At 52.1% G+C, this 70,991-nt stretch overlaps 2 protein-coding genes across 4 annotated transcripts in view; both read right to left on the bottom strand.

The window, feature by feature from the left end:
• Positions 1-999: 999 nt before the first annotated feature.
• Positions 1,000-31,071, bottom strand: UAP1 (UDP-N-acetylglucosamine pyrophosphorylase 1). 3 transcript variants are annotated; one of them, XM_079761980.1, is made up of 11 exons: positions 30,906-31,071; positions 24,895-25,235; positions 17,846-18,050; positions 15,789-15,964; positions 14,565-14,737; positions 8,766-8,959; positions 7,921-8,061; positions 7,186-7,374; positions 6,253-6,303; positions 3,584-3,650; positions 1,000-1,473 (listed from the first exon to the last, which is right to left on the bottom strand). In XM_079761980.1, the coding sequence occupies exons 2-11, from the start codon at positions 25,172-25,174 to the stop codon at positions 1,381-1,383; spliced, it is 1,569 nt and encodes a 522-aa protein (XP_079618106.1). In that variant the 5' UTR covers positions 25,175-25,235; positions 30,906-31,071; the 3' UTR covers positions 1,000-1,380. The 3 variants fall into 3 exon arrangements, with proteins under 3 accessions (XP_079618106.1, XP_079618107.1, XP_079618108.1); XM_079761981.1 differs by lacking the exon at positions 30,906-31,071 and adding an exon at positions 30,689-30,860; XM_079761982.1 differs by lacking the exon at positions 6,253-6,303 and having other exon boundaries at positions 30,906-31,070.
• A 20,749-nt stretch (positions 31,072-51,820) lies between these two features.
• The window catches only part of UHMK1 (U2AF homology motif kinase 1), a 24,022-nt gene continuing 4,851 nt past the window's right edge, over positions 51,821-70,991 (bottom strand). The window contains exons 4-8 of the mRNA XM_079761359.1: positions 70,888-70,982; positions 62,591-62,667; positions 62,361-62,459; positions 59,981-60,069; positions 51,821-58,143 (exon numbers count right to left, since the gene is read on the bottom strand). Coding sequence (XP_079617485.1) covers positions 57,997-58,143; positions 59,981-60,069; positions 62,361-62,459; positions 62,591-62,667; positions 70,888-70,982 — 507 coding nt within the window. The 3' untranslated portion in view covers positions 51,821-57,996. The remainder of the gene's footprint in view (positions 58,144-59,980; positions 60,070-62,360; positions 62,460-62,590; positions 62,668-70,887; positions 70,983-70,991) is intronic.

Here is a 70,991-nt window from a genome sequence, read left to right on the forward strand (position 1 = left end):
GCGCAGCACAGCCTCATGAAGACAGGGCCTGCAGTCCGGACACTTGGGTTTTAATCCCACTCAGCTGCCAAGGCCTCTAACTCCTATTTTCATAAGTATCTCCCCGATTGTGTATTTTCTGACTAGTGTGAAGGAACAGACCGCTAGCACCTCCCACCCAGCCCCACCACGGTCCTCGCCATCAAACCCGTCCCGGCCAGCCATCAGCCATCGGTGCGACCCAGTGCGGGAGGGGCAGCGGGAACCCCGGGCAGAGAGGCAGGTCAGTCCTCCCGCCAGGAGCTCGCTCTGATGCAGAACGCAAACCTCACAAATCTTCTTGAGAAATGGGATGGAAAAGAGCAAAATCGGGCTGTTACTGAGAAAAAAACAGGAAATATGCTAAACACATGGCTTAGGCCTTACCACAGAAAATGAGCTTAGACACCAGTATCAGCATCACGTGCTAGAACCGGGCCCGAGACCTCCGCTTCCACACCCAGGGCCCTCCCGGACGCCCCCCGCCACAGCCTGTCGGGAGAGGAAACGCATTCATCGCTTCCTAGACAGACTGCAGACTTGTTCATGTATCCAGATGCTAACTGTATGCGTTTGGTCAATAAATGCTTTGTAAAATGTATTTGCAAAGCTCAATACTTTCATGCAAATCTTATTTTAGACACAAATCGATGGTCCATGTTTTAATAACCACATTATTAATGGGACGACGGTGTTTAACCTGCCCAGGGAGACGTGCCGCAAGCCCTCGGGCAAGCGAAGCCCTGGGGTGAACGAGGTCCTGGCTTGACAGGACGTGCCAGGGCCAGCCCCGCCCCCCGCCCTCAGCTGTGCCACCGCACATGCCCAGACCAGCCCCGGCGCCTGCGGACCAGTCTCTGCGAGAACTGACCAGAGCCCGGCGCTGGGTGGGGACGTCCTTCTGCCATTTCCCACAGCGGCAGCCTGTGGTCTGCATTATCCCAAGTTCCCTCTTTTCCCAACGGAATGAATTCCTCAAGGTACAGAGACTAAAAGTTTATTTCCCTGTCCAATTATTTTCTTTAAAAAGTTTACTTTTTGATAAAGTAAAACCAACCTTCAGTACCATAGAAACCCTTCCCCGTGAACAATGCACATTATCTCTGTCCGCTGCGAGGGGCCAGGCCCAGCCAGGACCGAGCCGCGCACCCTGCGCGGACACAGCGGCAGGATGTGTCCAGGACGGCATGGTCCCTGGCTGGGGAACAGCCCACAACTGGAAGATATAAATAAGACCTTCAAGGAGCTGAGAATCATAAAAACGCCCAGAATCCAGTCCACAGCTCCGGGGCAGAGCAGCCTGCGGTCCGGGCGGGTCACCAAGAGAAGCTGCTCGCTCTCACTGCGAGGACAGCGCCCGCCTCACAGCCCGTTCTTCACCAGCTCGTGGACCCCGTGCTCGTCAATGATCAGCGGCGCGTGGAACTCCCTGTGCGCCACGAGGCTCTCCAGTCCCTAAGAGGAGGGCGAGACGAAGCAGGTTAGGAAACAGCGACAGCGGCTACAAGGCAGCCGGGGCTGCGGCCACGCTGCAGGGTGTGAGGGCAGGAGCTGGGCCGAGATCAGAGGGTGAGTCCGTAGGAACCTTTTTCCTTATTGCAGTACTTCTTTATATGGTGGCCTGGTGTGCCTGTAGTTTAGTCTTATGCCATGAGCAAATTTAAAATAAAACCCAAAATTTAGTAAGAAGAAGTTAGCACAAGGTCAGAGGATTAGGAACCTGATTAAAGTCGAACACAAAGCAGTCAGGGTTTTTTCTTTCTCTTTTGAATTGCCACCATTCCCGGCTCCCCAAGAACACCAGCCTGACATTTACCCATTTCTGAATGAAGCCTGGGTTCACTGACCTTCAAATACTTCCAGGTTGTCTAAAAGGGAGCCGGGTGGGACTCTGAGTGACCTGGCAATTTGTTGGCATCAAATCCCTTTAAACCTCTGCAGCTGACAGTGGAGAATTGATGGTTGTTTTTTGTTTTTGTTTTTTATTGTGTTTTTTTTTTTTTTACATTTTATTTTATTATCTTTTTAATCTTTATTGTTGGAAGTATTACATAGGTCAGTGATGGGCAACCTTTTGAGCTTGGTGTGTCAAACTTCGCCAAAAAACTGAGCATAACTCGGGTAGTGTGTCACTTTGAGGAAAAAACATTATTTCGCAAATGTTTCATCCTCGGCATGCGGCCGCCTCAGAGGCCGCGTGTCATCATCATCAGAAATGGCTACAAGCGTCAGTGCTGACACACGTGTCATAGGTTCGCCATCACTGACATAGGTCCTCCTTTTCCCCTCCTGTTCCAGCCGCTCCTGCCCCCATCCCACCCCCTCACCACCCTATTGTCTGTGTCCACGGGTTATGCGTATGCGCACACGCACAAGGTCTTTGGCTGGCCTCGTCCCACCCACCCTCTCCTGCCTTCCCTCTCAGGTCCCACAGTCTGTCCATGCTTCAAACTCTCTGTTAAATTGTTCATCAGTCTATCGGGTTCATTTGATCCCACATAAAGGTGAGATTGTGTGACACTTATCTTCTCTATCTGGTACACACTTTAAACTGAGCTTAATGACCACTTATAACAGCATGAAACAGACAACACACAGTAAAATTATTCTGATTATAATGGAATCTCTAAAGTTAATAAGATGATACTCATTTAATCGTCCCCAGTTCGGGTCACTTGCTAAGCATGGGGGAGGGGTGGCTGCCTCTGACGGGGTCTCTGGGAAACACGTCACACATGAGAAGAACCAGCTCCCTGGTTCTCAAAGCGAGAGCACTAGGTTTATGAACAAAACAGACCCTCCGCGTGGCTCCGTGGTTGGAGCATCGGCCTCGGATTCAATTCCCAGTCCCGGGCATGTACTTGGGTTGCAGGTTCGATCCCGCCCGTGTGGCAGGCAACCAGTCGATGTGTCTCTCTCACATGGATGTTTTTCTCTCTCTCTCTCCCTCCCATTCTCTCTGAAGGGCAATGGGAAAAACATCCTCAGGCGAGGATTAATAAAAAATAAACGAAGGAGCCAAAACCGGTTTTGCTCAGTGGATAGAGCGTCGGTCTGCGGACTGGGGGGTCCGGGTTCGATTCCGGTCAAGGGCATGTACATTGGTTGCGGGCACATCCCCGGTAGGGGGTGTGCAGGAGGCAGCTGGTCGATGTGATGTTTCTCTCGCATCGATGTTTCTAGCTCTCTATCCCTCTCCCTTCCTCTCTGTGAAAAATCAATAAAATATTTTTTTTTTTTAAAAAGAAAAATAAATAAATAAAAAATAAATGAAGGAAGAGGAGCCGAGGGTCCATCCACACAACAAGGCAGCCATGTTCTGAAAAGCCGCTGCGTCCCAGGTGCCAGGGAAAGGCACCGAGGTGGCGGCGTCTTCGTGGGAACCAGCCTCGCGGGCTCCGCGCAGAGCCGGGGACTCGCGGGCAAAGGCCGAGAGCTGAGGCGGCTCTGCCAGGCCCGCTCCTCGGGAGGGTCCCCGCGACGCTCCGTCCCGGGAGGGCAGCTCCCCTGAAACGTGACCCAGAACCAGACTCCACTTTTAAAGGAGCAGGACAGCCATACTCACTTCTCCGGCGTAGGAGGTGAGGGGGGAGACTTCACACTGGATCGGGTCATCGCTGGCATCCTTCAAGCTGGGGAGAGACCACTGTGTCACAGACGGTCCCCACGTCGCCAGCCAGAGGGAAAGGACAGAAGAGCTTTCCTCTGAGAAGCGTGTGAGAACAGAGTTCTGCTGTTAACAGCCCGACGACCACCCAGCGCCCAGAGGATTAGGTCCCGGACACGGTCAGGGTCAGCAGACACCCCAGGGCGTGCCGCCTCTCGCCGCCGGTGCAGCAGCGCCTCCTGGACATCTCACTGTTTACACTTCCAAGTCTTAACGGACAAAGAAGGGACAGCGGACTAAACAGACATGTTCCGGTGCGTCCCAGGTACTCTGACCCTTCACACTTCACTTTACTCCTCACCACACCCAGAGAGCGAGGCACCAGGTCTGACAAAGACGCTAACGATGCAACCCGTACGGCAGCCACTCGCCACATGGGCACACTTGAACTCCTGGAAACTGTAAAACTGAATTTTAATTTTAAAATTCAATTCGCATCACAATGACCGTGTTCAAAGTGCCCGTAACCACGCATGGCTGCGACAGCAGGCCCGCCACCAGCGCCTCCTCCAGGCCACGCTCAGCACTGACAGCACCTGCAAGCCTGCGTGTCTCAATCACCTGGCACAGAGCAACAAGCAGTGTTAAAACGTATTTAAAGCCATGAGACCTCTGAGTTTTCGCCAGTTTGAGAGCTTTACAACAGGACCCAGGGTGCACAGAAGCCTGGCCTCCTGCCACCTGGAGACCCCTCTCCGTCCCTGTGCTCACACGTGGCCTCAAACGACAGCCCAGCCCAGAGCCGAGCCCGAGTGGGCCATGCCCGGTCTTCCTCCGACAGAGCCGTCAGCTGAATTCAAGCTGCTCGCGCTCATGTCCTGCTCCCCGGACCTCCATCTGCCATGCCACTCAGACCAGGCCACTCCGGGTTATTCCAGGTCATTCCCACCAGGTCCCTGTGACGAGCTCACCTCCCCACCTTCCCTTGCCTCTAGATAGCTCAAGCCCCACCTTCCCTACTGCTACTCCACAGCGCCCGCCCTCCTTCATTTATTCAACAAAACGATGCTTCTCGGGCATCTGCTGAGGCACCGCGCTGCGGCTCAGCTGGTTGGATTCCTGCTCAGGCGCATACCTAGGCTGGGGGTTCAACCCCCGGTCGGGTATGTAAAGAAGGCAACCAACTGATGCTTCTCTCTCACATGGATGTTTCTCCCTCCCCTCTCTCAAGTCAGCAAGCGTATCCTCAGGTGAAGGGGAAGACCCACATGCACCGGGACCCTCCCGGGGCCGCAGGAAACACTTGCTCTCCGCACGAGCCCCGTGGCATCTGCACGCTGACAGCATCTGCGGCCTGAGTGGGGGTGGCTCTCCGGCTGATGGGAGGAAAGATGCTTTAAAGGTGGGGTGCATGGCTCTGCAGACCTGTGTCAGCTTCCATCACGAGAGCCCCAGAGATCCGGCACAGACCCCCTGGGCAGCTCAGGGTCACATACGCCAAATGGGAAAATGAAGTTCCACCTGAACCTGAACCTGAACCCGAGGCCGAGGGACTTGGTTTCGAACCCGAGGAACACATCCTGGCCTGAACATGACCTCTCTCTGCACCACAGAGGTCCCACCACGGAGAACTAAAGGGAACGGGGAGAAAAGTTAGCGCAAAGCACCTGAACAGGGAGAACTTTAAAACTTTTTGTATCTTAACTGAGAACTGGAGGGTGTTTGCACCTGTATAATTAAGAAATGCTCACTTTTCAGGTTCAAAGCTGTGTGGTTCAATGAGAAGGAAATTTAGGGTCGAAAATCTATTTCTTAAATCATAAAGGCAGCTGCTTCCAGACCCTGCACCCAGTCCCCCTGGTGCGAGGATGACCGACCCGGGACTCCTAGAAGACAGGAGCCGGCTCTGGCGTCCCCCTCCTTGGCACAGCCACGTCCCAGACCCGACAGCCATGCCGGCCTCGGCAGGGCGAGGCAAAGGACAGACGGCAAGGCAGGCGACAAGGCCCCAGACCCTGCCCGGCACAGTCCCCAGGGATCTCAACAACCTACCCTCCAAACCAGGCCTGCCCCCCGCGGGGGTGCAACAAGCATCTGCCGCTCTCTCTAGCTACGCAGACCATGGCTTTGCAGATGCTGCCAGCACCCAGAGGGGGGAGGACATGGGGGACTCCAGCTAAAAATGACCTGCTCTTAGAAGACACTTTCTTAGGAGCAGGACTGCAAGTGACTGATATTAACCCAGAGAGACCGAAATGGGGAGCTATTAGCATGAGAACAAATCAAAGAACAGTGTCTGCCCCTCGGGGCCTCAGGCAGGACGTCCAGTCCAGGAGACACACCTCACAGCATACTTGGTGTCGCTGTGCGGGGGCTCCCAGCCAGGCACCTGCGCCGGGCCTTACCTTCACTTGCGAATGCTCACTGCGGCTCAGACACCTGTGGGGTCTTAGTACGACATGCTGCCCGTGCCCAGCATGCACTGCGCTGAGTTAGTGTCCAGAAAGATGCCTGCCACCAAGGAAGCAGCGCCCACCGCAGCCCCGCCCCGCCCGCGGCAGCGCTACACTAGCTCAGGGAGAAGCGCAGCCCGGCGACCGCATGCTGCAGGAGGCGGGGATAGTTACTTGTCCGCGACCCCGGCTGTGACGGCCTCGGGCTGTCCGTGCGCAGCGGTGCTGGGTGGGAATAAAGAAGCATTACTGGGCGAGCAAACCAAACATAACGAGGAGGGAACTGCAAACTCTGCTGGCCTGGAGGCAGGATGGATGGTAAAGGATAAACTCAGCAAAGGAGATGGAGGGCTGAAAAACAAACTCAATGGCCAAGACGAAGCAAGGACAGCTGACCTGCCCAGAGGCTCGCTGAGGAGACTCCCGGGGCGGCCCTGGCCAGGACGCCCAGCACGGCCCCCTCGGTGACACAGCCAGACCAGCCGCCCGCCAGGCCCAGCACGGCCGCGCTCAGCAGCTCCCAGCCAGACACTCCGTCCATGAGGGTGCAACTGACCGGCAGGACATGCTTCGTGAGCACAGAAACCCAACGACTTAGCAGGGCTTCCAGGGGCCAGTGAAGGTTTTATCATAAAACGTAAGATTTAGCCTAAAAGGACTTTGTATCCGGCTGAATAGCTCTTCACAATCTCCTAGTTTCAACTTATAAAATCCGTAACATTTCTCAAGGTTGGGCCTCGGGACTCGGTGGCATTCATTCCCTGCCTGGCGCCTCTCTTATGACCTGAGGCTGCCACGGTGGCCCTGTGTCTCATAGGAGTGGGGGTGGCGGGAGTTTTGGGGGTCCCCCAGATGTGTGGGCAGTGACCTGTGGTACAGCTGCTGCTGACAGCCAGATCCAGAGGCACACCAGAGGGGTCACCTTCCAACTCCTGCTCAGTTGGAGTCATTTCACGCCCGGGAGACGTGTGAACACGAGGGCTTCCGCAATCCCTGGCGGGGAGCAGGCGTTCCGCACCCAGGCAGGGATGCTGAAAAGATGCTGAAAGATGCAGTAACAGCAGAGAGAGGAGGTGGCCAGGAGCGAGGGCCGGTGCACACACTCACCGGGGAATGGCGGGCAGGCGGCAGCCGTTCTCGTCGATGAAGTGGCCCCCGGCGTTGAGCACCCAGCAGTGGTGCAGGGACATGAGCGCGTGCCGGGCCGTGGTGGGGTTGTCCTTGCCGTTCTGACTGTCTGCGTTCTTCAGAGGGGAGAACTCGTCTTCCCGCAGCACCTCATACACCACAAACTTCCTGCGGGGAAGTGAACGGAGAAGCCTGGCTACAGAATAAAGCTGCTCCCAGCACGGCCCCCAGGGCCCAGCCTCCGCTCCCCCCGCGGGTCTCCACGCAGCCCAGACAAAGGCTCCAAGAAATAACTAGTCACAGAGACTAGAAATCTTGGTGCAAAAAGATCCCATTAGTGTCTGTTCTGGGGAGAGAAAGGATGATTTAGGAATGTATTTGGTGAGATGACTCTTAGCTAATTTGCTCCTGCGTTTTCATACTGGTCAGTTCGGAGATTTTCTGGCGAGCTACAGGATCTAAGCACACTCGCTGTGACACTTGCTCTCAGGCAGGGAGACGCCTGAGCCCAGGGCCAACTCTCTAGCGGGCTGGTAGCCGCTGAGACCACCGACATGAGGAACAGCCTCCGGGCAACTCGGCACTCGTGGACGGGGCTCTGATGCCGTCACAACACCCGGCACCGGCCTCAAGTGTGCAGAGGCCGCGTCCTGCCTGGGCGGGGGAGGCAGGTTCGAGACACTCGGTCCATCCTACTGGCTGTGTTAAACCTACTTTGCAAACTGGAAGATGTCGAAGACGAACTTTTCCATCTTTATTCCATTTGGCTTGTCGGGCTCCATGCGCTGCCCCTGGGAGTCCACGTACGGAATCTTCTTCTGAGCCACGTGGTGCTGCAGCTGCGGCTCGTGAACACTAGGCGGGAGAGAGACGGTCACTGCGAGTGGGAGGCGCTCCGAGGCCCGCGCGCCCAAGTGCGGCCTCACACACCACACCCGTCACACCAACGCCTCCCGGGACCCCATCGTTCATAAACGCTCTCCTTTGCCCCACTCTCCCCGGGGGGCCTCCAAGCGGGGGGAAGTGGAGCACCAACAGTCACTGCGGTGAAGGAGCGAGGCACAGGGCCTGGGACTCGCTGGGAACCGAGTGGACGCCGAGGGCCAGGCTGACTGAGCAGCCACCCTGTGCCCTTCACTCTACCACCCGGGCGGGCAGGCAGGGCAGACGCTCCGCCCGGGCCCGGCTGCCCTCACTCTCTAAGGCACCAGCTCCCGCAGACGGGCACCCCCTCTGCACGTCCCGGACGCTGGCTCAGCAGCTGTGGGACAAATGCGTCTCCAAAGTGTCCGGCTGTGGGAGAGACGGGGTGCGTGTCTGTCCTTCGCTTCACCCAGGCCTAGCACGCCGGCAGGAGGGAAGAGAAGAAAAGGGGCGACTGTGCCCTCAGCTTACGCCCCGGGAGGGGCTCCTATGACCCAGCTCACTGACCGCCAGAGCCAAGGACATGTCACTGGGCAGAGGTGACCCCAGGAAGTGGACGAATTCTGCAGGACTGGACTTGGGGTTATCTCCCGACTTCTCACGCAACCAACATCCCAACGCCCACGCTGCCGTACTTGACAATGTCTCTCAGAAAGGGCACGGTGAAGAAATGGTTGGCGATGTTCCCCGCGTTGAACAGCAGCCGCCCGTCCGGGCCCCGCCGCTGCGCCGTGGCCAGGGAGATCTCGCTGTACTCCACCACCTGGTACACCCCATCCACGCGGCACACCACGCCCACTGGCTCTGTCGGGTTCGTCTTCTCCACCACCTGCCCAGGCAGACAGCACAGGAAGACACGCACTCGCGAAGTGCCCATCCGCCACTTCCACAGCCCCGGTGCACCTGCACGTACCAGGCAGGGGGAGTCGCTGGCTGCAGACCATCCCGGCCCCTGCACAGTCTCTGACAGACTCCCTCCCAACTGGACGGGAGGCTCAGCGCTAACTGCCCGGGGAGCAGCAAGTCCCCGACACAGCGGGCAGCCCGCAGCGCAGCCTCCGGGCTCCGGCTGTGGGAACCGAGCCCTCGCTCCTGCCTTCGCCGCCGGCAGGTCGGCGCTGGCTGTGCTGACTAAGGAAATCAGTTGCTGGAGAAAAGTTGTAACTTGACTGATTTGATTTCATCTACACTTAGCAGAGACTTTTCAAACCGGGGACACACTTCAGGAATCTCCGGAACTGGGAATGACTGAATGAGAAACCTATGTCCCCCAAATACCTTTACGTTTATTATTTAATGTATCCTTAACCACACTCAGCTACTTGGAGAATAAATGGGATGAAATTTCTCTGAGATTCACAAGACAAAAAGTAAGGCCTTCTGCCTCTCGTTTTATATTGCCCAAATCACTATTTCATTTGAAAAAGGCTTTCCCCCCCCCCCCCCCCATTTTCATTCACGGAAACAGCATATTCCTTGCTTTGCGGGATGTCACTGGGAGGCAGGGCAGCAGGCAGGTAGAAAGGCCCACCCCACTGATCCGTGTCCCTCTAGGCTTTGTCTGCAGAGGTTCTACGCTTTAAAAAAGTTTGCAAACCAGCTAGGGCCTTCTGTCAATGGCTCCAGGCGGGGGAGCTGAGAGAAAGGGTGTGTGGAAATCAGAGGGAGATGTAGGAGCATTTCATTAAAAACACCTCACAGGTACTTCTGACACCCGCCACCCCAACCCCACACCACTCATCTAAACGTCTAACTTGTCCAGGAGACAACTGTGAGCGAACTGCTTTGAAGGCAGGATCCGATGGCACGAAGAGCCACGGGAGGGTCACAGTAAAGAGTAGCTGAAGGGACTGCGGGCTCTGCCTGTTCACCCACGTTCCGGCCTGCTTCCAAGCATTCTGAAAAGTGTGTCCCCGGTTTGAAAAGTCTCTGCTAAGTGTAGATGAAACCAAATCAGTCAAGTTACAACTTTTCTCCAGCAACTGATTTCCTTAAGTCAGCACAGCCAGCGCCGACCTGCCAGCGGCTGAAGGCAGGAGCGAGGGCTCGGTTCCCACAGCTGGAGGCCGGAGGCTGCGCTGCGGCTGCCCGCTGTGTCCTCGCACTATTTGCCCTGAAAGGAGCACAGGATTCGGTGAAAAGGAACCTTCTGCCAAGGAAGGGGGGGAGCTGGAGGGGACAGCACGGCCTCTCGGAGGCGCTCCCTCCATCAGCCCTGCCTCCCACTCCCTGCCCACAGCGGGCGTCTCCCTACCTGGGAGTGTGAATCGACTCCTCTCATCCCGTGAGAAAAACAAACTTGCACAGGTTTGTTTCCCGATCCCCTCTGTGCCCCCTACTCCCACCGCATGGCAACAGCAGGAAGCTTGCACACTGCACACGTGCCAAGTGCTCATCTCAGGGTGAAGGGTTGACTTCCATGACAATGACTAACCTCCAAGGACTGGCAGTCTAAATGACAAAGAACGCATCTGTGCACTGCATGCAGGGGGAGGGCAGCTGGCATTATTCAGAAACAACAGCGCGGAATTCAGAGCTTGCTCTGCTGTCACAAGCCAAACCCTGAAAGCTGAGCTACAACCCATCAGCCTCAAAGTCCCTCGCCGCTTTAGAAAATGAGTGGGAGTCCGAGAGCGTTTGTGAAAGCCGGGACAGGGAAACAGCCACAGGAGAGCCCGGGCGGGCGGCTCTGGCTCTCTGAGAAGTGAGAGAAAAGGGGCCTTGGGGACAGGTTCGGGAGCTGGCCCAGGACAAGCTGTTGCTGCCCGTTGCTCCCCTGGTTGCAAGTCTCGTGGGGTCCCTTAAAGGGTAGGAGATGGGTGCCTGGGGCTGGGGGGAGGTGCAGGCTTGTGCTAGAAAGTGATCTTTAACTCACAACGGTCCTGCCCTTTCAGCTTTGTGCAAACCACACTACGCTATAGTGCCAGGTAGGCAAACTGCGGCTCACGAGCCACATGCGGCTCTTTGGCCCCTTGAGTGTGGCTCTTCCACAAAATACCACGGCCTGGGCGAGTCTATTTTGAAGAAGTGGCGTTAGAAGAAGTTTAAGTTTAAAAAATTTGGCTCTCAAAAGAAATTTCAATCGTTGTACTGTGGATATTTGGCTCTGTTGACTAAGGAGTGTGCCGACCACTGCTCCAGTCTATTCTCAAGGCTCTCATTCCTTAAAAAGCTGAACTCACAAGACAGGAGCCTGGTGAGAAAGTACTGCAAAGAATGCTACTGCTGCAATGTGACTCTCCCTAACGCAGAGGCTTTTAAAACCATGTCTTGATTTTACTACAATGAAAAGGGTGGGAGGACAGATTAGTAAGTGGTTTCTGATGCCTCTAGGAACTGGACACACAGCAGTCCAGTCCCATTTGGTTCCAGACACAGACCTGGGGGCGTGGAGAAGAGTGACTGTGAGACCAGCACCTCATGAAGTCAGGGCACCAATCACAGCTCCTAGCTACCAGCACACGTAACTACTGTAAGGGGTTTGCTTTTATAACGTGACATGAGCCCGGCTGGCGGGGCCCAGTGGTTGAGCGTTGATCTATGAATCAGGAGGTCATGGTTTGATTCCCAGTCAGGGCACATGCCCGGGTTGTGGGCTCAATACCCAGTGGGGGAGGGCGTGCAAGAGGCAGCCGATCCATGATTCTCTATCCTCATGGATGTTTCTCTCGCTCTTTCCTTCTCCCTTCCTCTCTGAAATCAATAAAAAATATGTATATTAAAAATCCTATATAATAAAGATTTAATATGCAAATGGTTGTTACGCCTTGAAGCGTAACAACCGACCGTGTAATGACCGGATCATGGATCAGCAGGAGGGTGAGGCAGCGAGCTACAAGTGGGTGGCGGAGAGCTACAAGAGGGGGCAGGGCAGCAGGCTATGAGGGGAGGGGGGCGGGGGGCGGAGGGAGCTACAGGAGGGCAGGGCAGCGGGCGGAGAGCTACTGGAGGGCGGCAGCGAGCTACTGGCACACGGATTCGTGTGAAGGGCTACTAGTATATATATAATGTGACATGATACTAAAACGAGAAGTGGTGATGAAGCCTCAAGCCTGGAAATGACTGAGGCCTGGAGCTCAGGTGCTCATTTCTGAGGTCAAACGGGCTGACACCCCTTCCAGGTTCACATTGTAGATAGATTTTGAGAGAAAGGACATCTTTATAACAGAAAATCTCCAACCAGGGATCTCGCATGTCTCTGTGGCAAGCCTTCTTTTTAAACTTATGCCATCTAATTTGTTTTTGTCAGAAAGACCTTCCCTTCATGTCAATATTATAAAATTACTAGAGGCCCGGTGCACAAAATTCATGCACGGGAGGGGGGTCCCTCAGACAAGCCTGCACCCTCTCTCCAATCTGGGACCCCTCGGGGGATGTCTGCCAGTTTAGGACATCCCCTGTGGGATCAGGCCTAAACCAGCAGTCGGATATCCCTCTCGCTCCAGGACCTCTGGATCCTAACCATTCACCTTCCTGTCTGATTGCCCCTAACCCCTCTGCCTGCCTGCCTGATTGTCCCTAACTGCCTCTGCCTGCCGGCATGATCACCCTTAACTTGCCCCCCTGCCAGCCTGATCGCCCCTACCTTTCCCCCTGCTGGCCTGATTGACCTTAACCACCTCAGCCCTTGGCCTAAGCCACAGTCTGGCCACCCTCTGCAGGAGGCAACCTGGCGGATCAGGGGAAGGCACCGCCCCCATTACCCCGCTGCTGCTGCCACTGCTGGCCTGAGCGTGGGCCCTTCGCAGCCGTGCCTCAGCCCTTTCGCAGCCGCCCATGGCTGCCTGAGCCTCGGCCCTCGCAGCCACTGCGGCTTTGTCCAGAAGGACGTCCAGAAGACGTCCACCCTAATTAGCATATTACCCTTTTATCAGTATAGATTCTAATCAACAAATCAACAAACAACAAGTGCTGGAGAGAATGTGAAGAAAAAGGAACCCTCTTACTCCTTTGTTCATAGCAGCACAATTCACCATAGCTAAGATTTGGAAACAGCCTAAGTGCCCATCAGCTGATGAGTGGATTAAAAAACTGTGGTACATCTACACAATGGAATACTATGCTGCTGTAAAGAAGAAGGAATTCTTACCATTTGCAACACCATGGATGGACCTAGAGAGCATTATATTAAGTGAAATAAGCCAGTTGGAGAAAGATAACTATCACATGATCTCACTCATATGTGGAATCTAATGAACAACATAAACTGATGAACAAAAATAGAGCCAGAGACAGAGAAGCATCAAACAGGCCGTCAATCTTCAAAGGGAAGGCAGGGGAGGGTGGGAGTGGGGGGTAAGAGATCAACCAAAGGACTTGCCTGCATGCATATGAGCATAACCAATGGATATACATGGGGGGGGGGAATGGGAGGAGGAGGAAGGGCCTGTGCTGGGGGGTGGGGGAGGCTCGGGAGAGGTCAATGGGGGAAAAGGAGACTTATGTAATGCTTTACACAATAAAGAATTTAAATAAATAAATAAAATTATTCTACCTTTTCTTCTAACATCTTTATGGAGTTTTTAATATTTGACTCTGTAATACATTTGAAATCGATTGTGGTATGAACTGAGGGAGAGACCTTCCTTTACTCTCAGCCAGCGACCTCATTCACCCCCCCAAACGTGCACCGGCGGCGTCTGGCCGTCAATCTGCCGCCTTCCCTGGGGTCAGCTCCGCAGGCCTCGTGTGCAGTATTCGCAGCCACCTGAATGTCTGACAGTCTGTCTCCAAACCTCTCCCCTCCTCCTCTCCACCCTTCAATATTCCCTGGCTGCCTTTCCATGTTTATTCTAAGCTTCATCACTGTTTTGGCCCCAGAATAGAGTCACTGGAACTTTGATCAGGATGGTGTGACACTTTAATTTGTGAGAGTTGATACCTTTACAGATTCCCAGGAAAAATAATATTTACACCCGTCTTTTCAAACCTTCCAACATGTCCACCCGATTCCAAGATACGCTCCAGGGCCTGTCTGCCTCCCTGAAGGCATGGCTCCCACAGCACCGCCCCAACCCAAGGCGGTACCCTCCCTCCCACTTAGTCCCTGCGTGTGTGTGGCCAGCGGAGCCATCGCTAATCCCACCTGTCCTCACCCCACTCTGCATGCCCCGTCTTATTCCAGAGACTACCAGGAGCGCCTCGCCCACGTCCAAGACCGCTGTCTGTGCCTCTGTCCCCACAGCCCCGCAGCCGGCTCAGAGGCCTGTGGGTGCTCGGGCCTGGGGAGGCCCACCCTCCCAAACTGCAAACTCACTTCTGATGGACCTGACTTCTGGAACCAAACGAAGCCACGTTAAGGAAAGAAGTGAGTGTGGGTGGTTAAGCGCCCTGGGGAGATGAATGGTTCTACAACATTCCAATCACCCAGTAACTCTGGGCGGACTCCTGCGTGCAGGGAGCCCTGGAGCCTCACCTGGGGAGAAGGGCCTTACCTTGGCGCCACAGTCCGCTCCCTGCTGAACGCAGAATCCAATGAACCGTGGGTCTGCCACTCTCACCAGGATGTTGTCAACGCAGTAGACGTGAACGCTGCCGACGCCCCTGCGCTCCATGTCCCCCACGATGTCCCAGGCGGCCAGAGCCCGGTAAAGGCCCCCGTTCCCATCTGGGAAATGAGACAGCCCTTAGAGCACAGCAGACCCATTCTGAAGGTCACCTGAAGGTCGCTTAGTGTGGGCCGAGGAAAGAGCTGTTCAAGGAGAGTCACAGTGCACGAACAAGGCCACCCCAGAGGCCACGCTTTCCTTTCAGCCTGCCTGTAACAATCTAGCCGGAAACACACGGTGAAAGACAAAACCATCCATCACACCATGACGACCCACATCTTCCACGTGTTATTACTGTCTGTATGATTGGCGCTGACTCTGCATGTGCACCTGACAACGTCATCCATGTCGGAGAGAAAATCACGTGGAAACTTCATGTCAAGTCACTGGTTTAAAGCCAGACTCACATGAAGGTCAGTGGTGACCTAAGCTCGGTGCTAGGAAAGCCCCTCCCTCTGCCTCCTGCTGCCTCGTGTCTTGTCAGCACCCTCAGCCACAGCGGACTTCATGATGCGAAATTAGACAGCACAGGGGGCTCAGAACAGCCAGTCCTTCCCTGACTGCAAAAAATTAAGAAGGAAAAAGCCAAAAGCACCCTGTGGACACTGCTGTCTCCTTCAGCCTCCCCGCCCCCCACAGATCAGACAGGAACCGGCAGCCTGGCCTCCTGCTACCAGAGTCACCCCAGGTCCTGGCTCCGGCTGCCACCGCCACCGAGCGCCCTGTGCGCGCAGCCCGGGTCTGTGCGCGGCGGAGGCTCCGAGGACACTGTGTGTGTGGCTGTGTGTTTCTCATTCTCTGGCTTCACCTACTGAGGCCCTTTCTCCTGGCCATTTAATGTCTCCGAACACTCATTTCAATGCTCTTTAAGAAGCAATAGTACAGACAACCCTAACTCAGCCTCTGACTTCTTAAACTGGGGGTTCACAATTTTTCGCTCGGATAAGCCCCGGCGGAGGGCGCGGCTGCAGAGGGACCATGCGCTCTGGGTGCATGCAGGCTCTCTCAGGACAGACGCTCGCAAAAAGGATCACCATATAAAAAGGAAATTAAAATTCAATCACTATGTCACTGCCATTCCCCGTCACCATTCACAAGAAGGGCGCAGACCTGGGGCCATGGACACCTTGCTCTTCTCCTCCAAAATGATCTTGCCGTCAAAGCTCATGGCGGGCAGCATCCCCTGCTGGAAGAAGATGACGTTCTCCTTCTGCAGCCCGAAGTACCTGTGCTTGGCGAAGAACTCCTCTGTGGACTGCATGGTCCTGCCGCTGGTCATTATGTACCTGCAGCAGGAAGTGTCTTCTGAGACCGCGCCATCGGGTCAGGGCACAGAAAGCCTGTCCAGGCCCCGGGCTGAAGGAAATCTTGGGAGCACGTGGCCTCCCTCAGGGGAGCCTCTGCCACCCCTCCCCCCCTCGGGTAGGACATGCCTCTCCACACCTCCGGCAACAGAGCCTGCAGCCAGCTCAAGGAAAGAGCTGGGAACTGTGAAAAGTGCATTTTAAGTTAAAAACCTGTGGGAAAGGGACCACATGCGAACCTGACAAACTCGGGGAAGGAGGCCCTCCCACCCCCGCTGCCGCTTTGCTTTCTCCCGCCTCCCTAGTCCATCACCAATGGAGTTCATGTAACCCGCCTACGTCCCCTCCTTTGGTTGTAGTGTATAAAAATAGGTGAAAAACCACCATTCTCTGGAGCATTATCCCAATCTGTGAGGTTCTGCTTCCCGGCAACTGTCGACAGTTTGGCTCAAATAAACTCACAAAAACTCTTTACAGGTTTGAATGTTTTTATGTTCACAAACTCATATTTTAACTAAGTAGAAAAGGGTAACTATGATACATTCCAATGACCTCTGGTGGTTTCCTGCTAAAATTCTGAAATGGCATGTGGGCTCTGTCGCCTTCATGTGAAATCAGAGAAGTACAGGTCTCCTCTTTGTTGCCACAGGAACCCCCCAGCCCAGGAGGCAGAGGAGGAAAATCTGAAACCAGCACCTAGAGGACACACTCAACTAAGTGACACCTGTTGAGTGAATCAATGAAGACCATGGTATCATTCCCACCGCAGTAGGTATCTGTCTCTTTAACATTTTGAACTCGGGCACAAGGGCTTGGGTGTGATCTAGAAGGTGACAAAGAGAAACACAACATCAGCTGTGCGGAGCGAAGGAAGCCAACATGACCGCAGGGCCTGGGCTGGGAGTCCTGCTGGCTGCTTAGGACACGATGTCCCTCCAACGTCCCCACAGGGACCCGCATGAAGCGGCAGTTGTGTGGGAAGACCTGGGAGTGTGGGAGAATCACAGAGCCGGTGGGAAGCAACACCGGCCAGACTCAACCGCAGGACTGGAGGTCTTTCAGGGCCTCCTCCCGGGCGGCCGCGGGCCAGGCGGAAGGGCAGAGAAGCCAGCGGAGCCTTTGCGGGTCACATGGGCTGTTACAGGGTCAGGGAGCTGAGGACACGCACACCCTGCGGGTCACCCACAAAACATGCTAATTCCAAAGCTGAGGAGAGAGACGGAGGAGCTAAGTCGGCACCTCCTAACGAGCAGAGCAGAAGCTCCACAATGTGGTGCTCAAGGAGCCCGGCGGGCAGACCTGGTGCCCGGCCCAGCCCCGAGAGGCTGGCTCACAGCAGAGAAGTCCGTGGAGCTTTCAGCCAGGGGAGGGGGAAGGTGCAGGGGAGGGGGTTCGGAAAGGCTAGATAACCTAGTACTTGAGAACACGAGTTCCTAGACTAAGAGAGCCCACTGAAAATAGATCCACACCATGCCAAGAAATTTCAGATACTGAAGATAAGGAGACCCTAAGTGCTCTCAGAGAGGGGGAGACTGGAAAGCAGAATGGCACTGGGAACCAGAGCCGCCTCCAAATTCCGAAGATTCAAACGTTCAGACATTCTACACACGAACCACCAATGAGGAGGGAATTTCCAGACGGAGAGAACCCACTGCACCAAAGGGACTCGGGTGAGGATGCAGAAGCTGGGGGAGAGCACACTGCTCCTTCAGGCTGCACTGCGTGTTACCTTTAACACCCATGGTGATGACAACTCCCCGTAAAACCAGCAGAAACGGCACTATGTCTGCTTAGGAATACAGCTCTCATGCATTCTGAGTATCTTAAACCAGCACATGTTGGGGCCCACAATGAGCCTCTTACCAGGGGATGGTGCATCTGTTGCCATGGCACTTCTCAGCTAGCTGCTGAAGCTTCAGGATTCGCTCTGCTTGAAGCTGGAAAAGGGTCTTATGGGATGGCAAGCCAACATCATACATCCCCTTGGGGTATGTGACACCCAGCCGCGTCCCCTGCCCACCAGCTAGAAGAAGAACCGCCACTCTGTTCTGAGAAATGTGGAGAAGTCCTAGGAGAGAAAACGCTGGTGTCAGGAAACCTCTAAACATCAGCACTTCAGGGCCAACCCCTGAGGTTGCCCTCTGCATAACCAACGAGGACTCCACACTAATCATGGTGACTCTCTTGTAATAAAAACATTTTTATTATTAAAAAATTAATTTAGCCCTAACTGGTTTGGCTCAGTGGAAAGAGCGTTGGCCTGCGGACTGAAAGGTCCCAGGTTCGATTCCAGTCAAGGGCATGTACCTTGGTTGCAGGCACATCCCCAGTAGGAGGTGTGCAGGAGGCAGCTGATCGATGTTTCTCTCTCATCGATGTTTCTCGCTCTCTCTCCCTCTCCCTTCTTCTCTGTAAAAAATCAATAAGATATATTTAAAAAAATGTTTTTTAAAAAATTAAAAAATAAAATAAAAATAAAAAATTAATTTATACAGCCCTAACCGGTTTGGCTCAGTGGATAGAGCGTCGGCCTGCGGACTGAAAGGTCCCAGGTTCGATTCCGGTCAAGGGCATGTACCTTGGTTGCGGGCACATCCCCAGCAGGGGGTGTGCAGGAGGCAGCTGATCGATGTTTCTAACTCTCTATCCCTCTCCCTTCCTCTCTGTAAAAAAGCAATAAAATATATTTTAAAAATTAATTTATACAGACACCCAACCAAAGACCAAACACGAAGTAATATACTTTAATGAACCAATGGTCGTCTTTCTGGTCATTGGAAGGTGACAACCAAGAGATGTGAGGAACGTTTTACAAGAACTGACTACTTGGCAAGTGGAGAAAAGGACAGGACGGGAGATGTCCAGGCTCCAGGGTGAATGGCGATGCTCTTCAATGACCTCCAGCGTATAAATAAATCAATCAGTATTAAGTAATTAGTTCATCAATGAGCATGCTAATATCCTAGGCAAGCTACCATGCAGTACATGTGCAGGAAAGCAGCCTGTTAGGAAAGCGTGTGCAGCGCAGCGGTTGGAAGCCAGGCTCTGAAGTCAGGAGCCGGGCCTGAAACCCACCGACTGGATGAGCTTAGGGCGTGCCAGCGAACGCCCGGAGGCTGGGTGATGGACATGTTCTATCTTTGGACAGAGGTGGAGGTTACGTGGGTGTATAAATTTGTTAAAACTCCTAAGACTAGTATGTTAGTGTCTAACTTATACTTCAATAAAATGGATTAAGCTGCCTTTTTAATGGGCCGTCCACAGCAGCAGAACGTGAAACGGAGTCTTTGCTGCTGATTTATTTCTGCTGCTGGAAGCCTGTCCATTTTCACTAGTTGAATGTTCAGCAATCCTATGTAATAAAAGCCTAATATGCTAAGTGTCCGGTCATCCGGTCGTCCGTCCAACTAATCAAAGTGTAATATGCTAATGATATTCTAAGGCCGCTCAACTGCTTGCTATGATGTGCACTGATCACCAGGGGGCAGTCGACATGACGTGCACTGACCACCAGGGGGCAGATGCTCTGACCGGTAGGTTAGCTTGCTGCTGGGGTCCAGCAGATTGGGACTGAGCGAGAAGGACCAGATATTCCCTGGAGCCCTCCTGCGGTCCATCCCTGGCTGGCCAACCTCCCGTGTCCCTCCCCGGCCCTGATCGTGCACTGGTGGGGTCCCTCAGCCTGGCCTGCACCCTCTCACAATCCAGGACCCCTCAGGGGATGTCGGAGAGCCCATTTCAGCCCGATCCCGCACCCACTGGTAAACGAATTCAGGCACTGGGCCTCTAATAATAACCAACCATAATGCTTGAATAAAAACTATTATATTCAAATAAAAATAAATTCAAGATTGATTTAAGATCCAAATGCAAACAAACAAAACTGTTATTAAACCACAGAGGCTCTCAGCTTGGATTTTTAAACCACCCAAACCTCTCTGCCTACCATGTCTCCAAGCCACCCCATCATCACCTCAGCACCAGGCAGTGACTGGGGAGAAGAGGCAGAGTGGGTGCTGGGAAGTGTCAGATGAGAGGAAGCAGTGAGGGGTGGCTTTTCTTCTTCCCTGAATTTCATACTTTCATTAAAGTTCTCAGAAACTGCCCTGGTTGTTGTTGCTCAGTGGTTAGTGTTGGCCAGTTAAGAGCATGTACCCCAGTTGCAAGCTTGACGTGCGGGAGGCAACCAATCCATGTGTGTCTCTCACATCGATGTGGTTTTTCTCTTCTCTCTCTCTTTCCCCCTCCCCTCTCCCCCCTCTACTCTCTCTAAAAAAAAAATCAATGAAAAAATATCCTATCTTCAGGAAAGGATTAAAAAAAACCCACAGTTCTCAGAAACTTCATTAAATAAATGAAGCAGTGGTATCAATTATTGTTTATTTTCATACTAGAGGCCCAGTGCATGAAAATTTGTGCACTTGGGGGTGTCCCTCAGCCTGGCCTGCACGCTCTCACAGTCCGGGACTCCTCGGGGGATGTCCACCTGCCAGCTTAGGGGGAGATCAGGCCTAAGCTGGCAGTCAGACATCCCTCTGGCAGCCTGGGAGCCCTCAGGGGATGTCCAACTAACAGCTTAGGGTGCTCCCCAGGGATCAGGCCTAAGCTGGCAGTCAGACATCCCTCTGGCAGCCTGGGAGCCCTCAGGGGATGTCCAACTAACAGCTTAGGGTGCTCCCCAGGGATCAGGCCTAAGCTGGCAGTCAGACATCCCTCTGGCAGCCCAGGAGCCCTGGAGGGATGTCTGACTAACGGGTTAGGCCCGCTCCCTGCCGTGAGTAGGACATCCTTAGTGCTGCTGCAGAGGCAGGAGAGGCTCCCGCCACCGCCGCTGCGCTGGCCAGCCATGAGCCGGCTTCCAGCTGAGCGGCGCTTCCCATGGAAGCACACTGACCATCAGGAGGCAGTTCCTCCATTGAGCATCTGCCCCCTGGTGGTCAGTGCATGTCATAGCGACCGGTCATTCCTGGTTGTTCCACTGTCAGAGTCAATCTGCACATTACCCTTTTATTATATAGGATCCTTAGGTAATGTGGGTCCACCTAACTTACCAACTTTGTGCTTCATGCATTTTTTAAAATATATTTTTATTGATTTCAGAGAGGGAGAGGGAAAGAGAAATGAAACATCAGTGATGAGAGAGAATCATTCATTGGGTAATTCCTACACGTTCCCCACTGGGGATCAAGCCCGCAACCCGGGCATGTGCCGGATTAGGAATCAAACCATGATCTCCTGGTTCATAGAGCCACGTTCAACTACCGAGCCACACCGGCTGGGTTTTTATATGTATTTTTATATACTAGTACATTGAGAACTTAAAGTTGGCAACATTTACAGGAAACGGGAGGGTTCACAGTGACGTGCCACAGCTCTACCACTTCCTGGGTAACATCCGGCTTGGCTGAGCTCCTCTCATACACCTTGACTTGGGCACCTGCCTGACCTGGAGGACGCCTGGTGCGAAGGTGGAGACTGACACTCCAACAGCACAGGGGTGGGGAAGGCAGGCAACTCCGCCAGGAGAGAATGCAGGTGAGTCAGAACAGATACTTTACGTCTTTAATTTTTAATCACAGCTGAAACTAGGATTTTATAGGTTAACCATTTCCCCTAAAATGTTAAGCCCATTTCTGAGCACATTATACAGACTAATGAAGGAAATCTCTATTTGAACTAGTTTTAGTTTCTGGAGGATTAGTGTGAATTTCATTAGGTTTAAAAGTGACACTGTGAGCAGTGATGCTGCTGAACTCTATGAGGGTAAAATACCATGATGTTGGAGGTACGTCTTAAAATACTTCAGCACCAAAAAAGAAAAAGAGGATAAAGCAAAAGTCTAAAATGTTTGATATTTAATCAAGGTGATGTGGGTATGGGAGTTCATGACACTGTTTTTCTCTCTAAATATCTGTTTCAAAATATGCTTGACATTTTTCATAACAACAAATTCTTAGAGCAGGCTACAAAATTATACACAAAACCATAATTGTGTGTGTGTGCAAAAAGTACTATAAATTACCACTGAATATTTATCTCTGGGCTATGGGATGGTAGAAATTTCTCTGTAACTTATTTTCCAACTTCTCTAAAATAGGTATGTGCTACTTTTAAAGTAAAACAAATGTGTTAAAAATGTCACTGAAGCCCTGGCCAGTGTGGCTCAGTTGGTTGGAACGTTGTCCCGTATACTGAAAGGTTGCAGGTTCAAATCCCCCCCCCCCCGCCCCCCGTCTGGGCACGTACAGAAGGCAACTGATTGATGTTCTCTCTCACATCGAAGTTTCTCTCTCTCTCCTGTCCCCTCTCTCTAAAAGTCAGCACTTTAGGACTAACCCCTGAAGGTCACCCTCTGCACTAAATCTCAGAAACTGTTGAGGGGCCACCTTCTGACCACACGTTTCCAGACAACACGCCCACTTGCTACCACAGCACGCGTGGCGGAGAGCCACCCTTAAGATGAATTTTCCAAATGTCTCACAGGCAAAAAGAGCTGATACCAAAGGCTAACTTGCCATTATAATATAACAACGGAAGCTTCTGTTGTGCTTAGGATAAGCAGGGGTTTATTTAAAAATGAAGGGGGCGGTTTACTAAGCAAATATCCTTTCCCAGCGATTCCGGTTGAAGCCGCCACCCCTCCGTCAAGGCTCCGCCGTGAGACAGCCTTTGGGCTGCTCCTCCACGCTGCCTCCCTTACAGCACCCCTGGCCCCAGCACGGGGGCGGCACGCACGCACAGCGCCTGCACGCCCAGCACCATGGCAGAGCAGCGGGCTCTGTGGGACACTGCACCCTGCCTCTACCTGCCCTATTCCTGGGGTAACAAGGGTCCTCCAGACACTGCCAGGACCCCCTATTTTCCGAAACATAGCATCACCCTCTTCACAATGGCAATCTCTTCCCGTGACAACTGCCTGCGGAGCCTCACGTGGCATGACTTTACATACGTGGAAATTTGTGGCTGAGGGCAAAGGACATAAGGTCAGTTAAGCGTCTCCTTCTCCACCCCTCCCGTTTAAACCACAAGTAAACATTGCTCCCTGACATTAAGCCAAAAGGAAGTTTGCTTTGTACCTTCTTATACTAGGCTAGGTTGTCAGAGTTCAGTCTAATTTAAAGGAAACGTCATCAATGTAGACTAGTTTTACAGATTCCAACAAGGTTGTCAAAGAAGCCCTGACAGGTGCTCATGGTCCCATTTTACAGGGTCACAGCTCTGGACTTCCCTAAGAGTTCATGCGAAGATTTCACCCCATAAAACCACCCAGAGAAACACGGCCGCTGGGATGCTCGCGGGCACAAGAGGCTTCTGGTTGGAGCAGCCAGCCTTTAGGACGCAGGGAAGCAGGAAGCGCCGGCAAGCCCAAGCCAGCAGGGGTCCCGGTGCCACTCTGGTTCCCGGATCTCTGTGCCGAGGGCCCGTATGGACGCCACTCCCTCGGCACAAAGCGAGGTTAGTCGCAGCCAAGCATTCCTTGCAGCTTGCCGGACTATTGTCAATGTTTCTTCATCTCTAACTCCTTTTAAACAAAACTCATGCAAAGACCAGACACATGGAACAGGTCAAGCAGAACTGCTCTGGTAGTGGGAGGTGAAGGGCTGGAGACGCAGCTGTTTCGACTCTGCTTCCCACCCTACACGAGACCGAAGACAGTTTCCTGGGTGTGGAACCCCTGGGGCCCTTTGGAACACAGTTTGAAAATCAGGTAATCTGTAAGCCCAGAGAAAGATACGAGAGCTACACAGAAGGTGGCTAGCAGCAGTTACCTTTTGTGTGTGTGTGTGAGGAGCAGGGAGTGCCAAAGAATGGAAAAGAAAAACAGGCAGTGTGGTACAAATATGGACTGTAAGGTTGTATCTATAATATTATTGCACCTCGAGAAAAGTAAACATGGATATCATCAAGCACAGGATGGTGGTGGGAGGGAGTAAAAACAGATCTGCTGAGGTCACAGGCCCTTTCTCTATAGTATCCCTGTTATTTTGATGTGACGTTTGCAGTAAAGTAATGTTTATTAGAAAGGAAGGAACAGACCCAGGCCAGTCTGTTCAATGAGGAAACAAGGCCCAGATCTGACGGAGCACATGCAACACTCAGGCCTGGGCTGCAGGGCTCAGCCATCCTTTCCTTACAGAGGAGCAGCTCATAAAAAGCACAGCTCTCAACTCCACCAAAAAGGCAACATCTGAGCTACTTGGTCCTTCTCGAAAGCATTAACTAGTACTAGTTATAGGGACGGATTTCATGATCTGCTTTAGAAGAAAAGCATTGGGCAACTCAACAAACATTCCCAACCAGCCCACTGCTCAAAACCCTGTCCTAAGTGCTGTGTGCTGCCGAGCAGGGCAGGGCCCGCTGCTCTACAGGAGCCCAATGCAGTGACGGCGACCAGAACGACCCCCACCACAGGCGGCTGAGAGAAGGCGAGCTGAGGCGCAGAGAGGGGCGCGAGCTCTCCGGGCAGCGCTCCAGGGATGGCCTCATGGCCCGAAGGCGCACCTCAGGCAGGACCGCGTGAGCAGAGGCTCGGAGAACTAACTCCCTGGCCTGGCTGACATGTGCGGCGGCAGCAGTGGAGGACAAGCGGAGACAGGGTTGCAAGTGACCACCAGGCCAGTGGGGGACGGTGTTTCGTTCAAGCGGCATGAACATGTAACTTGAGCTTCAGGAAGGGAAATCTAGAAGTATGAAAGCTGAGGAGGAGGCCAGAGGCATGTAAGACTTGAATGAGAAGAGGCTCGGATTCGGCACCAGAAATGAACAGAGACTGCAGGGACCCACAATGGGAGAATCTGTCCCTTTCTGAGGTCGCCTGGTGGAAGGTCGTCTGAGAGTCGCAGTGTTAGAGCGCTCGACTTAACAAGCAGCGGAGCTCACCTACACCTCAGAGCAAACCATCGCGCCAGTACCTTCGCTCTCCCAGGCCTGGAGCTGGTCTTGATCTCTGGTGGCACTGCCCAGCACCTCCCGGGGGACAGGCTCCATCCGGGCATCCACCTTCTCTTGCTGGGAGGACTGGTTGAACCCTTCAGTGGCCTTTCGGAAAAAGACGTTCAGCTCCTCAAAGTTCATGGCCTGGAGCTCCGCATAGAGCTCAACCTGCTGGGCTTCCTCCAGCTCATCCCAGAACTGCAGCAGGTGCGCCTGCCCAGCGCGGGACAACCGGAGTCGGAGCTCACTGACGTTCATGGCGCCCGCCCTGGGTGCCAAGCTTTGTGGAAACAGGGGTGTGATTTCTGCACCTAGAAACCTGCAAGAGAAAAGAAATCAACAGCAGGTCAAAGTCCAGCCATGAACCTGGTAGGTTTTCCCTAGGATAAACAAGCGCATTAAACAAACCTGATGGAAAGACATGAACTTGGGCCTTTGCCTCACAGTACCTGTAAGACCCCAAAGTGGTAAGACAACACTGAGCGTCGCATGCCGGGCACTGCACTAAACACTTCACCCACGTGGATCACTCAGGTGGCGGAGCTGGGACGGGAGCCCAGACAGACTCCCGGTGCACACGCTACCCCGCGGTTAGCTCTCCTCTGTATGGTTCCTCTGACCACTCAGCCACCACTGAAAGAATGCCTGACAGCCTAATATCTCGTGTCCTCCTTTTCTCTCTAGTGATTGCAATAACTCTGTTGTATTCAGAATACAACAAAATCCAAGACAGGGCCACATATAATCAATTTTATATCAATCATAACTTCTGCAAAAAAGAGATAAAAACATGTGCATTATCTTTACTAATAATTGAACCCTAAGGGGACAAGCAATACACCAGAACCACCGTGGGTACATGTTCTTGAGAGCATTCCGTGATGACACAGCACAATGTTAGCCAGCACAGCACTAGAGAACGAGGAGAGAGGTGGCCTCCTCACCTAACAGCGGAGGGCACACAGCTGTGCCGGAGGGCTGAGCAGACCACACAGATGAGCAGGAGCAGGCACAGCTGGGGGCCACCGGGAGCAGTAAAAAGTGGGCGTCTTATGTGGATGATGGGAGGGACGGGGGTTGGGCTACCAGTAAATGCAAAGAGCCCTGAAAACTAAGTAACCAGAGTACCTGGAAGCCAAGAGCAGCTTTCTGAACAGGCGGCGGCGCCTGCTGCGGAGAACCGAGGAGCAGAGGCCCTGAGGGGACACCCCGAGCAGGGCCACAAGGGAAGGCCGCACAGGGGACCGGGCAGCCAGCGCCAAGGACGCACGGTGCTCACTGTGAAGTCCTCCCTGGGCAGCGGCTGCTCAGCTGGAAGGGAAGGCACCAAGGACACAGCCCGCGTGCCCACCGTGAGAACAGCGAGGCGGCGTCCGCGCCATCCCCAGTGCCTGAGCAGCACCCGCACATCAGACACCACGTGCACTCACGGGGAGCACACCCCAACTGCTCTGCAGACACGGTGCTCTGTCCAGACGACCGCAGACACTGTACGGGGCTACTTTGCAGGAACAAACAGCCAGAGACATCATGCCCAGGGCCCCCACCTGTGAAAGCTGGGATCCCAACCTCACAGACAGCTCTCAATCCATGCTCTTCACCGTCTAACTACACTGCCTGTCGGGCAAAAAAAGACTATCTGTGTGCGTGTGCATGTGTGTGTATAAAAGAGAAAGGTGGCAAGAGAAACACGTTATTCATATGGCATTTATTCAGAAATACAGACATAATTGATGTTCTTGTAGCTGACTTACTTTGCAAAAACGTCAGTGAAACGGAGAAAGGAAGAGAAGGCGCAGGACACATGGGTGAGGAACTTGATGGGACAGTGTGAAGGAATGATACCTGCTGTGAAACACTTTCCAAGTTACCGCTGATTTGCGACCACACTGAGGCTTGACTGGGAAATGAAAATGAAGGCTTGCTGATTACCATTAGACGCAGCTCTACCATGCTGTGCCCTGAGACCCTAACCACCCTCCACTTCCTCCCTTCAGTCTCCATCTGCCTGGACCAGCCGTCCTCGGAGGCCCCTCACACACTCTAGCCTGAAGAAAGTCTGTATGGGTTTGGGAACCAAACAGAACCTACTTTTATTCCTGACTCTCTTGCTTGGGAGTAGATACATTCAACTACAAGGAGTAGATACATTCAACTCTCGTACCTTCATTTGTAAAATGGGAACAATGAAATTTCCCTCGCAAAAGTTCAAAGGCATAAATAAAGTAATCTTTATAACTGATGAGAGAATCGCTTCTCGGCCTTTTGGCTAAGATCAAGTGTAGTATAACTGATGAGAAAATGAGGCTCAAAGAGGCTAAGTACTCTACCCAAGGCTACTTACCTCGCAGACAGAATAGGAATTCTAACCCAGAATTTTAACCCTGACCCTAATGCTTAAGATCTTTCCACAATTGGCAGCATCTATACTAATAAAAGGGTAATATGCTAATTACACCGGACATCCATCCAGACATCCTTCCGAACAAAGCCATGGTGGCAGGGGCCAAGGCAGAGGCAGTTAGGGGCAATCAGGGTGGCAGGGGAGGGCAGTTAGAGGCAACCAGGCCAGCAGGGGAGGGCAGTTAGGGGTGATCAGGCTGGCAGGCAGAGGCGGTTAGGGGTGATCAGGCAGGCAGGAGGAAGTGGTTAGGGGCAATCAGGCAGGCAGGCAGAGAGGTTAGGGGCAATCAGGCAGGCAGAGGTATTTAGGGGTGATCAGGCAGGCAGGCAGAGGCAGTTAGGGGCGATCAGGCAGGCAGGCAGAGGCAGTTAGGGGCGATCAGGCAGGCAGGTAGAGTGGTTAGGATCAATCAGGCAGGCAGGAAGGTGAGCGGTTAGGAGCCAGTGGTTCTGGATTTCGAGATCGGGCCTAAACCGGCAGTCAGACATCCCCTGAGAGGTCCCGGATTGGAGAGGGTGCAGGCCGGGCTGAAAGACCACCCCTCCCCCCCTGCAAGAATTTCACGCACTGGGCCTCTAGTCTCTCATAAAAGCGAGGAAATACTAACGGCTCAGCTGAAGATCTCATGTACAGTTGGGGGTATTAACCAGAGTGAGCTCTGGGGTCAGACCGGCTGGGGTCATGCCCCAGCTCCACTATCTTCTAACTCTGTGACCTTGAGCAAGTGACTTAATCTTCCTGTGCCTCCATTTTCCTCACCTACACAATAAGGATGAGAGTCTCAGCTGTAAGGTGCAGAGGATCAACGTGTCAGACAATGCTGAGCACTCGGCCTGCACAGGCACCCAGGACGCCCTCCCTCCACGCTCTCGTAAAGCACGGTGTGCCCCAGACCAGAGTCACGGCCTCCTGAACGTGAGGAGGGCCACTGTCGGAGTCCGGCTTTGGAGGATGAAGTTTGTCAAGGACACAAGAGCTAAGCGAGAAGTCCAGTCAGTGAGAAGAGGATGAAAACAACCCAGTGAATAAACGCATTCCAGGCGCGGGCGCAGGGCTGAAGGCTGCTGCTCCCCGCGCTGCCGCTGCGTGGAGGGCCGACGAGGGCCCAGCCACCTCTCACCTACGTGCATAGCAGCTTCCTCTGTTTCCTGGAATATGCAGATACATCGGGAGCCTTTCAGAAGAAAAACTATGGACTTGCATTGCCATTAGTTCATTCAACAAAGATATCGTGAGCCCCACGGTCAGCCAGGTGATGGACACAGCAGTGGGAGAAGCAACTCTGTGCACGCCCACACCCCTTCGAGGGAGACGGACAGGTGCAGTGTCAGGAGTGTGGCGAGGCAAGTGCTACGAAGAGAAGAAAAGCAGGACAGCAATAGAGCGGAATGGGGCTAGAGGGCAGGGGCTGCGGCTGGTGCACAGCCAGTGTGGTCAGCAGGGCCTCGCTGAGACTTCTGCCAAGACCCCGAATGACCAGCACCGTGGGGGGGAGCCTCCAGCTGCGGCGCTCCAGGTGTACAGCCGCAGCACAGGCACGTGATTGGCTGTTCACGGTCAGCGCAAAGGTTGACGAAGCTGGAGCCGGTTCACTGGGCCGGGATGCCGGGGTCTGGCAGCCCGTGGGGGACTTGCAGCAGGGCAGTGTCTTGGTCTGCTTCGGGTTTTAAAGGGTCACTCGGCTGCTGCGCGGGGAAAAGTGGCCAGCAGATTGTCAGGGAAGCTCCGAGTCATCTAGAGGAGAGATGGCCGGGGCTCGGCGCGAAGGCGAAGGCGGTTCTGGGCGGGCCTAGAGGCCCACAGGCAGCCAGCAGCGACGACTGCAGGTGGTGTCCCAGGTCCTGAGTGGGGACACAGGCCAGGCGCAGGCACAGGGATGTGTCCAGAGTGAGAATCGACCTCCACTTCGGGCCATGGTTGGTCTGAGATGGGAGTTCAGAGGTCACCAGCACACAGGACACGAGCTCCGGGCTCCATGAGCCCCCGGGAGGACAGGTGGAAACTAGAGCAGGGGCAGCAGACGGAGCCTGGGACTCGGGTTTTAGAAGGCCTTTCTATGGCTATGCCCAGGTTTCAGGAGCTAGGGTGCCATTACTTAACTAAGATTACCATATAGAAAAGACAGCTCAGAGAGGTTCCTATTAAACTATTTTCCAAGCAATGCAGTCTTTCCTAAGGCTGGGCAAGCTCAGCAGGGAGCCAGGCAACAAGACCAGGAGGTCCTCACCTCAGCCCTCCCCACTCCTGGACCCTCCCAAGTCCCTTCCCTCCCTGTGCACACACTTCCAGACAACACCAGCCCTTGTCCCCCCCCCCACGCCCCCAGTGACAGTTCACAGTGGAGAGGGCTCTGCCTACTCAATGCGCACAGATTTACGACATTTTAAGATATGTCAAACTTTTCCAAAAAGCCCTTAGATACCTCCCCACCTTCCAATGCTTGAGAAAATGAATCCTCGCAAATAAGACACTGATCCTGGGCCTAGACCTCCGTGCCTGCGAAGCCCAGGAGGTAAAGCTCCCCGAGGTGACAAGCATCCCTGAGGCGCGGACAAGACTAACGCACAGCAGGTCCTGGGTCACTTCGGAGATCCGGTCCGAAGGCCCCACGGAACCCACCTACGTAAGCACCTACGTCACTCCCGCGGAGCACACACACAGTAATGAAGTGAAACTGTAAAAAACATTTAAAAGAAAGATAATGCCTGACCTTTACTTGTGGTAAATAAATAATAAAAAACATAAAGCACATATGAACAAACATCGAAATGACGAAACTTTTTTTTATATAAATATATGGGAGATGGCAACGTAACCACGAAACAACGCACATCGAGTCCTACATAACCCAGGGTCAGCCTGTATCTATGACTTTTACCCAAGGACATTTTTCCATTGATTTTTGGAGAGAGTGGAAGGGAAGGGGAGACAGAGAAAGAGACACATGGATCGGCTGCCTCGGCCCAGACCAGGGCTGGAGCCTACAAACCAGGTCCAGGTGCGGCCCTGACCCATCAACCCGGGACCCTCCAGTCGGCGGCCCGGCTCCAGGATTTCTTCACAAGCAGGACCAGGCCACGGCCCCCCCTTCCCGCCCATTGACCGCCCCTGCTCTCACCCCACAGCGCGCACAGCTGAGCCCCGCGGAGGGAGGCACGGCCAGTGCCCCGCTGCCCGGCCCCCGCCCAGCCCGCCGACCCGCCCGCTCACGGCCCGACCCCCGGCCTCACTGCCCGACCCCCGCCGGCCTCACTGCCCGGCCCCCGGCCTCACGGCCCGGCCCCCGCCCAGCCCGCCGTCCGGCCGCCCGCACTCCAGCCAGCGCAGCGCGGCCTGACCCGCGGCCCCTGCGACCCGAGGTCACACACCGGCGGCCACGCGTCCCCGGGCGGCGCCCTCGGAACCGCTGTCACCCGCTCAGGACCCGCTCGCGGCGCCGCCACCCCGGTCCCAGCCGCGGCCGGCGTCACGGCCGCCCAGCCCGACCCGGTCCACGTGGGGCACCGGCTCCACCCCGCGCCGGCCCGGCCCGCCCCGCGCCGGCCCACTCGTCCCTCCTGGCGGCGGGGCCTTTCGGCGACCGACCTCGGCTCGACGGCGTCCCCGGCTGGCTCCGCAGCCCGCCGCTCCGCCTTTATAGCCGCCCGGGGCGGGGGGCGGGGGGCCGGGCCGGGGCCCGGCGGGGGAGCCGCCCGCCTGCCCGCCCCGCAGGCGCCAACGCGGCCACGCGGAGGAGGAAGCGCCCGAAGACACGTCAGCGCCGCGAGCGCGGGGCGGGGCCTGCGCGTCACTCCCGCTCCGAGCCCCTGCGTCCGCCCCACGGCCCCGCCCACGGCCCACGGCCCCGCCCCCGGCCCGCCACGCCACGCCCCCCGCCCCGGCCCCGCCCCTCCGCCACGCCCCGCGGCCCTGAGCGTCCGCCGCCCGCGCCGCGATTGCGAAAGCCCCGGCTTCTCCGCGTAGATTCCCGCGGGCGGGCGGGCCTGGCGCCGCGGGCTCCTCGCCGCCGGTGCCTGCCGCGCCCTGAGGGCCTCTCTGGCGGTTTTAGGTCCTAAGCCGTGAGGGCAGGCCCGTTCACTTTTGCAAACAGGCAGGCATAGAGATTAGGTAAACTGAGGCAGTGAGCGGGCGCCAGGGTAGGCTCTGCGCCTGCGGCCTTCCCCTCCTGGGCCGGTGACCCCGAGGTCTCGTGGGCCGTGTAACTGTCGTGCACCGTGGGGCCTGTCGCTGCCCGTGTGCGGGGCTCGCGCAGGCTGCTGGCTCAGTACCGGGCCCTCAGGAGCGCCGGTTACCCTGGGAGTTGGGTTGCACTTCGTACAGTTTTGCAAGAAGTCCGGGACCATTAGGCTGGAACACCGTTGGATTTAATACTACACAAAGAATCCCAGGCTTCGGGAATTCTTAGCTGAAGCAGGCCTGTATTCATTGTCAATTGTAAAACCACCCACTGCATCAAAGAAGCAGGAAAATTCGCCCTGGCCCGGTGGGTCAGTTGGTTGGAGGGTCCTCCCTCCGACCAAAGATTGCTGGATGGATTCCTAGTCAGGGCACATACCTAGGTGGTGGGTTGGATTCCTCATGAGGGGCATACAGGAAGCAACCAATCAATGTTTCTCTCTCTCTCCCTTCCTCTCTCTCAAAATCAATAAAAACATATCCTTGGATTAAAAAAAAAAAAAATGTGGGGAGGGCAATGGTAAGATATGTACACATATAATACCTTAATAAAAAAATTGGAAAAAAAAAACTGAAAAATTGACACTGGCTGAGTAGGCCTGGTAAGTTTATACTCAGGAAGTTGAACACGCTCATCTGTCACAATCCCAGCCCTTGATCCATTTATCTCACAAACGGAGGGGTTGAGAGCAGGATCTGCAGAGTTGCAGCCTCGTTACTGCTGTGATCCCTGGCAAGTTAACTAACTCTTGTGCATCAATATTCTCATCTATAAAATACAAGCAAAAGGCCATGCACCCTTGGGACCGGGTGAGGCCGCACGCCCCTGAGTCCGGGTGAAGACGTGCCCCTGGGTCCGGCCGAGACCAAACCAGAGGGAGTCGGACCTGCATTACCACCATTTGTCCACCATCCAGAGCTGAAAAGTCAGTGCCGACATGTATACATAAGGAACTGGTGGACATTGATATTGGGTCTCAAAAGAACTGTTGGTCCAGAAAGAAACTCACTACAGACTGATTCATTTGCCTGTCAGCATAACTATTATTGCTTGTCTCACATTCAGTTCTTATATTTCTAGTGACACATGATCTCGCTCATCTAGGGGAAATGATGAACAACATAGACTGATGAACAAGAACAGAACCAGAAACAAGGAGGCATCGATCGGACTATCGGGCCTCAGAGGGAGGATAGGGGAGGGTGGGGGGAGGGGGGAGAGATCAACCAAAGGACTTGTGTGCATGCATACGAGCCTAACCAATGGTTAAGGTCAACAGGGGGTTGGGGCATCCGTGGGGAGGGGTGTGGGATGGGAATGGGGGATGAGGACAAATATGTGACACCTTAATCAATAAAGAAATTTTAAAAATAATAATAAAAAAATAAAATAAAGTTATTATTGATAGGTAAAAAAAAAATACAAGCAAAAATAAATTGTGAGGATTACACCAGGAAACACGAGTAATGAATATAGAACAGAATAAATACTAAATAAATCTTAAGTTTTTATGTTTGAGTGCTTCCTCTTGTGTCTAGCTCCTGGACCTTGATACCCTCAGCATTATCTGGATCCTGGATCCCATGAGCAACACTTCTCTCAAATCTCCCAGGATAACTGGGAAGAAAGAACCACGCAGTGAAGGATGCCCAGGTACCATGCAGAGAGACCTAGAAGCCTGCCCACAATGTCACTGACCATTGTCACTTTCGATGAAGGGGAGAGTTTAAGACAGTTGCTTTCTTAAAAATATGCTGATTGTTACTCTTCCTACTCCTTGAGAAAGATATGCATGACGGCTTAGAAAAATGAAAACTGGGAAACATTCGAAATCACAGTTCAACCCTTATAAGGAGTGTCACTTAACCTTCTTAAACCCCAATTGCCTCCTTTATAAAGTGAGGATAATGTCTACTTCATGTGGGTGTAGTAAAGGTTTAATGAGAAGGAATTGGTGGTAGTGTCTGCAGTGCTATAGGCATTTTATAAATCCTAAAAAAAAAAAAATTGTAAAGACAGGAGAAAGGCTTTTCTTTTTCTTTTCTGTGGCCTTTTATAATTTACTAGTGGCCCAGTGCACGAAATTCATGCACATTAAAAGGGAATTAATTAGAGGAAATAATTTAATATTGCTATTTGCCCTTTCTCTATAATAGAAGTGTCAGAGATTAAAGGAAATTAGTAAAATGTATATGAAAATAATATAAATTTATTAATAAACAGTAATGAAATGATATAACAACAAAGACATGATATGAAAACAAAACATGATATTAAAACAACAAAAACATGATATAAAAACCACAGGGATGCAAACTATGACTGATAAAGTGATTAAACTTATTCTAATATCTCCCTGTATACCACATTAAGAGTGAAAACACTTGCAGAGTGCTTGACTAATTTCCCTTGTGATAAAGTATTTACAACTTTAACTTCACACGCTCTTCGAACTCGAGAGAAAGCATCATATAACTGACCATATGTGAAAATGGGTTCAGGTAGGAATATTCCTACTCTGTCTAGAGTTTGTCCTTGTGGTTTATTAATAGTCATCGCAAATGCTGGCATCACGGGAAACTGTCATCGAATTAATTTAAATGGGAGGCCAGTGTCAGATGGGGACAAATCAATTCTTGGAATCAGAACAGCCTCTCCTTCTGCAGATCCTGTTAGTACTTCAGCTTCGATAATGTTAGGTCACAATCTTTTGATAAAAACTTTAGTACCGTTACAAAGACCCCATTTACTATTAAGATTTCTCAGTAGCATGATGATTGCACCCACTTACAATTTTAATTTATGACACAGCATTCCCGAAGGAGTAATACTATTAACCTTTTGCACTCGGATGTCGAGATTAAAATTACTCTTTGAATGTATCAATTTGAAATATAAAAAAATCCAAATAAATAAGTTTGTATGAAAAGAAACTCCAGTTTTTTATTCTACTGCCGCGCTTTGTAAAATCTGGGGTATTTAAAAAATTAAATCCCGAGTACAATAAAGGAATCGAGAAAAAAGCAAGCGAGTGCAAAGGGTTAAGAAACTCGATGGGAAATTTTTCCTTTTTGGCATCATCCGTTGAATCGATGGAATCAAATATGTGTGAAAATCTCCATTGAGTATATCCAAAATTTCTTCATTTAATTTTTGAACGTGCTCATTTTTTGGACAAAGAATCGCACGTTTAGATATATTTGTAATATTATCTATAGATATGGTATTTCCAAAGGTAGCTTCAATAATAGATCCATTACAAATTATTTCACAGGGGATTTCAATAATACCCATTCCTAAATGAAAACTGCTATCCAGTTTGCCATCTCTAAGTTTTACTAACCATTCACTATAAGCAGAATCCTCTGATCTCATATTTGTTTTAAGAGACAACTTTCTGAAACATCCCCAAACAGTACAGTACTTTAAACTTGTTTGTACTATGGCTGATCACATGGCATGCGGCACAATACTGAGACATTGTCGAAAATCCCTGAAAGATGAAACAGAGGGTCGGAGACCATGGGATACCAGGACACAGGCTTTATTGGCGATCACCCTGCCGGCCGCCTTCCAGAGGGGGAAAGGGAAGAGAGAGAGAGAGAGAGAGAGAGAGAGAGAGAGAGAGAGAGAGAGAGAGAGAGAGAGAACGCTTGCCGGGGTGAGAGTGCCTTTTAAGGGGAGGAAGAGAGGGGACGGGGCTTAGGGCACTCAGCACACGCTGATTGGTGGTTTCATGTAAGGCACATGATTAGGGGCCTAGGGATTTAGGAATTGGGGGCTTAGGATATATGGCAGGTGCTGATTGGTGGTTCAATGTACAGTCCATATAAGATGTTCAGGAATGTCCGGCTGGGCTGCAGGTGGAGTTTACATCATACTCCGTCCATCAGTTGGGGGAAGGGAGGATCTATCAATCCCCTCCAAGAAGGAGAACTTTCCCACCAAATGCAACATTCAAATTCATAATTTCTCTTAGTAATCTGTCTATGGCATTTATAGCATGACTGGATGCCATGGTGCATTCATCAGTAATGAGAAGTTTGGCCTTTTTAATAGTTTTAGCAACTTCACTCTTTATATCGAGTCTAGAAGAAATTGAAGTTTCATTTAATGGAATTGGTAATTTATATTGGGAATGAAAGGTTCTTCCACTGAGAAGTAAATTTTCAGCAATTCCTGTAGACACTGTGGGTAAAACAGTACCACCACGACCTCTAATATAATGTATTAAAACTTTATAAAGGTATGTTTTTCCACTACCACCTGGACCATCCAAGAAAAAGCATTTGGGGTGTACAGTTGGATCTTTGATGGCTGAAGTTATAGTCTGAAAGGCAGCTTCACCTCAGGGCTGGGCGGGACGCACCTTAGCACTGGGCAGGCCTGCGAGAGCCTCCGCTGGGGGTGGAAGTCACCACCCCCCCAACCCCCCACCCCCATCCCCGCCACGAGCTCAGGACACCAGACACCATTAGGACCAATTAGCATATTACCTCTTTATATATAGAGATGAGAAGCACCTGGTAATCCAACCACAAGATTGTTGGCTCCTCCGATTCAAACCACTGGGCAAGACAAGATAAGCTCCTCTCAGGGCTACATTCTTGTATCCCCCTCCTCCCTGCTCTTCTCAGAACTTAGGGATAATTTGCACCAAGGAATCTCTAGTTAGTAGAAAGTACCCTTTCCCCCACCCCTTCAAGCAAGCCTCTTTTGAACTCTTTATAACTTTTACTCTAAGCATGTTTTACAGACTTGAAAAAAATACTGATAAGACACCGCCCTAGAACATCTGTCTCCTAGAAAGCAAACAAACTACACCTTTGTAAGACATCCTCTGGTGTTTGTTCAATGTTAGGCCAAACGCTCCTTCTTTCCTGGTCACCTGGTCACAGTGGAAATGGGTTAAAGTGGAAGTGGTTTTTGTTTCCTGTCCTGAGGTGACTGGCAGTCCGTGGCCCTTCCCTTTCTCGGAAAGGAAAATAAACCTCCTCTCAGCATCTCTCCTTTCAGCTGCGAATTCTTCCACAGCCCACGTCACCGGCCAACCCTAACACAAATAAAGAGCAGAATCATTATGACAGAGCTTTTTAAAGAAAAAAAGGTAGAACTGGGGCCCAGCACAAGTATTTTCAACAAACGATTATAAAATCAAGTTTTTACTTTTACCCTTTTTTTCTAGTGTTAATGTAAAAACATTCAAACCTGTAAAGAATTTCTGTGAGTTTATTTGAGCCAAACTGTTGACAATTGTCAGGAAGCAGTATCTCAAGGGACTGGGATAATGGTTCAGAGAATGGCGGTTTCTCATCTATTGTTATGCATGGCCATCAAAGGAAGGGACCTGGTGGGTTATATGTGTGGACGAAAGGGGCCACATGCTGACCTGACAAGCTTAGGGGAGGCCTGCATGGTGGTCTTGCAAACTCAGACCTAAAGTCACCACAAAGGATGGTCTGAAATTAAACTTGAACTAAATGCAGTTATGGTGGGTAGTCACATCCTAGGCCCATATCTTCACTGACAAGGTCAACCTTTACCTTCACTGAGCCTATCTGTCTTTTTGCATCTATGATAACATCCTTGAAATGTCTGGGTCACTTGTAACTTCCCTTTTCCTGGACCCCTCGGGGCACAACCTAATGTGCCTGGGGGCCAGGACAGAGACCACAGATTCCTTCATTGTTATGTTAATTGTTCCTGCACCCACCTAAGGATGTGTCCATCATTTAACTTTTTATCCAATCCCAAGGGTTCCCCTACACTCCTCCCCCTCTCCCTCCACTTTGCTTTCATCCCTCTTTTGATTGCAATGTATAAATACAGATGTAACCCGCCATTCTCGGGAGCATCATCTCAATCCCTTGAGGTTCTGCTTCCTGGCAATTGTGGACAGTTTGGCTCAAATAAACTCACAAAAATTCTTTACAGGTTTGAATGTGTTTTTTTTTATATTAACACATGAAATCCACTGGTGATAGATTAGAGAGGCAGGAAAAAGCAAAGCGGAGTCGGGGGGCGGGAGGGGGGAGAAGCCCCTGGGATTGTATAAAAAGTAAAATGATAGACACATACTTAGGTGGGTGCAGGGCAGTTAACAGTCAACAATTAACATGATAACAGTAACAATGAAGGAATCTGTGGTCTCTGTCCTGGCGCCCAGCACATTAGGTTGTGCCCCAGGGGGTCCAGAAAAAGGCAAGTTACAAGTGACCCAGACATTTCAAGGATGTTATCATAGATGCAAAGACAGATAGGCTCAGTTAAGGTAAAGGCTGACCTTGCCAGCCTAGGATGTAACTGCCCACCATCACTGCTTTAGTTAAAGGTTAGTTTCAGACCCTTTGTGGTGACTCTAGGTCTCTGCGTTTGCAAGACCGCCATGCAGGCCTCCCCTGAGCTTGTCAGGTCAGCATGTGGCCCCTTCTGTCCACACTAGTACCGAAGCCTAAGAAAGGCCTTAATCTCATCTTGCCAGAAAAATACCCAGATTCTTCTCGAAGGGAGAGTTTTCCCGCCTTTAAAAGTTTTTGTTATTCATGCGGCCTTTTAGGAGCCTAATGGCAGGGAGCACAGCCCTATTGCTCCCTCTGGCCATGAAGATACCAAGGAATGCAATCGGAAAGAGTAAGTAGAACTACCCCGCCTTTCCAAGGCCACAAGCATGTCCCTGGAAAACTCTAGAGAATCAATGAGACGAACTCCTGCTATGAGGATCAGTGATAAGTCTCCGTCGAAGACGTCGGCAGGGCAGCAGGTATATGCTAACTAGACAGAAGGCCGTAGTTTTCATACACAGGAGCAATAACTACTCAGAGAAGACACGATGGTAGGGAAAATCCCACTTACAGCAGCAACAAAAAATTTATATAATTAGGTAAAAATCTAACACAAAATATGCAAAACCCATGTGAGGAAAACTGTGAAACTCTCCTACACAAGAAACCACCCTAGTTGATTTATGAATTACACTCCTGGTTAAACTATAAATTAGTCACTTGTTGATACTAATGTGGTTATGGAAAAAGAAACATGAAAGAATGGCTAGGAAAGCACTGAAAAAGAGAAGCCATGATAAGATATTAAAATATGCTATACAGCTTCTTTAATTAAAACAGCTCGGGACCGCACATGGATAGACAAACCAGTGGAATAGACTAGATGGCCCAAAACAGACCCAAGGACTGTGTCACTAAAGGAGGCATCTCAGACCAAAAATTCAACTCTTTAATAAATGGAGACAAGTGGGTAGCCACTTGGAACAAGATAAAGCCAGACCCATATTTCACACCATCCACAAGAACAACTTCAAATAAAAAACAGAGATCTAGTGTGAAACCTGGAATCACACAAGTACTGGAAGAAAACGGGATACTATATACCTGCCAACAGAAAGGAGACTGAAATGAACTTACATGGAGCGACTTTCAGGAAATATTGTTAAAGGGAACAAAGAGCAAGTATTCATAAATGAAAGACAGGGAGAGAAGAAAAGGATGCTTTCATCTGCTTCTGTCTGGTGGCGGGGTGGGGGAGGGGGACAAAAGGATGAACCAGGCACCTCGGTAGCCCCTAAACTTCAGGGAGGGCCAGAGGTGCTACTGAGCCGAGTCTGCCCAGCTCCAGCTGGGGTCACGGCCAGGCCGGAGCTCTCATGAGGTCACCGTTTCCCGGAGACACATGGGTGGAGGGACTGGGCTGGACTGTCTGAGGGTATGAGTACCTCATTCTCCCAGGAGATGGCCCTGACTTACAGCTCCCCACTCCTCCCACACACCAAGTTTCTGTAGCTCAGGGTGTGTTCTGAAATATTGTGAAATATCGAATACACCCTGCGAGATGATTTTTCTTTCACTAAAGTACAGCTCCTTGAAACTGACTATCCAGTAGTCCCTCCTTATACGCAGTTTGGATTTCCACAGTTACCCACTGTCAAAAATATTAAATGGAAAATTCCAGAAATGAACAATTTGTAGTTTTACATCATGTGCTGTTCTCAGAGGTGATGAATGGAGCTGTCCTGCTCGGCCCACCCAGGACGTGACTCATCCTTTGTCCAACACGCACTCTGCACATGGTCCTCGCCTGCTAGCCCCTTAGTAACCGCCTTGGCTGTATGATCAACTGTCTTAGCATCTCGGTGCTTGTGTTCAAGTCACTGACTTAATAAAGGCCCCAGTGCTTCGTCTCGGCGAGAGGTCTGTGCCGGAGAACAGTCGGTAGAGGGCTCCGTTCTACCCGCAGCTCCAGGCACCCACCGGGGTCTGGGAGCGTATTGCCAACGGACCCGGGGGTCCACTGGGATTTAGGAAGAACATAAAGAACAGAATGGAATGGACCGGGAGAAAGTAGGGAAGTGTGTTGGTGTGCAATAGTTAGAGATAAACCACCTCCGCGCTCCCGGCTGAGTATGCCTTTATGGTGAGGGAGAGTGGACTTTAAATTCCATTCCCCGGCCATAGGCTAGTGGTCATCTGGTCCACCTCCCTTAATTCAGGTAAGAAAACAGTATCTCCCCAAAATGAAGGGGTTTGCCTAAGGACAGAACAGGTGTCTGAGATGCAGGGCCAGAGCCGACGCCAGCCCTGTGCTGTACAGGCCTAATGCAGACTCTCTAAGGCCCAGTGGTGCCATCTGCAGGGCAGCCCCTCGGAAACCGAGCCCAAAAGGTAGCACACGTACACCTCCTCGCCTGCCTGCCTGGCCATGATCAGCCACAGCATGGCCTCAGCACTCCTGCAAGGGCCACGTTTGAGTTTAATGTGCATTTATGCCCTGTGCCCAACTCAGCCGGAATACCACACACAGGCTTGCTGTTGGAGACACCTCTCATCACCTTTCTTGCCAGATCCAATCCTATCTAATAAAGAGGAAATATGCTAATTGACCATCACACCCTCACAAAGATGGTGGCACCCACAGCCAATAAGGAGGGGATATGCTAATTGACTGCCACACCCTCAAAGATGGCGGTGCCCACAGCCACAAGATGGCAGCACCCAGTCCCCTCAGCCCCATTGGGTTGGCAGTTGCGCAGCACGGCCGGGCCCGCCCCCAGGTGGGCCCGGCCACTCCACACACCCGCCTCCAGAGTCCCCCAGTTCCCTCAGCCCTCCAGCCGTGCAGGCCAGCCCGAGGCACAGGCCAGCCTCGGATGTCAGCTGCCCAGCCACCCAGAGCTGGCCTGAGGTGCAGACAAGCCTTGGATGTCAGCTGCCCAGCTACCCAGGGCCGGCCCGAGGCACAGATAAGCCACTGATGGTGGCTGCCCAGCCATCAAGGGCCAGCTCGAGGTGCAGGCAAGCCTCGGATGGCAGCTGCCCAGCCGCCCAGGGCCGCCCGAGGCTCAGGTAACCAGGGCCGGTCAAGGCTTGCGCTGCCAGCAGTGGCAGCAGCAAAGGTGTGATGAGGGCGTCACCTTCCCCTGATCACCGGGTCGCCTCCCGCCCCTGAGGGCTCCCAGACTGTGAGAGGGGGCAGGCCGGACTGAGGGTTCCCTCTTCCAGTGCATGAATTTTCATGCACCGGGCCTCTAGTCTATAATAAATCCCATGGGCTGTCTTCCAAACACGCCCACACCCTCCTTCACACACCCAACATCACCTCTCACCTGGGGGACAGCAGCAGGCTCCCATCAGGCCCCCTGCCTCCGCCCTGGCCATCAGGCCCCCTGCCTCCGCCCCGGCCCATCAGGCCCCCTGCCTCCACCCCGGCCCATCAGGCCCCCTGCCTCCACCCCAGCCCATCAGGCCCCCTGCCTCTGCCCTACCCCATCAGGCCCCCTGCCTCCGCCCCGGCCCATCAGGCCCCCTGCCTCCGCCCCGGCCCATCAGGCCCCCTGCCTCCGCCCTACCCCATCAGGCCCCCTGCCTCCGCCCCGGCCCATCAGGCCCCCTGCCTCCGCCCCAGCCATCAGGCCCCCTGCCTCCGCCCCGGCCCATCAGGCCCCCTGCCTCCGCCCCGGCCCATCAGGCCCCCTGCCTCCGCCCTGGCCATCAGGCCCCCTGCCTCCGCCCCGGCCCATCAGGCCCCCTGCCTCCGCCCTACCCCATCAGGCCCCCTGCCTCCACCCCGGCCCATCAGGCCCCCTGCCTCCGCCCTACCCCATCAGGCCCCCTGCCTCCACCCCGGCCCATCAGGCCCCCTGCCTCCGCCCTACCCCATCAGGCCCCCTGCCTCCACCCCGGCCCATCAGGCCCCCTGCCTCTGCCCTACCCCATCAGGCCCCCTGCCTCCGCCCCGGCCCAACAGGCCATTCTCAGGGCAGTGGTAGCTTCAAGAATCTGTGGGATTCCATCAGCCATCTGCTCAGCACTCTCCTGGCTCTTACCTCAGAGTGAAAACGAGGTCCTACAGGACCCTCCTCGCCCCCTACATTCCTTCTTAACTCCCCCTCATGTTCTCCACACCCTGCCCTGTCCTCAGGCCCAGCCACCCCGGAGCTCGGAGCTCGCGGAGAGCATTGGAGCCTTCCCACGCCGCCCACTGTGACGGCCCCAGACGGCGCCACAGCTGCACCCCCGGCACCGGCGCTCCTGCAGGCTCGCGTGAGGGCTGCTGCCTGCGACAGCACAGGAGGTCGTGCGCGGTTGGTGGTGCCCAGCCTCCTTTCTTACCTTCCTGTCTGTGATGGAAGATTAAAATTCAAAAACCAAAAAACTTCCGTTCTTTTAAAGTTTTGTCTTAGTTTTTTTTATTATACTATAAATATTAAAATTGGAATGTACAAAAGAGAGCAGGAAGGAAGGGGACGAGAGGGTGACGGAAAGGCAGGTAGGAAGGCAGAAGGCAGAGAAAGGAAGTCACCCCGAGGGCTGCCACGCAAACCGCTCCCATGAATCCTTGAGTTCTAAGTGCCTTTAAACCACCCCAGGGAGTGGGAGCAACCTTCTTGGTGATCCTGACTCACCAGACCCAGCCCTGGCTGAGGTCACTCCGCACCCACAGCTTCAGACAAGGCATTCTGGGGACCTTCTGGCGTTTCACCCAGACTTGGCTGAGTTCATCTTGGCCATACTTTTTAAGAGATTCTGGAATCTTCTCCGGAGAGAAACAGAGTAAGCAGTTGGATGTCTCCGCAGCAGTTATAATGGAGGTGGTAACATAAAGAGCAGCCAGGTTAGAACAATCCTCTTCATTGAGATGGCCATACCAACTCTCTCTCTCGCCAGAACCCCTCATCAAATCACGTGAGCACTCACTTTACCCAAAGGGCCACACTGCCTCCCTCCAAAGATGGTTCCATCTAGAGCTACAAGAGGCAGCTTTAAAACTGGACACCCCAAAACTCAACTGATTGGGTTCCCTGGTTTCTTGTTCAGAGTTTCCATCTAGACCAGTGGTTCTCAACCTTCCTAATGCCGCGACCCTTTAATACAGTTCCTCATGTGGTGGTGACCCCCAACAATAAAATTATTTTCGTTGCTACTTCATAACTGTAATTTTGCTACTGTTATGAATCGTAATGTAAATATCTGATATGCAGGATGTATTTTCATTGTTACAAACTGAACATAATTAAAGCATAGTGATTAATCACAAAAATAATACGTAATTACATATTGTGAAATATTTATTTCTAATTACAAATAAATGAAATTTTGTCTTGAAGCATGGTGTAGCAAGGGTAACAGTCTTAATATAACAACAGTAAACTACATTGCTACATTTTGCGACAGTATGCGCAAAAAGCCAACGTCAGTGCGAAGGTTGAGATTGCTTCTTTCTCACCAGATCAGAAATTCTCGGGGCAGTCTTTGCAAGAGCACAATGAAGATCCTCTTCCACAACAAGTCTACTTCTGTATTTAGACTCAATAACCAACAAGCTGGAAAACCCTGTTTCACAAGGATATGTTGTTGGAAATGGAAGAAGAAGGCGCAACACAGTCTCAGACAGGACAGGATATGACTGCAAACACTTGATCCAGAATTTTGTAACTGGCAGTGTAGAGAAATCAGTTCTTGCTGCGTCGCTGTTAATAAGGTCAATGAACTCCTCTTGTGCTGTCTCAGGAACATCTTCAACTTTGACTGTGAATGGGCTTCTGGCAAGTGCAAATGGGGTGTCAGGTAGATTTGGAAAGTACGATGAAATGTCATCTGCAAGCATGTGCAAGTGTTCTTTCACAGAAATTATCATCGTAATCCTTTTGTCTGGTTCAATGTCATGTTCCTCAAAGAAAGCAGATAAGGTAGGCAACATGTAAATTTTATTTTCATCCAATTTTTTTTGCCAAAGCTTAAGTTTCATTTGCAATGATCGGATCTTTTCAGACAAATAGAGGCATGTTGCACTTGGTCCTTTCAGTGATAAATTTAACTCATTCAAGATGGCAAAGATGTCAACCAAGTAAGCTATTTTCTGCAGTTCACTTTTATTGCTGAAAAGTGCTTCGAACTGCAGTCTTGCTTTCTGATTAAAAAACGTTTTGAGTTCATCACGAAGCTCAAAAACACATTTTAAAACTTCTCCTCTCGACAACCATCTCACTTCAGTGTGAAACAGCAGAGTATTGTTCAGCACATGCAACTCGTTGCACAGTTGCGAAAACAGTCGACTGTTTAAAGTGCTCGCCTTTACAAAATTGACAGAACTTAAGACGCTTTTCATTACTTCTTGTAACTCTTGTGGCAGCGTCTTTGTTGCTAATATTTGCCGATGAATCATACAGTGAGTTCCGATGACTTTTGGTGACTCATTCAGTACCAAACGTTGAAATCCAGATCGACATCCTAGCATAGCTGGAGCACCATCTGTGCAAACACCACAAACCTTTTCCCAAGAGATCTTATGCTCTTTCAGAAATGAACCAACTGTGTCAAATACATCACGTGCAGTAGTTGTCGTTTCAAGAGGTTTGCAAAAGAGAAACTCATCTTTAAAGTCGCCATCATTAATATACCTCACGTAAACCAGTAACTGTGAACAGTTTGCAACGTCTGTAGATTCATCAAGCTGGATACTAAATATTGGAAGTGGAACAGATTTAATTTCCTGGATTACCTGATCAAGAATATCAGCAGACATGTCATCTATTCTTCTGCGGACAGTGTCGTTAGATAATGAAATTGCACTCAATTTTGTTTTCTATCATAACTAGAACAATGTCTTTGGCTGCTGGCAACAGTAAATCCTCAGCAATGGTGTGAGTTTTCATAGCTCTGGTGATTCTGAGTGCCACCAAATATGAAGCTTCAACGGCTACTACGTTTTGTTTGTGGTACTTGCCACCAGTGTCAAGTCTGGCTTTCTTGAGTCCACCAGCTTTGCTTCTAAAATAGTTGGTATCCTTGCCGGCAAAGCTCAGATGTTTGCTATCAAAATGGCGTTTTAGTTTGTTCGGCTTCATAGATTCGGCTGATAGAACTTCACAACAAATAACACATTGCAGTCTCTCAATTCCTGCTGTAATTATTGAGGTAAAACCATACTGTAAAAAATCCTTACTATATTTTCTTTTCTTAACGTTCTTCTCTACACGATCCATTGTCATGGGATGGTTTGCTAATGAAAATAATATATAACAATAGCTTTAATAATACAAAAGATGATACATGGCATAGTTCAGTCAATACAGTTCATTCAAGTTTCCTATGATTTACCATTCTCTGTGTTGTTGTTTTTACATACCTGTTACTATCACAAGGGGGCAGTATTCACATCAACCACAGCTGAATATAAAAAGACCCATCAGCATTCAGATTAAGTTCCCATGGTACAGATTTTGGGGTTTTTTTGCAGTAGTTGATGATTTTACAGTACATGATTTTACATTTACCCAGTAATTATAATTCATGAAGTGTCGTTTTACCTCCAATACTGCTGCTTTCAACACAGTAGCTGCTTTTAACAGAGTAGCTGCTTTCTACACAGCAGTAGCTGCTCTCTACACATGTGTGACTGGTCCGCATAAGTACATTATGGCGCCAACCCTGTCACATACACCTGTATTTGTACGGGGTGTATGTGATGGGGTTGGCGCGATGATGTCATCACGCCGGGTACTCGTATGTGGGCGTATCTGCATGTGGGCGGACCCGCCTGGAGACGGATAGAGGAGCGGTGTCTCGGTTCCTAAGACCATCGGAAATATGTGTTTTCCCATGGTCTTAGGCGACCCCTGTGAAAGGGTCGTTCGACCCCCAAAGGGGTCGCGACCCACAGGTTGAGAACTGCTGATCTAGACCCTAACGGTCCCATCTAGAATGTTTTTCATGTGGTGCCCATTTTATGAGGAGCGATGCCTTTGGGCAGGGAAGTGTAATTACATATGGAATGCAATTCACTGGGCTGGAACGAGGCTAGTCACCCAGCAGGCTCGGCTGCTGCTGTGTGGTCAGCACCTGGCCCCTGCCCGGGGGCCTGGCGACGGCCACTGTCCCTCCCTCAGCTGGAGCTTTCCCTACACTGTGGTGCGAAGCTGCTCAGGAGCACAGCGGGCTGGCTGTGGGGTGGGACAGAACCAGGAAAAGGCCTTTGAACTTGGGCAGCTGGGGGTTCAATGCGGTTCTCAGATTCTATTCATGTCCCGAGATGAGCTTTCTAGCCTCTGCATGTACTTTCATTTTCCCAGCCGTGCTGCGGGCACTAGCTGGGTGAAGTCTCTGTGCGGAGCGTGTACATGGAGCCCATCTAGGAAAGGATGCCGCCTTGTTGAAGCCAAATATGAAGAATGGCTTGGAATTCTGGCTACACTGGGACAGGCTGTGTGAATCAGGCCCCGAACTACACCTGGCAAGTGAAACAGCCTACGAAACGGGCCACACCCCGTTAACAGAGACACAGCCTGCACGTGAGCCATCAGCCCCTGCACTGGGCTCTCACCCTCCAGTAATAACCCGTCTGGTCACACAGCTATAAGCTGTAAGCACAACGAGGGCTCGCTCGTCCCAACAAAAATCCCGCCCAATTCTTCCCTTGGGCTGCACGGGAGGGAACGCCAATCCGGAATAACTTCTTAGGAGACCAGGTTGGGGGCTGAGTACTTCCTTTTTGCCACAACAGCAAAAGGCAAAGAAAAAACTGTTTCTATTTAATCACTTCTCGACAGGTGTGAGTTCAGGACAACACAGGAATAACACGAAGGGAGACAAAAGTCTTCACGCACGTTTGAGTCCACACCTGTAGCTGGTGGCTTTCCCTCTCTTGCAAGTAGAAGTGAGTTTTCCAGATGTGCACTCATTAGAAAGAAAAACTATGGATTTTCCAGAAAAACCCTGCTGTTCAGGACGGTCTTCCCACGGAGCACAGTCAGGATGAGCTGCAGCAGCACACGGGGTCAGAGTAAAGGCAAGCTGAGGGCCCGGCTGGAAAGCGGCCCTCACCCGACTCGGCAGCCAGGGGACAGGAACCGGGACAGGAGGCCTCCTTCCCGCGATCCCCCTGCCGAGCTCAGTCACCCTCTATGATGCAAATGCAACTACTGCTGCAAATGGGGAAACCCACGCGTGCGGAGCTGAGCAGCTTGCGAAAGTCACGTAAGGGTTGCAATGAAGTCATATGACCCTTTGCCACTCACTCAGCTTAGGTCACGGCCACCTCTGCCCCAAGGTCCCCTCTGTCTCTCTCACACACAGGTGGCATCTGACCATGTGTCTTTGACCCCAGTGCCGTGGCCTTTTGTAAGCTGGCAGGGGCCCCGATGGTCTGGGGAAAAGCATTGACAAGAAGAGGCAGGGAAAGGAAAAGACCCTCGTTCCCTCGCCCTGACACTGTCCCCGGGACACCAAGCAAGGCTGCTAACCAGGCCGGCAGGTCTCCCGTGGCCTTGGGGTCAGCCAACCAGCCGACTCCCTGCCCTTTCTTGGACAGGAAGAAGGAAATGACTGTGTCACAGGCACGAACAGTGCACGGATCCCATTCTGAGCAGAATTCCTTTCGCCAAGAACACAAAGGGCGGCACCTGGGCCAGAGCTCCAGCCCCTGGCTGCTGTCACGGGAGCACAGGCCCCGCGCCCCGCGCTGACTGCTGGGAGCCCTGGGACTCAGTGTTAGGGGACACAGCGCCCTCTGGCCCCCACCCTCCCTGCTCACTCATCTCCAGAGGACCAGAACTGACGGGTCACACCGGAGCGACCAGGCACCGGTGAGCTGGGCCGTGACGCCTGCACTCACGGGAGGCGTCACGGTCCCCCCTCCTGTGCTGCAGTCAGGAAGCGTGTCGCCGCTGGGCACTGAACTGCACTCTCCGGCTGTCCCGCCCGTGGACAGTCCACACCTGACGACTTTAGCTCACAAGCAGGATGGGAGACAGAGAGGAGTATGTTTGCAGCTTCCTCCTCCCTGGGCAGAAATGATGCCGCGTTCCTAACACGCGTCCGTTTAGCTGGAGGATAAGCCAGTCGCTCTTCGAGGCCCCATGTGCTGAGGGACCTGCGTCAGCCAGGGGCACAGGCTTAGAGACGGGCAGGTAGAGCAGTGGCCGGCCACGCAGCGGTGCGGGATGGAGGTGAGGGCTCTGGGTCCCAGTCCAGGGCAGAGCTGGGAGGGGAGGGCAGGGCAGGGCCCTTGAAGAAGAGTCTGGTAAATGCTGGAAGCGACCGGAATGCTTGTTTAAAAACCCGGATGGCCAGGTCTTCCCACAATGCACTGACCCGAAGGGAAGAGTAAGCTGGGAATCTACCTTTATTCAGCAGCCCAGGTGATTTCTGATCAGGGAAGTTTGGGGAGCACCGCCTTCACCTGGGGAGCCACTGAAGCTTCCAGAAGTGGAGGACATGTTTACCTCGGTGGGCAGAGTGGGGCCTGAAGGCAGGGAGATCACTGCGATCCTTTAAGCAGGAGACCAAGATGCTCCCAAATACGTCGCTGGCAATGCGGGAGCGCCCGGCACGTTTGACACAGCCGTGTCGGGGGAGGGGGGCGGGCGGGACGTCACTGACTGCACGCGAGTGGGTGCGTGGTCACTGCTGAGGCGCCTCCTCGGGGTCGCCTCTGTAAGCTCTGCCCTCCCCAGAGGAAGAGGCCACAGCGATCTGCGCGGCACCCTCACCGCTATCACCGCCGAGTGCACAGAGGCCTGCGCCGTCCCACGCCTCGTGGGGAACTTCGGGGCCGCAGGAGGCCCGCGCCCTTCACTGTGGTGCAAAGGTAGCGACGGGAACAGCAGCCGCAGGAAGGGGGCCGACAGCAATGACAGCAGGTGTGCCCACGGCATCAGACTCAGAAAGGATCCGAGGGCAGGCGGCTTCCCGATCCCCGGATCCTCTCGCTGTGGGAAGCTGGCTACACAGCACGCGCCCCACCTGTGCCCTCCTGCCCGGCGGCCCTGGCTGCCCCTCCAGCCAGACTTCTGTCCTCTGCGGGCAGGGCTGGCAGCAGACGGGGCCTGGGCATGAGGCTGAGGCGCCCGCAGGAGAGTGGGACATCCAGCAGGAAGTTTGAGAGGTATTGATTTCTGAGTGAGGGAGAGGGAGAGATAGAAACATCAATGATGAGAGAGAATCACTGATCAGCTGCCTCCTGCATGCCCCTTACTGGGGATCAAGCCCACAACCTGGACATATGCCCTTAACCGGGAATCCAACTTTAACCTCCTGATTCATAGGTGATGCTCAACCACTGAGCCAAGCTGGCCAGGCGTGAGATTTTTTCTTTGTTTTGTTTTGAATTTTTTTTATTGCTTTTAGAGAGGTAGGGAGATGAGAGTTAGAAATACCAATGATGAGAGAGAACCACTGATTGACCACCCCAGCATGTCCCCCACTGGGATCGAGCCCGCACATGCCGACCAGAATCACACCATGACTTCCTGGTTCATAGGTCGACGCTCAACCACCAAGCCACACTGAGCCACATCAGGTTATTACGGTGCACACAGGCCCAGCTAGAATGAAATACTTGCCCATGTTGGGCATACAGGTTGGAATGGCTGTCACTTGGATCATGAGAAAGGACATAGAAATATAAGATCACAACACTAAAATGATTCTGAAGGGAATTAGACTTGTTATTTCTGAGGGAGTAGAAATGATCCTTTGCTTTTGGCTAAAACATAAAACAGAATTTTCCCCACCTCCAAAATTACAAGGTATGATTAAGGTCTATAAACATCATAATTACCCTAATGACACATAATGAGTGATGGGGACTGTTAGCGAGACCTCCACATGCAAACAGGACAGCATTTGACAAGGAATACTCACCGACAGCCAGTGGCCTGGGGCGACCACACCCCTGCTCTGACGGCAGAATCCAGGACGCAGCCAGCACCTCTGCTCAGGACGCACTTCTTGGTTCGGCCTCACAAACGGGCGCAGCGCCTCACGGAGTCAGTGGTGGCCTGGGACCCGTCTGGTACCCTCCCAGGCATGTGCTAATGAGCATTATTGGTCACGGAACTTCGGGTAATAAACTTTATTTTTTATCAAAGAACCACCAGGACATCTGTCAATTATGATGGTTCTTTGGATCCTACTTGCCCTTCCTTTTCCTCTTCAAGTCAGACATTCCATCAAAACAGTTTCTTCAAGTTCCGGCCCTGATACCTGTGCCATTTCAGCATGCCATTCCTCTCCTCCCTCCCCACCCACAGTGACATAAAAACAGAGGGGAGGGAACATGCTGTTTTTGCAAATTTTCATTGAGCATGGAATTTATAGGAAAAGATGTAATTAGAAATGGAAAATTTTAAGAACCTACTACGTCTGTCTGTTCATTGTTAGCAAGTGACAGGGGTTCCTTTTCCCAGGCTCACCCTGAGCAGTGAGCCCCCGCCCCCCGCCCCCAGCTGCCTGGCTGGCACGCACAGGCTCCCGGCGACCACCGACGCAGGATGACATGCAGCCAGCACTGCTCCCTAAGGAAACCCGTTTAACCAAGTGCTCACAATGGCTACACGACCAAAAAAGGGACAAATTTAAATACACAATCTAAGCTAGTTTTCCCCAAACTGTGTTCTGTGAAACACTAGCATCCCATATTCTCAGATACTTTAGGTACAAGTCCTGCGGGGCAAGGTCACAGCCATCGAGACAAATGAGAAGAGCCGCCTGTGTCTATGCTGGGAGCTGTGTCGGTGCCAAACTCCAGGCTGTGACAAGGTGGGGACAGGACACTGCTCCCAGGAGAGTCCCACCGACATCTGCCGGTATCTGCAACTGTCCATGGCTCAGGAAAAGCTTACGTTGATTTATGTTCGTCAGGCAGAGGGAGCAAGAGGTGAAGTGTGAGTGAGGCCGCACTGATGCCAGGTGGAGTCAGGGGCCAGCGTGCTGCCGCCAGCCGGGCCCTCCCATCCCTCCTGTAAGCGGGCTTCCATTCAGGCTTCTCGGAGAACAGGCACAGCACCCCCGGGGAGCAGAATTCCCACCCGCCTGCCCCAAAGCCTCTCTCAGCACTGCAGGCCAGCACACGCCTTCAATTCGCTGCTTAACTAAACTTTACTTTCATTCTTAAAGATCAGCCTTTACATGCTTGATCCTTTCTCTCCAAACATCTTCTGTAACAGCTGTAACATACAGTTAAACATACGGTTTGCCTTCCTAAACGAAAATAACTACAGATTAGTCTCCCGACTGCCAATTGCACAGGCTGGGCCCCTCAGGCGACCCGACGTGGCCGAGACCTTTGTAAATGGCTCGTTCCCACCTAAAAGGCAGTGTCCTTTTCGTGAGCTTCCTTCAGAAGGCAAAAACTCCGCTTCAGTCTCCTTCATCTATCACCGAGCTCTCTCCAAGGTTGCAATCTTGCAGCGGTAACGGCTGCTTCTGTCCGGTGGGTATTTTCCAGCAGGAGCACAGCAATGCTCCCACTTTATCATCAATCTCAGCACAGGGGCGCAGAGCCCCCGCCCAGACTCCCAGGGCCCCCTCCGGCCATATCCCTTCAGCTCATACTTAAATGCACACCCTTCCATGACCAGTGTCCTGTGAACTGATCCGAGCAGTATTGCTATTTCGCATGTAAATGAAGGTACTGAAGCACACACATGGACATCACATGTTACATCCCACACATTATAAAGTACACATGCAGCTATGGGACGCGCCGTGGAAGCACTGAGCGGCCACGCGCTGCAGCCCCGCCCGTCCCCACCTGCTGTGGAAGTGAGAAGAGAGAGCAGGCCCCAGCCCGTGTGACCGACCGGCGTCCGCTCAGCAGGTGCAGGGCAGGGCGCTCACGCTGCGAAGGGACCGAGGACTGCGGTTCTTCAAGTCACAATGTTACGCAGGAGAAGGAATTAAAAAACCGATTTCTTTACTTGAAGGCCACATAATCTTTCACAGAAACAATGTGCTGTATCTTTAGAGTCCAAAGAAAGAACCTAACGTGAATACTCACACTAAATACAGAAAGAGTTGAATAACGAAGCCATTCCTTTATTTTTAAGCTTTATTTTACCACCCTTGTCAAACAAACATCAGGAAGCATATCAACAGTGCATCTCATGGTGCGTCAGTTTACAACAAAACTGAACAAGGCAATTGTGTTCACAAAGCTGTCAGCAAAAACTACACACAATACACTCAACGGCAACAGAGCCCGATCTCCGGTCCGCAGGAAAGTGGAAAATGAAGGCTCTGCTATTCAGCAAGAAAACAGGTTAAAAGACTCGAGTAGAACTCGATGTAGGATCTGAGAAAGTAACTTCTCGGCACCGATCCCAGCGACATTCAGTCCCACTCCGTCATGAAAAACAACTCACAGACAGACGTGGCCAGGAACAGAGACCCGGCCCGGAACCACCGCGCCGTTTTCCGGCAGCTCTCGGCGAGGGCCCTCCACAAGCTTCCAGGGTGTCGCCTGTTTTCCAGCCAGGCCTTCTCATCCAATACCCAGCGATGCCGCGCTGAGGGAGCACAGCAGGCTGCTGCAGCAGGCACACACCGCGAGCACCGCTTCCCGAGTGGCCGAGGGTGACCCATGGCCTCGCTGGGGAAGCCCTCCCACCCCGACGGCACGCTGTGGAGAGCACAGGACGGTCAGGGGACCTCAGATTTTCCCGCGGGAAGGTGGGCGCTCGGCCCTGCAAGCAGGTGTGCGGCGTGCGGCTCAGCTTTCTCCTGATGAGCAAACACTGCTCCCTGCCCCCCCCACCCGCAGGGGAGCGTGGGACTGGCCGCCCCGGGGCAGTCTATCCCTGGCTTACAAGAGCTGGACTCCAAATATTTATTTTAAAAATGAGGACAAACTGAACGAGGCAGCCAACCTGGTTCCAGACACGCGTAAAAGAATGTTCTGGGTGAACCATAGAGGAATGTGCAGAAAGGTAACGGGCTATGCTCCAGGTCCCAAACCGGGACCCGAAAGAAGACACCTCTGTCCACATTCCATGGAAGGTCACTGACGCCGGCCAGGAAGCAGCTGTGCCCTCGTCACTGTTGCTGCCTCTTACCTTGCTCTTCCGGCTCTTCCACGGCGGCTCTGGAGCCCACGCAGCACAGTAACCGCTGCAGAGCACACCAGACCGGCCCGCCAGCTCTGCGTCCTGACAGCGCACTATTCTGGGGATCACCTAGCAGCAGACGACAATTCCAAACTGGGGCACGAAAGTGCCTACAAATAATTCTCTTGCCGACAATCCAAGTTTCTGATAACAAACGGCTCTAGTGTTTACACAGGTTTCCCAAAAGGGAACAGAAGAATTAACTATTCAGTTTGGGTTTTTCTTTTTATTCCAAATGTGACTTATTTTCATTAACAAAATAAGCTCTTTCCTGCACGAGGATTAATGGTCATAAGGCAAGTAAGACAGAATGCTTCCCTTTGCCTTGAAGTGAAAGTGCTGAAACCCCTCATCAAGCACGTGTGGCTGGGGTGCTCCGGGGTCCCTAGGACACGCGCCGCCCAGCCGCTGCACCGGTGGGAAGGACCACGCAGGCAGAAGTTCCCCAGGAATGCCAGCATTCACGGTGCCACACACACATCTGTCACGGTTCGGACAACTCTCCAACAAGCACAAGTAAAGCAAACTGAAAACATCAGTCACCGCAGCAGTGCCGGGACAGCCACGGCGCTGAGCTGCAGGAAGCCGGCGCCAACTTCCTGTGAGAGCGCACAGGCCGCGCCTGTCCCCTGCAGAACAGGGAGCCTCCGGGCTCTGGCTCCCACGGCCGTTTTCTTTAGACCACGGCTCCTATGAACTTGCAGCAGAAACAGTTAAAACTGCTCTGCCTTTTTAAATATTCACAGCACTTGTCCACCGTGCACCATTGTGAATCTACTGGTCACTGTGCAATTTAAACAAGTCAAAAGACAAAACAGGAGATAACAGACGGGGCACCTGGCAGGGGAATGGAGCTGACCCATCAGCAAAGCCCTCGCTGGAGCGCTGGTGCTGCAGAGACTGAGATTCCGTGTGCCCTTGCTGCCGAGAAATGCTGCTGTCCCGACGCTGCGAGGCTCAGCGGGCTCCGTGAGGAGATCACTGAGAAAGCCAGCGAGTCAGACTCACATGGTAAGACGACCCTCTGGAGGCGAAGGGGGTTCCCTGAGCACCTTGAGAAAGATGCCTCCCAGGCTGGTCTGGAGGTGCCCCCTTGACAAGAGCTACATGAACTGCATCAGAGCCAGCGGGGTCGGACTGGGGAGCCTAATGGAGACATGGAACTAGACCCAAGGAAGAATCAGATCCACCCGGGAGCTCTGGCTTTCTAGCAAGTGTAATATGGGGGGAATTAAACATGAATAGGGTTACACACACACAAAAAGGTAAACCAGGGGAATTGTGGACTTTTTACTGTGACTCCACCCAAAGGTTATTCCAGGGAAAAGCCAGGGGTGCCACTCACTGTCACCACCTGGGGAGCTTCCGGCCCAATGAGTGTCAGTGTTTCCAGGAACAAGGCACTTGCTTAACCCTCTGACACCTGCTCACCTGCAGACTAAGTGATCCCACCTGTGCCTCCCCCGGCCCCCCACCCCGCCGAACAGCCACAGCCGTATCCAGCATGCCAGCCTCGGTTCCTGAGCAAGAGTCTCCCCCACTCTCTCACCCGGAAACAAACTGTTACAGTTACTATCACTTACAATGGTGTTGGTTTTCATTAAACTACCAAAAACAACGTCTCCCTGCCAGGTGTAACTGGTAGCAGAAATTCTGTAAGACGGGCCTACCACTGGAAGTGAAAAGTAAGACCTACAAACAGTCTGATGCCCAAGGGTCAGGGGCCTGCATGTGGTCAGTAACTCCAGCCCTGAGCCAGGGCGGCCGTGCCTCCGGAGAGGTGGCCAGTGCTAGCAGGTGAAAGCCGGGTATCAGAGGAAACTGCCTCGGGCAGGCGGTCTCCTCCACTCGCAGCAATGTTCCTGGCAGCATTCCTTAAAGTAAACTTGCTCAAAGGTCAAATATAAACCCAGCACAATGGACCTTTACAATGAATGAAAGCCAGCATGCCCGCAGCTGGCAGTGTGTGCTCCAGGACCACGGTGTAGGGCGCAGCTTCGATGGGGGCCCAGCAGAGGGAGCTCTCAGGGTACAGGGAGGACAGACTCAAGGGGACACCAGGCCCACAGGCAGCCTCCACTGCAGGAGTCTCTAGTCTCCTTCAGGGAGCGCAGCCTGGTTCTCCTCTTCTTACCGACGCTTCCAAGCTGGGAAAGCGCTACCTGCCAACCTCCAACACCTCTCGCCAAACAACGCCATAGAAGAACCAAGTTACAGGTCTTTGGGCAAAAATGCACCTTGAAACCATGAACAATGAAGAAGCAACTGGGGGGGGGGGGGGGGGCACGGAGAAGGAAGGAAGCACAGATGCTAATTCAGCAAAGAAAAACTACCTGAGATCAAATTTTCCCAAAAGGGTCGGGGTTAAGTGACATGACCCCGCACCTTTCAAAAAGAAAGGTTTTTAATAATTTCAAAGGATCTAAATTTGTGCATATATTTCACCCTAAAAGAATCATGAAAAGGGCATTTTTGAAAATATTTGGTTGCGATTTAAGAAGATACTAAGACTGAATTTCTGATCCTGTGAGAAGAGAAGAATACAAATGTCTTTGGTAGTAATGGGCTAAGAGCTAGGAAATAACTTAAAGCATAGGAGGCATCTTTTTTCAATTTTGTGGCTTTAATACAAAATATTTAAATCAATAAATGGTACTTAGGCTCACCAAGTACTCCCTCAGCTCCCTTATAACCTAGCCAGCATCTTCTGTAGTGGCACGCGTGTTAACCACCACATACATGTTTGCATGCACAGCACTGAGACAAGAACTGAGGAGCGCCGTGGGCGCAGTGCGGAATCAGCAGCCACTGCCTGAAGCCGCTGCAGCGTTGATTCTAAGGATTTGGGTTTTGTGGTCGGGACCGGGGAATGCGAGGTTCAGTGCTCACCTAGAATGCTTGCCCTCGAAAAGAATTCACTTGTACTGTGTTCATCAGCACGTACAGAAGGACCAGGCTTTTCATCACCAGGGAAGCTACCACCCGCACAAACATCGATGTCTTAGGGCCGCTTAGGTCCCCACCATACGGGTTTCATTCTCTTGAATTAGTATTTGAAATCAAACCGCTAGTCGGCCTCTGCAAGGGCACAGGGAAGAGTTCCTCCTCCCAAGGGAAGGGCCGTACTGACCTGCTGACTTCCCCCGGGACCAGGCCGCAGCCTTTGCGATTCTGCACCAGAGCGCACACTAAGGAAACTGGGCTCCAGAGCGCACACTAAGGAAACTGCGCTCCAGAGCACACACTAAGGAAACTGGGCTCCAGAGCGCACACTAAGACAACTGGGCTCCAGAGCGCACACTAAGACAGCTGGGCTCCAGAGCGCACACTAAGACAGCTGGGCTCCAGAGCGCACACTAAGACAGCTGGGCTCCAGAGCGCACACTAAGACAGCTGGGCTCCAGAGCGCACACTAAGACAGCTGGGCTCCAGAGCGCACACTAAGACAGCTGGGCTCCAGAGCGCACACTAAGACAGCTGGGCTCCAGAGCGCACACTAAGACAGCTGGGCTCCAGAGCGCACACTAAGACAGCTGGGCTCCAGAGCGCACACTAAGACAGCTGGGCTCCAGAGCGCACACTAAGACAGCTGGGCTCCAGAGCGCACACTAAGACAGCTGGGCTCCAGAGCGCACACTAAGACAGCTGGGCTCCAGAGCGCACACTAAGAAAGAGTCTAGACCACTTGGTAACTAAGTAACTGAACTATGGAGCAGTCACTGCTACACAGGTCACACAACGCCCCCTCTGAAGTTTGAGCTGCACTGGGGCTCCCGGTGGCCTGCACAGCTCCAGTGGGAAAGATACACAAGAACGTTCCTTAGGGAAAATAAATAAATAGCAATTTCATTTAGGAAAGAAACAAAAAAAGTCATACTCTGTACACTACTACTTTTTGTGTAATCAGTGCTTTATAAAGGTTTCCTAAGTTTAAATCCTTAAAGACAATCTCAAGTGACAGGAAGCCCGTGACCCCGTGTCCCCGATCTCAGTGCAGTTGTCCTTCGTTCCCAACCCCACCTGGGCAGCCTCACCTTCCTTCACTCTCCTGACTCCCAAACCAGACCCCGGGGGCGCGGCTCTGGCTCCACCAGGGAAGGAGGGAGCAGGGAATGAGGAGCAGCAGGACAGAAGACCCCGTCACCCACCCTGTGCCTGCTGTTTCTTCTTCTCCTTTCACCGAACATGGAGTTTTTTCTTTCTGACCACTGCAGTTTCCCGCCATGCAGGGAGAACATTCTGAGGGAGCTAGCAGTGATCACGAGATTCAACAGAGATGGGCTCACCCGGGTCTAACGCAGATGGAATGAGGCAGCCGCTCGAGGCAGAACTTCCCCTCTGATCCAACCATTAAATTAAGAGATTTCAATGGAACCCAGACTAGACTCACTTGTTCTGAGCCTCCCAGGAATGTTTCTCATTTACCTTCTATCAGACAGGCCAACTCTCAAAAAAGCTGACATCCTGAACGTTACAGGTATGATGTGTAGGGAATGGGGTGGTGTGGACGGGATCAGCTCACAGGACTCACAGGAAAAGGACCAACCCAGGTTTTCTCTCACTCTCCCACTTGCACTCACGCGAGCACACGCCAGACGTCAGGTTGTGCAACATCAAGCCTCAGCTTTCCAGCTTAAAAGCCTCAATTTAAAAGCCTGTAGCCAGGCTCACTGCAGGCTCCTTAAAGGAATATTCGCGCTACAGGACTTCTGGACCGATGGTAACTCAGTGTGGACAAGGAGGTAACGTCACGGAGCTCCCAGTGCCCGCCAAGGACATGGACGACACAGGAGTGCTGTGCAGGAGACATCACCCTCCAACGGCGTGTCCATGCGCCCTGGGCACGGCCCGGCACTCCTGACTCAGGATCACATGCAATAACGAGTGTCGAGGCTGCACGCAGCAGGGCCCTCCTGGGGTGGGGAGAGGCCCGTCCTGCGCGGGGGCCCGTGTCTGCAGTGCAGTCAGTGCTTGAGCAACAGCCGCCCATGAGCAGGTGAAACAAATGTACAAGGTGTCCCAACGGGAAGGCGTGCTCCTGCATTTGGGTGGAATATAATGACCCAGGGAGTGGAAGAGGAGACACAGGCATCTCCCAAGGTTGCTGATTAAAGCAAGGTTTGGTACAGGTACCCCCTCTTGTAGGCACTCAGCGGGTAGAACGTAGCCACGACAAACTTCCCATCGAACCTCCTTCCCGTCAGCAGCTTCTGAGCAGCTTTGGAGTCCCCAGCGTTCGCGTACTCGACGAAGACCTGTGGAGACAGAACACATGGCCTCGTTCCCACCAGGGTCTCGGGGGCACTGCACCGAGGCCCCACGTGGCCACCAGATTCTGTTGGTCCGTGGACCACATTTTTGAGCAGCAAGATTTAGGATGCTCCCTTAGATCTCAGTCAATTCAGAAAATCCAACAAAGACCAGTCGGGTGACAACATACAGCCCCTTGCCCAGTCCACAGAGAGAGGAGCTTGATATTGATCAAGTCTCTAATATGCCTCCTCCTCCATGCACTAGGCACCCCCCACGCACTAGGCACCCCCCACGCACTAGACACCCCCCATGTACTAGGCAGCCCCATGTAATAGGCAGCCCCCATGTACTAGGCAGCCCCATGCATTAGATGCCCCCATGCACTAGGCAGCCCCATGTACTAGGCAGCCCCATGTACTAGGCAGCCCCATGTACTAGGCAGCCCCATGCACTAGGCAGCCCCATGCATTAGATGCCCCCATGCACTAGGCAGCCCCCATGCACTAGGCAGCCCCATGCACTAGGCAGCCCCATGCACTAGGCAGCCCCATGCATTAGATGCCCCCATGCACTAGGCAGCCCCATGTAATAGGCAGCCCCATGCACTAGGCAGCCCCATGTAATAGGCAGCCCCATGCACTAGGCACCCCCCATGCACTAGGCAGCCCCATGCACTAGGCACCCCCCATGCACTAGGCAGCCCCATGCACTAGGCACCCCCCATGCACTAGGCAGCCCCATGCACTAGGCAGCCCCATGCACTAGGCAGCCCCATGCACTAGGCACCCCCCATGCACTAGGCAGCCCCATGCACTAGGCACCCCCCATGCACTAGGCACCCCCCATGCACTAGGCACCCCCCATGCACTAGGCAGCCCCATGCACTAGGCACCCCCCATGCACTAGGCACCCCCCATGCACTAGGCACCCCCCATGCACTAGGCAGCCCCATGCACTAGGCAGCCCCATGCACTAGGCAGCCCCATGCACTAGGCAGCCCCATGCACTAGGCACCCCCCATGCACTAGGCAGCCCCATGCACTAGGCAGCCCCATGCACTAGGCACCCCCCATGCACTAGGCACCCCCCATGCACTAGGCAGCCCCATGCACTAGGCAGCCCCATGCACTAGGCACCCCCCATGCACTAGGCAGCCCCATGCACTAGGCAGCCCCATGCACTAGGCAGCCCCATGCACTAGGCAGCCCCATGCACTAGGCACCCCCCATGTACTAGGCAGCCCCATGCACTAGGCACCCCCCATGCACTAGGCAGCCCCATGCACTAGGCAGCCCCATGCACTAGGCAGCCCCATGCACTAGGCAGCCCCAACAGGAACTCCCAGAGCATGTTTTCAAAGGTGTCAAGTCTGGAAAATGAGATGGTAAAACAATATTCTGTTTTCCAGAAAATAAAAATACTACAGACAGAAGAAAGAATTCTCCTATCTTCTTTGCCATATAATTTAATTTAAAACCACAGTTTCTAAAGAAAACTCTGTGATCCTAGGTTTAGCCCAAACATTTTATAGATAAAAAAAACTAAGAATTGCCACAAAGCTAGTCACACTGAGACTGGAACTCAGATGGATGGTAGTTCTGTTATAATCAGAACATAACCTAAATGGTTTTCTAACTCTACTTAATGAGAACAAAATCGGGCCAAAGTATTTTTGTACTGAACCTGACCCAGAGTTGCCCATGATTCTGTTGGTGTCACCGTTTACAATGGCTCAAAAGCAGAGTAATACTTTAATGAAAACTTCATAACCTCTACACCGTTTCTGTCTCCATTTCCTACAGAACTAAAACGCCGGAGCGAACTCCGGGCGCCGCTCACCTGTCCGCGGCCGGGGCTCTCCTTGGGAACCAGCAGCGACACCACCGGCCCGTACTTCTGGCACTCCTCCCGCACGTCCTCCACGGCATCTGCGTGCCCACGCACAGCCACGCCATGCAATTAACAAGGCCCATATTCAAAACATGTAACCATCAAAGAACTCAGCAATCCGTATTTAAGTATAAGATCGCTTTCTATAGCTTTGAAAATTAAGCTTAAGTATAAATTCAATACATTTAAAAGTTTTCTTTTTATATTTTAACACTTTGAATAGCTAATACATCCGAATGATTCAAAATCCAAAATCTGGAAATAGCAGTCCTCCTCCTCCTTCCCAACTTCCATTCCGGCCCCTCCCTGAAGTCAACAAGCATGACCATCTCTTCCATAAACATAAGCTCATACAAGCAAATATGATCATGTCTTTAAGTGAAAAATTCCACTCTTGCCCTTTATTAAAACACTGAATCTTCAAGATCTTTCAAAATCATTACATGAAATTTCTCGTTTTTGTACTGTGATATTTCACCTCCTGAATGGTTGATCAAGTCTCTAATATGCCTCCTACTGCTCAAAGCAGATTAATATCTACATTCAAACAACATCCAAACAATCTATAATAGATAAGCTGGCACAGGTCTCATTTCATTTGTGTATTTCTAAGTTGCCTTCCTAGAAATGGAACTGTAGGTCACGTGGTCTGAATTAATTGATTCTGTTAGCATCACATTTCAAAGTTTCCCGACGTGAACACTCTGCAGTGACCTCCATACTTACCCCACAGAGGGTCATCAAATACTTCCCCACTGTTAATAGGATGGTCACAGACACCACAGTATGGCTTTAATGAGCATTTCAGTAACCGAGAACAAACCTATGGGTGAGATGCCCGGGCACATGCTTTCCTGGAGACCGTCTGTGTCCTCCGCCCACTGTCCCCTGGGTGGGTTCACAGGGCCTCTGTCTGATAAGAGCTGTGTCTATTTTTTCTTAGATTGTACTTGCCTTAATCTTTCTCATGGTGGTTTGTCAGGGTAAATCTGTTGCATTACCATTTCACTGTTTCTGAGTTTTGTAATCAACTTGTAAGAGGCCTTTCCTGCTCCAGGAGTATTATTTTTAAAAATCTCCCATAACTTTTAATTTTTTGCTTTTATTCCCACCTGTCTTCCTTCCCCCCCTCCTTTTCCTTCCAGCCCTGTGCTATTCCTTCCCTTACTTTGTCTTATGTTTTGTTTTGCTTTTTAATATTTTAGTCTTCACTTGATTGAGAATTTTGGTCTAAAGAGGAAGATTTGAACCTCACTTCCTTAACCAACCACACCAAGATGACAAGACTATTCCCACACACGATAACTAAGCAAACTCACCTAAAACTAATTTAATGTAATCTAACGATGACCTTCTAATCAAAACAAAGGCGTTCAGGAGAGACTCTTAAACACTAAGACTCAGTATCTACATTCAAACATTAACGTTCAGAACCAGTGCACCCTTAGGGCCTGACTAAAGCAAAGCTGAGGGCATGGCCATCCTTTCAGAGGAGGCGTCCTGAAAAGTCGAGGCTACAGGTACTAACAACCGTCACAGGTTCAAATAAATTATCTTTGTTTCATTCGTCAGATAACTAAGCAAAGCCCAGGGTTGTCAAATGATTACTTTCCAGGAAACAGGTGGTAACTTAGCCCTGCCTGCAATGGTCTGGCTGTCCACAAAGAAAATGACATTTTGAGTCTGGCTCTGGTTAGCCCCTCACCACTGTGCTTCCAGAATGCTTGTACGGAAGCGTAAGTCTGAGGCCCTCCTCCTTGACATCTGTAATGGCTCCTGCCTCATTCACCAATGGACAGGGAGCGCTCTGGGCCTGACCCAAAGCTCTGTGCAAGCTTATGTTCCAAGGCTGCGACCTCGGGGATAAAATTCAAGTCCTTCAACACAGCAAACTGACTGCTCCCCAATAAATATCCTACGATGCAGCCACACCAAACAGCTGGCCACTCTCTGAACACGCCACACCTGCCCTTAGCCAGGTCTCTGGCTGCTTCTCACCCTCAGCCTCAGCCAACTCCTGACGGGCTCAGGTGCAGCTCTGCCGAGACGCCCACAGTCACTCATGCTCTGCCCGCTGCATGTCACCTGCCTTCAGATTTACCAAAACTGGCTCCAATTCCAAATACTATCACATTGGGGAAGAGGGCTTTGCTACATGAACTCTCGGGGGGACATACTCTATAACGGGAACCAGAAAATAAGAGCATTTTAAGTCACAGAATTCAATATCCTCACTGTACAGACGCGGAAGCTCGGAGAATCCTGGGGAGAGATGTCCCCAGCAGACCTCTTAAGGAAGATGTGAACACCCAGCGGAGGTAGCACTGACCTTCGTACCCCTCCTCACTCTCGAGGTAGTCACCGTCCAGCACATTGAGCAGCCTCAGCACCGGGGTGGGGAGCATCACCAGGTCTTCGATGTGAGGGGCTGTTGGGGTTTGTTAAGACATTGTCAGATGTAAGCTCCCCAAATAAATCGATGAACACCAGGCAGGGGAGCTTGGAAATATACATTAGTTCAAACAACCCCAGAAAGGAATAAAGCCATGCACAACTTACCAAAGGGAATGCTGAAGAAGGGGCTGCACAGAGCCACGTCAGCAGGCGCCCTCTGGCCCGGGTCCTCGTGCAGCATGCTGAAACACAGAGCATCATCAGTCTCCTGGAAATGCTAACACTGAAGACGACAAAACTGGTGCACCACAGCACTGATCCCGAGTGTGACTACTGAATCCTTTCTCTGTGAAAACGGAGATGCTATTGATAAACAAACTAGTGACCTAGTGCACGAAATTCATGCACATTAAAAGGGGATTAATTAGAGGAAATAATTTAATATTGCTCTTTTCCCCTTCTCTATAATATAAGTGTCAGAGATGAAAAAAAATTAGTAAAATGTATATGAAAACCTTCCTCCTGGGGCACACCACGGGACTCAGAGTCAAGTCCCTGCCCACCCACATGCACCTCAAAATCACGTGAGACCCAGACCTGGCCCACGCCGCCCCCCCCCCCCCCTCCCCACATTAGGCTAGATCCAGACCCGGTCAGTCCCACCCTTGTCAAGCCCTGCCGGGCAGGGGATGTAGCCTCAGGTCCCCTGGCCCAGCGCCAGGATGTGGGGGGGGCGCATGGCCTGAGGTCCCCCAGCCCAGATTGGGGCGGGGAGTGTGCCTTGAGGTCCTCCATCAAGCCCCATCAGGTGGGGACACGGCCTGAGATCCCCTGTCAAGCCCCACTGGGTTGGGGGTATGGCCTGAGGTCCCCCGTCAAGCCCCGTCAGACGGGGGGCGGGGGGGTGCAGCCTCAGGTCCCCCATCAAGCCCTGCTGGGCGGGGGCATGGCCTAAGTTCTCCCGACCCAGCACTGGGGGTGCACCTTGAGGTCCCCCGTCAAGCCCCGCTGGGTGGGGGGCATGGCCTGAGGTCCCCTGTCAAGCCCCACGGGGGTGGGGGAGGGCGTAGCCTCAGGTCCCTGCTGATTGCTCGTTAAGGCTCCTTATGGGAATTTGGCCTCAGCTGTGGGTGCAGCCATCTTTTGTGATGAAGTGATGGTCAATTAGCATATTCCCTCTTTATTAGATAGGATGGTTCAATAAATCATGATACAAACCTAGGGCACAATATGTTTCAACTTAAAATGTTTTTGTTTAGGTTAATAAATACACGAGAAAGTGATCCACACTTTATAACGTTAAGTGAAAGGAATGCTAAACAGATTGAATAATACAAATAAAAAGGATAGTGGTGAGGTGGTTTTTGAATGTTGTCAAAAATTGAGCAACTTGATAGCAATGACAACTTGATGGACAACTTCTACAACAAAACTAGGTGACCTCGATAAACACCAAAATACAGAGGCAAGGGGCAAAACTTCCCGTGGCGAGACTCCCACCACTGGCACCTTTGTGGAAGGCAGCACAGAAAAGCACCAGCTGACCTGGCGAGCCAGAGAAAAGACTAACCCAACAGAGCCAACAAGTCCCAGAGGCCAGTGTCAGAGCAGAGAGGACAGGACACAGTGGCCATGTGACCTGCTGGTGCAGATACAACTGCTGCTGCCATGGGGGGAGGACGGGAAAGCCCGGCACACAGAGCGCTTCCAGCAACCGCTCCGAGAATAATGGCTGTCCTTGTGCCGAGGCTGTTTGAGCGATTCCATTAGTTCACAAAGCAAATGAGTGGTTAAGACACATTCTAATTCTGCATCCCCTCTGTGCTTAGAGCCAGAACTGTTGACCCAGAAGAAAGGAGATAGAGATGTAAAACAAAGACATCATTGGTTGTCCTGCATTTAAACATAACTATCAGTATGACCTCTGTCCCCTTACAAGACCTAGACACGACACCACCCAGTACCAATGAGTTTACCTAATACCCAGACTGTGATTTTAAAATACCACTCCCTATTAAAAGAAACCATGCTTCCTGGAGAAATGGCTACTTCCAGATCTGGGCAGGACATGTAAGAGGTGACTGGGAACAGCCTGTCACAGCAAGGAAGTTGTCAGAACATGATGACGAGGTACGCCAGAGCCCCCCTGCAGAGGCTCCCGTCCCTCAGACAGGGCACAGCTCCGATGAGGAGAAGACTGCAAATACACATCAGCTGTATTTAAACCCACTCGTTAATAATGATACTTTTAAGTTCCAAAGAAGGCATGATCCCTTTGTGGATGACAGGGCACTGCCACATTACGAAAACAAGAGAATCAAGCATTTCCCTGTTGTTTGGTTACCATGGGAAGAACAGATGACAGATGAGAACACCCCTAACAAAGATCTAGACAATGAGAACTGACAGGTGACCAGGTGCCTCCCTGTAAAGAGCACCATGCCAACTACAGTCCCGCCAAAAATTACTTTAAAATTCAAACCCTCTAGATACAACCACCAATTTACAAGAAACAGAGAACTGTGCTAAACTACACCACACAACACAACCTGCAAGTTCAGACTGTGGGCACCTGCACGGAGCCAACAGCCCAAGCTGTTCAACAGAAACACAGCGGGGGTAGGAGACAGAAACAGACTTTTTAGATTCAGTCAGATTTTAAAGGGACTGCTTCTTAGAAGAACTCTAACCACAGTGTTTAAGGATGCACACTTTGGTTATTAATGGCAATGAAACGAGGAGGTAATTAGCATGAAGTCAGGGCAGTGGTTACTTTGGGGGAGAGGAAGAGGCTTGGATGGAGACCTGGGACTTGCGAGCGACCTCGAAGCTGTTTCTTAACCTAAACGGTGGACAAAGTGATTCCTAGGGACCCACTGAGCTGCACGTTTGTTCTCAGTGTCTGTGTAATTCCACAGAGAAGTTCAAATAACCACACCTGGACACATAACCAAGTACACAAGAAAACACTGCAAAGAAATGCACCAACTGCTAACACTAGAGGGGTGTACAATTTTATTTTCCTCATCACAATTTTCTGTAGCTTCCAAATTTAGTATTAGTTGTATAATTTAAAAAAACGCAGTCAATACTAGAACTTAGATGATCTGACTTATAAGCAAGAATCCTATCTAATAAAGAGGGAATATGGAAATTGACCATCGTTCCGTCACTAAGATGGTGGCGCCCATAGCCACAAGATGGCAGCGTCCAGTCCCCTCAGCCCCACCGGATTACCCCAGTCCTTTCAGCCCCATCTGGGGAGGTGAGGGGAGGGGGCAGCAGTGGCAGGTTCACAGTGCAGCCAGACCCACACTCAGCCCGCCAAGGCCGGCCCAAAGCGCAGGCAAGCCTCGGATGGCGGCTGCCCAGCCGCCCAGAGCCACCCAAGGCTCAGGTAACCAGGGCCGGCTGAGGCTTGTACTGCCGGCAGTGGCAGCAGCAGAGGTGTGATGGGGACGTCACCTTCCTCTGATCGCCAGGTTGCCTCCAGCCCCTGAGGGCTCCCGGACTGTGAGAGGGGGCAAGCCGGGCTGAGGGACACCCCCTCCAGTGCATGAATTTTTATGCACCGGGCCTCTAGTCCTATCCTATATAATAAAAGCCTAGGTGGCGTCATGCCCTCACATGATGCCGCCATAAGATGGCGGCCCTCACGTCGTCACAAGATGGCCACCACAAGATGGCCGGCAGGGGAGGGCAGTTGTGGGAGATCAAGGCGGCAGGGGAAGGCAGTTGGGGGCCATTGGGCCACCAGGGGAGGGCAGTTGGGGGCCACTGGGCTGCCAGGGGAGGGCAGTTGGGGGCAATCGGGCCAGCAGGGGAGGGAAGTTGGAGGTGATCAGGCCGGCAGGGGAGCAGTTAGGCGTCAATCAGGCTGGCAGGGGAGCGGTTAGGGGGCAATCAGGCAGGCAAGCAGGCGAGTGGTTAGGAGCCAGCAGTCCCAGATTGTGAGGGATGTCCGACTGCCCCCAAGGGGTCCCAGATTGGAGAGGGTTCAGGCCGGGCTGAAGGACACCCCCCTACCCCCGTTGCACAAATTTTGTGCATGGGGCCTCTAGTCCATTATGTAATTTTTCCCATTTTAAAAAAATTATAGTTGGTGTACAATATTATATCAGTTTCAGCAGTACAGAATCCATCCTATCTAATAATAGACAAATATGCAAATTGACCATACCTCCGACACACCCACAAGCCACGCCCACCATCCAATCAGAGCAAGCATGCAAATTAACCCAAACCAAGATGGCTACAGCCACAGAGAGCAAGGTTTCCTAGGTAACAGAGGAAGCCAAGCTTTCCGCCTGCCCTTGCCAGGCCTAAGCCTCCACTCAAGCTACAAAGTTTCAATTATAGAAGGTAAACAAATGGTGGCAGAATGGAGCTTGAGAGAGCAGGCCAGGCTTGCCGCCGGCAAAAGGGGAAGCAAAACTTTCTGCACACCCTGGCCAGGCCCACCCACTTAAGGCAACAAAGTTTCAATTATAACCCCAACACAAATGGCTGCCAGCCTCGGAGGGAGCCCCAGGCTTGGCTCTGCTGCAGGCTACAAAGTTTCAATTGTAGAAGGAAAATAAATTCCAGATACCAGGGCCTCCGCTTGCGTTGCCAGGGGGTGTGGCCCGCCTGCAAACCACCACAGGCCCCTCGCTCAGGCCGCCCCATGCCCCAAGGGAACCCCCACCTGATCCGAGACGCCCTTCAGGGCAAACCAGCTGGCCCCCACCCCTGTACCAGGCCTCTATCCTATCTAATAAAAGAGTAATATGCAGATTGATCATCACTGCAACACACAATATAGCTGCCCCCATGTGGTCAAAGATCCTGCCCCCATGTGGACAAAAGATGGCCACCACAAGATGGCCAGCAGGAGAGGGCAGTTGGGAGGCACCTGGCCTGCAAGGGAGGGCAGTTGAGAAGGACCAGGCCTGCAAGGGAGGGCAGTTGGAGGTGATCAACCCTGCAGGAGAGGGCAGTTAGGGGTAACCAGGCTGGCAGAGGAGGGAAGTTGGGGGCAAACAGGCTGGCAGCAGAGTGGTTAGGGGGTGATCAGGCTGGCAGGCAGAAGCGGTTAGGGGCAATCAGGAAGGCAGGCAGGCAAGCAGTTGGGAGCCAGCAGTCCTGGATTGTGAGAGGGATCCCAGATTGGAGAGGGTACAGGCTGGGCTGAGGGACAACCCCCCTCCGTGCACGAATTTCGTGCACCGGGCCTCTAGTTATACTATAATCTTACACTGCTTTATATATATACTAGAGGTCCAGTGCATGATTGAATCATGCATGTGTAGGTCCCCTACACGCTTTCGCTTTTCGCGGTGGAGCTGGGTGCCTGTCTGCTGGTGCCGGAGCAGACAGGCACCCAGCTCCCACGCTTTTGATGGTCCGCGGCCGCTGAGGGGGGCTACCCTGCTGTTGAGAGGGGGGCTACCGTGCTGTTGAGTCCCGCCCCCTGCGCCTCTCAACGGCCGCTGAGGAGGGCTGCCGCGGACACCTGGCTACCCTGCCGTTGAGAGGCGCAGCTGGGTGTCCGCGGCAGGCCCCCTCAGTGGCCGCGGATCTGGCCGTGGAGAGGCACAGGGGGCGGGAGTCCCGCCCCCTGCGCCTCTCAACAGCAGGGTAGCCCCCCTCAGTGGCAGCGGATCCGTGCCTCTCAATGGCCAGATAGGCCACCCCGAGTCCCGCCCCCCAGCCTCCCGCGGCCCAATCGTGGGGGTAGCGGAGTGATGGTAATTTACATGTTACTCTATTGTTAGATAGGATACATACATACATACACACACACACATACACATATATATTTTTATTGATTTCAGAGAGAAAGAGAGAAGGAGAGAGAGAAACATTAATGATGAGAATCCGAGATTGGCTTCTTCCTGCATGCTCCCTACTGGGGATCGAGCCCGCAACCCAGGCATGTGCCCTTGACTGGAATCGAACCTGAGACCCTTCAGTCCGCAGGCCAACGCTCTATCCACTGAGCCAAACCAGCTAGGGCATTACACTGCTTCTTTTCAAGGTAAAATGCAACATATGATGTCAGACATCAGATACTAATCTACTAACTGCTATTTAAACTTAATTTGTCTCACAAGAAAAGCTGGTACATGGAAGCAAGTCCATGGATTATAACATCCATTTCTGGTCTGATCCTGCATGACAGGTATGAAAGAAGTTACCACTGGGGGAAACTAGCTGAAGGGCAGACCTCAAGTTCCTGTGAATCTATAATTATTACAAAGTAAAAACAAACAAACAAACAAACAAAATCCACAAACACCTAACTGGAAGATTTATAGGATCAATATTCCAAACAATAATACGATGACTTGATCAGGAGACCCACCCTTTTGCAGCATACTATTTTATTCATTTCTGGACATAAGTGCTAGAACTATGAAAAATCAACGATTTGATAATACACATTATTTCTTATTTTAATATATCTATTGTGATTGGATCTACTCAGGAATCAGAAACACTGTTCTGTTCCACAGTTTTCAATGGTAATGTTTAAAGTATAATACATAATGACCTCACCTGAACGCTCTTTTTGGTAGTCCAAAACAAACTTAGTCTTCAAGTTTATAAAGACTCTCTTTAAGTACATACAACAGCCAGGGCTGTAAGAGGACAAAGACACTCGGCCCATCACCCGTTTCTGCTGCAGGAAGGCCTGCTCCCTAGGACCCCTCATGAACAAAAGAATGTGCCTCTGAAAATAAAGTTAGTAAAAGACTTGATCGCTTAGGTTTCTCATAAGAAGCTGGCCTGTACAGAAGGTTTCAAGTAGGTTTTATTTCTAAGGGAGAATACCCTCTACATCGTGGAGAGCGACTACAGCGTTTGGACAGGTTCAAGCCTCAGACTAATGAGAGGGCATGGTCCTCTCACCCAACTTGGAGGGCAAAGCCGCATGCAGGTCCCAACTTGGAGGGCAAAGCCCTCCCAGCACAATTATAGCCAAAGGCTATGGCTGTAAGCTTGACCTTATGGTCCGAACCTGTGGTCCCAGGTGGCTGAGTGATGTAGGCTGCGGGAGGTGCAACAAGTAAACAAAGCTTGATCAGGTGCATGTAATTGAGTAGATTCCAAACCTGTGAGAACATTGTAAACATCTTGACCACGCCCTTACTTTATCTCATGGAATCCTATCTAATAAAGAGGGAATATGCTAATTAACCATCACTCCATCACAAAGATGGCTGCACCCACAGCTGAGGCCAAGTTCCCATAAGGAGCCTTAATGAGCAATCAGCAGGGACCTGAGGCTACGCCCTCCCCCACCCGGCAGGGCTTGACGGGGGACCTCAAGGTGCGCTTCCCAATCTGGTGCTGGGCTAGGGGACCTCAGGCTGCTCCCCCCACCCCAGCACCAGGCCGGGGGACCTCAGGCCGCGCCCCCCACCAGGTGGGGCTTGACAGGGGACTTCAGGCCACGCCCCCTACCCCGGCACCAGGCCAGGGGACCTCAGACTGCACCTCCGCCCTAGCACCAGGCCAGGGGACCTGAGGCTGCACCCCACTGCCTGGCGGGGCTTGACGAGGGACCTCAGGCCATGCCCCCCACTCAGCGGGGCTTGACAGGGGATCTCAGGCCATGTTCCCCACCTGGCAGGGCTTGATGGAGGACCTCAAGGCACGCCCACGCCCCCGCCCCGGTCTGGGGGACCTGAAGCTATGTCCCCTGCCCGGCAGGGCTTGACAAGGGTGGGACTATCCGGGTCTGGATCTAGCCCAATGGTGGGGGTGGCTGGCCGGGTCTGGGTCTCACGCAATTTTGAGGTGCATGTGGGTGGGCGGGGACTTGACTCTGGGTCCCACGGTGAGCCCCAGACTCTGACAGGAGGAAGGTTTTCATATACATTTTACTAATTTTCTTTCATCTCTGACACTTCTATTATAGAGAAAGGGCAAATAGCAATATTAAATTATTTCCTCTAATTAATCCCCTTTTAACATGCATGAATTTCGTGCACCGGGTCACTAGTCTGGCTATAAAATAAAGACTCAGCTTGCAGGCTGTGGCACTGTCTCTCCATCTGAGAGCAGCATCCCACCTAGCCCCAACTTTATTCTCTTGTCTGTCTTCTTTAACCCTTTGCACTCGCTTGCTTTTTTCTCGATTCTTTTATTCTACACGGGATTTAATTTTTTAAATACCCCAGATTTTACAAAGCGCAGCAGTAGAATAAAAAACTGGAGTTTCTTTTCATACAAACTTATTTATTTGGATTTTTTTTATATTTCAAATCATTGATACATTCAAAGAGTAATTTTAATCTCGATCTAACCGTGTCAAGTCACACTCGACATCCGAGTGCAAAAGGTTAATCCTTCACTGCTCCCCCTCAGGTTCACCCCTGGCCGTGCTGAGCACGGCACACTACATGATCAAGCAAACCAGAAATAATAACTAAATTTCTTCAGTGAATAGCAAAGTTGAAGTAAAAGTGACGCACCTTTTGATAAGGTCTCTCAGGTGATAGGCTGGGATTGCAGCATTCACCACTGCTTTCCTGGCAAATATGTGATCCACGATAGCAGAACTGTTTGCCTAAAACGA

This window comes from Cnephaeus nilssonii (assembly GCF_951640355.1).
Source record: "Cnephaeus nilssonii genome assembly, chromosome: 21".
Taxonomy (NCBI): domain Eukaryota; kingdom Metazoa; phylum Chordata; class Mammalia; order Chiroptera; family Vespertilionidae; genus Cnephaeus; species Cnephaeus nilssonii.

Bases quoted from the DNA above. Each gene is read 5' to 3' on its own strand.
- UAP1 (XM_079761980.1), bottom strand. From the start codon at position 25,174: ATGAACGTCAGTGAGCTCCGACTCCGGTTGTCCCGCGCTGGGCAGGCG. The intron at 7,375-7,920 runs GTAGGTTTAACA...ACTTCCCCGCAG, and splicing joins GACATCTTCCAGTTTGCAAA to GAAGTTTGTGGTGTATGAGG. The intron at 6,304-7,185 runs GTGAGTGTGTGC...ATTCCCACCCAG, and splicing joins CGCCTGCCCGCCATTCCCCG to CACCGCTGCGCACGGACAGC.